At 36.4% G+C, this 67,109-nt stretch overlaps 8 protein-coding genes across 20 annotated transcripts; 4 read left to right on the top strand and 4 right to left on the bottom strand.

Annotated features, from left to right (window-relative positions):
- The first annotated feature begins 12,188 nt into the window (after positions 1-12,188).
- Positions 12,189-14,885, top strand: LOC121259856 (tetraspanin-8-like). Its single transcript, XM_041161648.1, has 2 exons — positions 12,189-12,832; positions 14,432-14,885. Exons 1-2 carry the CDS (start codon positions 12,326-12,328, stop codon positions 14,732-14,734), a joined length of 810 nt encoding a protein of 269 aa, XP_041017582.1. The 5' UTR covers positions 12,189-12,325; the 3' UTR covers positions 14,735-14,885.
- Positions 14,886-17,021: 2,136 nt separating this feature from the next.
- LOC121259857 (WAT1-related protein At4g30420-like) lies at positions 17,022-18,813 on the bottom strand. Of its 2 annotated transcripts, none has more exons than XM_041161650.1 (5): positions 18,377-18,813; positions 18,056-18,299; positions 17,806-17,964; positions 17,477-17,592; positions 17,022-17,262 (listed from the first exon to the last, which is right to left on the bottom strand). In XM_041161650.1, the coding sequence occupies exons 2-5, from the start codon at positions 18,059-18,061 to the stop codon at positions 17,208-17,210; spliced, it is 336 nt and encodes a 111-aa protein (XP_041017584.1). In that variant the 5' UTR covers positions 18,062-18,299; positions 18,377-18,813; the 3' UTR covers positions 17,022-17,207. The 2 variants fall into 2 exon arrangements, with proteins under 2 accessions (XP_041017584.1, XP_041017583.1); XM_041161649.1 differs by having other exon boundaries at positions 17,477-17,625; positions 18,377-18,770.
- Positions 18,814-25,533: 6,720 nt separating this feature from the next.
- LOC121259718 (quinone oxidoreductase 1) lies at positions 25,534-37,800 on the top strand. Its single transcript, XM_041161439.1, has 5 exons — positions 25,534-25,830; positions 25,968-26,109; positions 34,458-34,684; positions 36,336-36,593; positions 36,995-37,800. The coding sequence occupies exons 1-5, from the start codon at positions 25,585-25,587 to the stop codon at positions 37,298-37,300; spliced, it is 1,179 nt and encodes a 392-aa protein (XP_041017373.1). The 5' UTR covers positions 25,534-25,584; the 3' UTR covers positions 37,301-37,800.
- Positions 37,801-40,062: 2,262 nt separating this feature from the next.
- Positions 40,063-47,865, top strand: LOC121260741 (autophagy-related protein 3). 5 transcript variants are annotated; one of them, XM_041162739.1, is made up of 10 exons: positions 40,063-40,338; positions 40,590-40,660; positions 41,100-41,216; positions 41,314-41,480; positions 41,882-41,967; positions 44,345-44,396; positions 44,587-44,634; positions 45,579-45,706; positions 46,341-46,443; positions 47,607-47,865. In XM_041162739.1, the coding sequence occupies exons 1-9, from the start codon at positions 40,184-40,186 to the stop codon at positions 46,438-46,440; spliced, it is 924 nt and encodes a 307-aa protein (XP_041018673.1). In that variant the 5' UTR covers positions 40,063-40,183; the 3' UTR covers positions 46,441-46,443; positions 47,607-47,865. The 5 variants fall into 5 exon arrangements, with proteins under 5 accessions (XP_041018673.1, XP_041018671.1, XP_041018672.1 ...); XM_041162737.1 differs by having other exon boundaries at positions 44,569-44,634; XM_041162738.1 differs by having other exon boundaries at positions 40,063-40,344.
- Positions 47,866-50,427: 2,562 nt separating this feature from the next.
- LOC121260939 (V-type proton ATPase subunit G-like) lies at positions 50,428-53,648 on the bottom strand. Its single transcript, XM_041163029.1, has 5 exons — positions 53,441-53,648; positions 52,548-52,641; positions 52,164-52,264; positions 51,769-51,930; positions 50,428-50,658 (listed from the first exon to the last, which is right to left on the bottom strand). Exons 2-4 carry the CDS (start codon positions 52,633-52,635, stop codon positions 51,787-51,789), a joined length of 333 nt encoding a protein of 110 aa, XP_041018963.1. The 5' UTR covers positions 52,636-52,641; positions 53,441-53,648; the 3' UTR covers positions 50,428-50,658; positions 51,769-51,786.
- A 14-nt stretch (positions 53,649-53,662) lies between these two features.
- On the bottom strand, positions 53,663-55,536 carry LOC121260938 (protein PHOTOSYSTEM I ASSEMBLY 2, chloroplastic). Of its 3 annotated transcripts, none has more exons than XM_041163026.1 (4): positions 55,197-55,536; positions 54,198-54,257; positions 53,967-54,013; positions 53,663-53,890 (listed from the first exon to the last, which is right to left on the bottom strand). In XM_041163026.1, the coding sequence occupies exons 1-4, from the start codon at positions 55,365-55,367 to the stop codon at positions 53,803-53,805; spliced, it is 366 nt and encodes a 121-aa protein (XP_041018960.1). In that variant the 5' UTR covers positions 55,368-55,536; the 3' UTR covers positions 53,663-53,802. The 3 variants fall into 3 exon arrangements, with proteins under 3 accessions (XP_041018960.1, XP_041018962.1, XP_041018961.1); XM_041163028.1 differs by having other exon boundaries at positions 53,663-53,838; XM_041163027.1 differs by lacking the exon at positions 54,198-54,257 and having other exon boundaries at positions 55,197-55,535.
- Positions 55,537-58,666: 3,130 nt separating this feature from the next.
- LOC121259909 lies at positions 58,667-60,499 on the top strand. The gene is made up of 3 exons (XM_041161714.1): positions 58,667-59,958; positions 60,037-60,094; positions 60,183-60,499. Exons 1-3 carry the CDS (start codon positions 58,765-58,767, stop codon positions 60,335-60,337), a joined length of 1,407 nt encoding a protein of 468 aa, XP_041017648.1. The 5' UTR covers positions 58,667-58,764; the 3' UTR covers positions 60,338-60,499.
- A 480-nt stretch (positions 60,500-60,979) lies between these two features.
- LOC121259907 (transcription factor bHLH80) lies at positions 60,980-65,677 on the bottom strand. 6 transcript variants are annotated; one of them, XR_005939651.1, is made up of 7 exons: positions 65,142-65,666; positions 64,702-64,845; positions 64,522-64,587; positions 63,307-63,369; positions 61,954-62,161; positions 61,590-61,658; positions 61,139-61,276 (listed from the first exon to the last, which is right to left on the bottom strand). XR_005939651.1 is itself a non-coding variant. In XM_041161713.1 (5 exons), the coding sequence occupies exons 1-5, from the start codon at positions 65,610-65,612 to the stop codon at positions 61,229-61,231; spliced, it is 798 nt and encodes a 265-aa protein (XP_041017647.1). In that variant the 5' UTR covers positions 65,613-65,677; the 3' UTR covers positions 60,980-61,228. The 6 variants fall into 6 exon arrangements, 3 of the variants coding, with proteins under 3 accessions (XP_041017647.1, XP_041017645.1, XP_041017646.1); XR_005939652.1 differs by lacking the exon at positions 63,307-63,369; XM_041161713.1 differs by lacking the exons at positions 61,954-62,161; positions 63,307-63,369 and having other exon boundaries at positions 60,980-61,276; positions 65,142-65,677.
- Positions 65,678-67,109: the final 1,432 nt, after the last annotated feature.

Below are 67,109 nucleotides of genomic sequence, written 5' to 3'. Positions count from 1 at the left end.
TGGACAGCGGTGGTTGACGAAAGGAAGGGGCTGGTTTTTCACTGGTGGTTGGACGAGTGGTTTGGAAGAGAAAACCGTGAAGCTACGGCGTGAAGGAGAGGACATGCGATTTGGACGGCGGCTAGCATGGGAGAAGTGCTACGTGATGGTGTAACGGAGGCTAAGGGTCTGCCGTACGTGGAGAAGCTTGGGTCATAGACTGAGGCTATGGTAGGTCCATTTTATGGGTTTGAATCCAATTATTGGGTCCAATAAAAACCATTAATCCACTATAATAAAATTTGAGACCGTGCATTATTCAAAATTATCCAATAAATTTCAATTGGCTTTTAAAAAATATTAACTTATTAATACCATCCAAAACCATTAACTAAACTATAATAGGCCTTAAAATAAACTTTTGAGCCTGTGGGCCTATCTATAATTTCTAGTCAACTTTGATAAATAATAGCTCGTGGACTTATTCAATAGAGCCCATTAAATATAATTGAATAAAATTATCCTTATTCAACCCCTAATAACATTGGATGGAGTTGTTACAATGCCGTATGGGTATGCTAGAGTTTATATCTGTATGCTATGCTCATGTATGGGTTTTAAATCTGATTTGAATGATTTTTTTTTCACTACAATGATTAGCTTGAGACATGTTAATTATGGCTGTTACTTGTTACATTCAAGCTTATCGAATGTTTCTGTCATTAACTAATTTAACTTCCAGATTGAGCTGAAAACAGCCCCTGCTGATTTTCGATTCCCTACAACAAACCAAACCAGACACTGTTTCACACGCTACGTTGAGTTTCACAGGTACATTTTACTTACTTGCAGTTGATTTTAACTGGAAACTTATTAGCTGAGTTCTTTTTTAAAAGCCAACGTCAATTGCAGGTGCTTGGCAGCAAAAGCTGAGTGTGGTGAATGTGAGAAGTTTGCCAAGTATTATCGTTACTTGTAGCTTATTGTATTGCCACAAATTCAATTGACTGAGCAAATAATTATTTGTCCACTTATCTGATAACGCAATTTATGTACAAATGATTAATAAAGACATTAGGCTTTTGAAGTCATTACGTACGCGTGTTATAAAGCATAATCACACCCTTTTTGAATTTTTTTGGTCTGGTTTATTAGCTTTGCTGGTTAAATAAGGACCAGTTTGTTCAGTTATTAGTCGGTGTTATAAGTTTGGTGGTTGTCTAAAGATATTGTGCAAGAGGTATGGCGGGGGCTGCAAGGCACTTCCCAAGTCCCTGGATTCAATGATTTTAACTTTTTGAACTTGATGATGACTATTTATGGACTAGAATGCAAAGAATATGGAGACATATAGAAATGGAGGTATTCTTTTTCTATTATAATTATTTTCATATACTCCCTAGATCGGATTCCTCAGCACTGTGTTCACCAAAATTACGTACCATGGAAAGCTTTTTATATTTACGAATTCAGCAGCTTGGGCAAAAGCTGTCTGTTACAATAGAATTATCAATGCCATTTGGTTGGGTCCTCGCTATTATGCATGTGCTGTCTTCTCACTTCACGGCTCTTACCCTATATATATATATTTCCCCTAGTGCTTGAATTTGTAGCCAATACATAACAGATAATTGAACAAGTTCTGCCATTTTATCTAACTATTTTTGCTTTTATCTTAAATTAATGCAGGTTGACAGGTGAAATGAGCAGAGGGAGCACGGGCCTTTTCCAGGTCCTCTATAGATGGTCCTTCTGCAACTTAGATTGCTCTGTTCATCTTCTTTAAGCTGGTGACAATGTCTTTCATCTAATCCCAGTGGAATAAAAAGGTACAAATTGAGTTTCCCTTGGTGTCAATTGAACAGTTAATCCCTTAATTGCATGTGGACAAGGTGATCCAGAACTTGAAACGATTGGCGTTTATCATTATTCTAATATATTAAATTGTTTCGAGTAGATAGTGTTAAATCTCCACAAATATAACCCTCTTCGGCTTGGTTGGTTCTTTCATGATTCAGAACTGAATCAACCTGGGCTAATTCTTAAACATTCATACCTAATTTATTTAATGACCCTAGTAAATTGATAGGATGATATTTTGAAATCTGACAAAATCAAGGTAGGATAAGATCGTGAGATTCTTTTAGTGGAAATGGAGGAACTGGAAAGAAGCAAGAACAGCTGCTGAGCTACGTAAGAGCTTGGGCGGGCATGATTATCTGTTGAAGTTCCAAGGGTTTTGTTTTTGTTTTTGGATGGCTAAGTTCTTCGTCGCCGGAAGGAGAAATACAAGAACGGCCCCTAGGGCTAAGTACGATAGTCAAAGGTGCAAAAACAGTTTAAAAAAATTAAAAAAAAAACGAAACTAGATGAAGGGCTGGAAGTTCCTCGCATTCGGAATGCGCCGTAAATGGGAGTTGTAGGATGTAATACACTAGGGGTTCCCCTTGAATTTAGAGACCATCTGAGATGATGAATGCTATGCTCCCCATCTCAGGTATGGGAAGTTACCATTTATAAACAGACGGTGTGCTGAATACTTTGAGAGAAGATTCAATTCATATATCCATCTTTCTTTTAATTTAAGTTCTAGATTCAATTCATGGCTTTATATAAACATTTAGAATGTATTGTAATGTTATGTCCAAGCCAAGAGAAAAATACAACTGCTGTAATACCCCCAAACAAAGTCAATCTCTTTTTTTTTTTGAAAAAAACCTCCTTGTATTCATGAACAAACACTTACAGTATCACTATTCTTCTTATTGATAACTAACAAATTCTTAATTGACTCAGGACCCACCTCTATCCAAAATAGATCATTAGTACAATGAACTGCCAACTTTGCGAGATGATGAGTCACTTCATTTCCATCACGATGAGTAAAAACAGCCCTCCATAAACCACTTTGTCTCAACCTCTACTGCAGATCCCCAACCACATGGCCATACCAAGAATCGTCATCTCCTTCTCTGTTCACAGCTTCAATTACCACCTTCGCATCCCCTTCTAGGCAGACATCCCAAAAACCCAACTCTTTACACAGTTCCATTGCCTCCCACATAGCCGAACATTCTGCAATAAAAGGAGAAACTCTGCACTTTATGTTTACACATTTAGCAGCCATCACCTGACCATTACAATCTCTGATCACTACTCCCAACCCCATTGTCTGTTCTGACTCATTAACAGCTGCATCAAAGTTTGCCTTTAAGCTTCTCCCCTCAGGCCTCTTCCATCCCATTCCTCTTCTAGCTATATTCTTCTGTTTTGCTCCACCAGTCCCCTTCATTAGTGCCAACGAGTATTCCTCTTGACTTATAGTTGCTATCTGTACAATCTGTTTAGGATTTAAAAATTTAGTTTAAAAAACAAACTTGTTTCTTCTATACCATATATTCTTCATAATCATAACCATTTTTTCAATGTTATGTTTTGTCAATTTTCTATACATATCAGCCCATAACTGAGTGAAACTCTGTTCCCCAGACCACCACTTCTTTACGGGACTCCCCTCTTCTGCCCACACATCAGAAGCTGCAGGACAATTCCAAATAGCATGCATCACAGACTCCGCATCCATCAAGCAAATAGGACAATTTGGTTCCTTAACAATACTCATCTTCCATAAATTTAGGTTTGTGGGAAATATATTATTAGCAACCTTCCATAAAAATTGCTTAACAGTCCCTGGAACTTCCAGTCTCCACAATTACTTCCACAGCTCAGCCTCTTTATCTACCTCAGAAGATTCACCATTTATTCTCCCTCTCTCCCTTAGCTCCATAAGGTAAGCACTCTTTACAGAGTATTTCCATTTTTTTCAGGCTCCCATATCAGTCTATCCATTGCCCACCCACGACTAATGGGTATAGACAGTATCAAATTTTCTCCTCCTCTTCAAATATCATTCTTACTAGCTCCTCCTTCCACCTTCTGCCGTCCATATCAATAAGCTCATTAACAGAAGCTTCTTTATGTAGCACCTTCACTCGAGATTGGACACAACCAGAACTAGGTTTAGGCAGCTATTTCTGACCCCATATTTTGATATCCACTCCGTTCCCCACTCTCCATATCATCCCTCTTTTAATCACATCCATAGCAGACCAAACACTTTGCCATACAAATGATGGTGATTTACCCAAAGGAGCTTCAAGCAAATGAGTATCCTTAAAATATTTTTCTTAAAAATACTCCCAACAAGTGACTGAGGCTCCTTCAACAGTCTCCACCCTTGTTTTGCAAGCAAGGCCTTATTGAAATCCTCCAATAATCTGAAGCCCATACCCCCTTTTCCTTTACACTGTCCCAATCTGTCCCATTTCCACCAATGTACTCCTTTTTCCTTTTTATGTTGAGACCACCAAAACTTTGCAAACAAAGCTTCAATCTCATGACACAATCTCTAAGGCAGTTTAAAAACACTCATAGAATAAGTGGGTATAGCTTGTAGGACAGCCTTAATCAACACTTCCTTACCTGTTTTAGAAAGGAAACCATTCTTCCAATTTTGAAGTCTATGCCAAACTCGCTCCTTAATACTTCTTAAAGCATTGTATTTTGACCTCCCAACTACAGCTGGCAACCCCAAATATTTCTCGTATCTATCACATATCACAGATCCAGCTTCTCTGAAAATTTCCCCCCCACCTCCTCATCTGTGTTGGAGCTGAAAAGGATAGAAGTTTTCTGTTTATTCAACATCTGTCCCGAGGCTCTTTCATAGCATTCAAGAGTTGCATAAATGCTAGCCCATTCTTCCTTTCTAGCCCTTCCAAAAATCACACAGTCATCAGCAAACAAAATGTGATTTACCCTCAGACCCCCTCTCATAGCTGCTGTCCCCCTTATTACACCATCTCTTTCAGCGTTTAAAAATAGTTGGCTCAATCCCTCAGCACAAATCAAGAACAGATTGGGGGAAAGAGGATCCCTCTGTCTCAATCCCCTCGAGGGAAAAAAAAAACCTTTCCAGGTTGTCTATTTACAACAACTGAATAGCTAACAAAAGACACACACCTCATAAGCAAGCTGGTCAACTTTTCACCAAAACCCAATCTTCTGAGCATAGCTTGCAAAAACGGCCATTCAACTCTATCATAGGCTTTTGACATGTCCAACTTAATGGCCATGTGACCCGTTTTACCCTTCTGTTTAGTCTACATAGTATGAAGTAATTCAAAAGCCACCATAATATTATTGGTTATAAGCCTACCAGGAATGAATGCACTTTGATTTTGAGATATAACCAAATTCAACACCTTTTTAATCCTATTGGCTAGCACCTTCGAGATTAGCTTATACAAAACATTGCATAAGCTAATTGGTCTAAAATCTATTACTGTTTTTGGGTCCTTCACCTTTGGGATCAAAGCAATATGAGTATGGTTTAAGCCTATAGGCATATCCCCCCATTAAGAAAACTCAACACAGCCAAACATACCTCTTTTCCCACTGTACTCCAATGTTTTTGGAAAAAACCCGCCCCAAAACCATCGGGACCTGGGGACTTCCATGCTGACATTTGCTTCAAAGCACCTTCCATTTCCTCAATAGAAAAACCCCTTTTCTAACTCCCCTATCATATCTTCAATAATCCTCGAGTTAGTAGAGGAAGTACACTCCTCGATCTCATGTGTGGAAGGGTGAGTTGTTGTAAAGAGATCAGAAAAATAACCCCAGAAAGCTTCATCAATATCTGCATTTTCCTTCATCAGTTGCCCCCGAGCATCCACAATTTCCACAATGGTATTCTTTTTTTTCCTCTGAGTTGCACATGCATGAAAATACTTGGTATTGCGATCCCCTTATTGCAACCAGTGACTTTTTGCCCTCTGTTTCCACCATAAATTCTCTTGATCTAACAGGTTGCTCAGCCTCTCACTTACCTGTTTAATCTCAGATATTTGCTCAGGCCCTTCAACTTCTTTTAGAATCTTCAGCTTATCAGTTAGTCCCTTAATAGTTTCACCCCTTTTTTTATATGCCTCCTTAGACCAAAAGCATAAAGCTTGTCTACAAGAGTTAAGCTTGTTTTGAACTGCTTCCTGATTTACAATTCCAGGCCCTCTCTACGACTTTCCCACATTCATCCTCCTTATCCCAACACATTTCATATCTAAACACCCTCTTATCTCTACGCTTGTACTTGCAACCCTTTGAACAATTTAAGAGTATAGGCAAATGGTCAGAACCCCAAGCATAATTGTCTCCACCTTCACCTCATCAACTCCAACCCTCCACACTCTATTAGCAACTGCTCTATCCAATCTTTCCTTAATGAAAGTCTCATCCCCATGCATGTTGCTCCAGGTGTATTTTAATCATTTCCAACCTAGATCCAACAGATCTCCCTCACTCAATGCACTCCTAAATTTTTCCATTTGCCCCTCTTTTCTTTCCCTCCCACCCCATTTCTCATCATGAGACACTATCTCATTAAAATCCCCAATCACACACCAACCTATTTCAGAAGCAGGTTTTAAAGCTAACAATAGATCCCAAGACCCATCTCTTTTAGAGGCATCTGGATGCCCATAAAAACCAGTTAATAACCACCTTTCATTATCTCTACCATTCCTCACCCACACACTAATATGCCATTGAGAATAATTGCAAACTTCCACCCCTTCCACATCCTTCCACATCATCAACAAACCCCCACCCAAACCTATTGGTTCCACCACAATACAACCCTTATAACCCCCTCTCCTTTGAATAGCCTCCACTTTATGAGATCGAAGCTTAGTCTCCACTAGAAAGACTAAATCTGGCTACTTTTCCTTGACAAGTTTGCCAAGGACTTGAACTGTCCAAGGGTTGCCAAGCCCTCGGCAGTTCCAACTCGTAACAATCATTGATCACTGCGGGGCTGTCTAGCAACTCCCGCCTTCATATTTGCTACAATTTGTTCCTCTTCCCCCTTCTCCAACCTAGATTTTTTTGACACCCTACCCTTTGCCTTATCGACCTCTTCCTCCCCTTCCAACAATCTTTTTTTCTCAATAGAACTATCCTTCAAAACCACTGACCTCCCAATCCCCCTTGCTCTTCTTTTCCACTTCCCCTTTGAAACCAGTTTATTATTATAAATTTCCCCTTCTAGACCATTCCCCACATCAGAGAGCCCAAGCCCCATCCCCTCCATTTCATAAATCGACACATTTTCCATTCTATCTTTTCCCTTATTTACTATCCCATTTTCCTCCACCATCCCTTCTTCACTGTTTTGATTAATCTTCAATTTGCTTTTTTCACTAATCCCTAACTGCTCTAGCCCCATCTCCTTTCCCAATTCCCTATCACCCACATACTGATCCCCCACCACCTCATCACCATCGCCCTTACCCCCTCCACCCCCTTCCCAACACATTGTTCTCTCACCCCCTCTTCTTTTCCTATCACCACCCCCCTCTTCGATCCTTCCACCCACCAGCGTTATTAGAACTTTCATCATCCTCCCCCCTTCTGTTCCACCTACCACCCCCTTCAGCCCCCTGCCCCTCATCATATTTTCTTCTAAGCCAAGGGTCAGCTCTCAGCCATACACCAAATTGTTCATTCGATCCCCTCCTATTATCAGATCCCTCAAGTCCCATATCACACCCCTTATCCCCATGAACAATCTTACACACTTAAAGCATACTCTAGACAACTTTTCATAACGTAAATTCATCCATACCTCCTTACCATTTACTTTGATCAAGCGGCCCCTTGTTACTGGCTTCATCAGAGGAATTTTGACTTTAACGTACAGGAACTTTCCCCATCCAATCTCATCAGCAGGGACATCCACCTCTACTAACTTTCCCAAAGATTCACCAAGCAATCTCCCTTTCTCTTTAGTCATACAAACCAAAGGTAGGTTATGTATTTGGACCCAGAATAATTCCCAATCAAACCTCCACTGATTTGGCTGAGCATAACCATCGAACATCTGCAACGCAAATAGATGGTTATCGAATAACCAAGGCCGTCCATCCATAACCCGCATCTTGTCTTCTTGGTTCTTGAAAGTGATCACAAAGGTGTTCATCCCTACCTCCTTGAACACCGCTTGCTTACTCACCCTCCAAATTTTCCCCATTGTGGCAGAGATAACTACCGCACCAATGCTTCTATCCAAACAGATTTTCCCTAAAATACTCCTATCCCCATATTCCCCGATCTCCTCACCATCTTCACCAATTTCTAGAACTTCCGATTCCTCCTCCGTAAGACGAAAATTCTCCCACTGAGCTTCCAGATTCTTCAACCCGCCACCTGAACTCTCTTCCATACCCTTCTCTCCACCGTCCCTTACCACCGCAAACCTTTCCCTCCACCAAAGTTGCCCCGTAACCACCTGTTCACACTATTTCAAAACAACGAAAAAAGTCTCTAACCACTATAAATTCAGTTAGAATCTTGATAGTCCCCACTTCACCTCTACTTTTTTCTAGAGAGAAAAAAGCGAGAGAAGACTCAGAACCCTCATGATATTTGTAATTATGTGATCTCCCACAAAGTCAATCTCTTTGTCTCTTCGGTATACCTATGTACGAAGAAAAGTGATAAATACACAACATTTTTTACAACAAATTAGACAATTATATGTTTTAAAATGAAGGATATTTTATTTTATAAATGTAATATCACTTTACAAAAATACATTTATTTTAAAATATGTATTGTAAAATATATTGTAAAGTATGTTGTGTGGCCATTATTACTCATGTACCAATGAATGTCATGGATATGGCAGCAACTTCTTACCACCAATTACTAATACGGTTGAACATTATACACAGCCAAAAGCAAGTAACCTATCTAAGTCTTAGGTTTGTTTGGAAATAGATCTCATCTTAAAATTTTTATCTCATCTTATATCATCTTCTTTTCAAACATACGTCAAATATAAAATTTTTAAACTAATCATTACTACTTTTCTAAACTTTTAAACAAAAAATAAAAAATAATTCAATTTTTTTAAATCTCAAATAAAAATAATATTATAAAATTATATTCTAACAATATTTTAAATTTATAATATTTTTTATTCAAAATTTTCTCTCTCATTTTTCAAAATCTAAAAAAAACTCAATTCAAACTATTTTACTACTATTCACAAAATTCTCATCTCATTTCACTTCCCAAACGAGCCCCGGTGCCGTTTGGGTTAGTGAGTTGAGATAAAAGTTGAAAGTTGAATAAAATATTGTTAGAATATTATATTTTAATATTATTATTGTTTTAAGAATTAAAAAGTTGAATTATTTATTATATTTTGTGTAAAAATTTAAAAAAATTATAATGAAGAGATGAGATGAGATTAAACATTTTTACTATCCAAACGGACCTTAATTAGCTATGAATTTAATCCCAAAGTAGACACGTTTTTCACCAAAAGTCACTATGATTTACCACGCCAAATTTCACTCTTTTTTCCTTTTTACCTTATTTCGAGCAGGCAAAACTTTCGCGCATAAAATGTTAATTATTAGTAATTACGAATAATTTGAATAAACTATTTTATAATTTCAGAATTTTTAATAAAATATTGTTATTTTTAAATTCAAACACATTAAGTTCAAACAAGTTTGAGATAAATTCAAAAAATAATAATATTTATTGAGAACTTCCGTAAAAATTGTAAAATGTCTGTGTTATTTATACACGCACATATTACATCTTGAAATCACAAGATATTTTATAAAATTCTCGAGATTATAAGCTACCTGCAATTGAATTATATATTAAAATTATTAAATTATTAAATTTTATCTTAGCTCAATTATGATAGTTAAAATAAATATAAATTTTAGTTTTTAATAGTTTAAAAGCAAAATTTTAATCATTTAAAATATAAAGCTTAAGATTTATTAAAAAATTAGTTTTTTTATAAGAACTTATTTATTAAAAAATAGTATAGACACGACCATATTATAACTTCTACTCAATTTTTTTTTTATTCTGTCTTTTCAAATGAAAGTAGTGTGTATAAGCCACGTGAATATGTAAATTTTTTGAAACGTGTGATATATGAAAATTTTTACTTATCATTTTTATAGCACACACCATATATAATTTTTTAATTTTTTTTAGTTATTAAATATGTGGTGTATGAATAATAAGTAGAAAAATTTAATTAGTTTAAAAATAATAAAACAAATAAAAATAAGTGTGTTGTGTGTGATAATATAACAAAGCTTGTAGTATATATAACACGGTTAGATTTTTCAAATGAATTTTACTACTTATCATTTACCTACATCACATTTATTTTTAATTTTTTTAGATATTTTTTTAAACTAATTGAATTATTCTATTCATCATCTATATATGACATATTTGTTAAAAAAAAATAAAAAAAAATATGATGTGTGGTACATTAAGATAAATAGAATTTTTCCTTCCAAATGCTATATCGCACGACAATTATAAAACACGAAACGCACGAAATAGGAAATGTCCAATTTAACCTTCTTTAAAATAGAACAATCTGCTCGTTTTTCATTTGAAAGAGGACCTCCCGCAGAACCTTTGCTCGTTTTTCATTTGAGATCTGGTTTTTACCCTTCCTTCTAATTTCACATCAAATCTACACAACTAAAAACTATCAAGTCAACTTTAAAATTTGAGAATGTACATAAAAATGATTTCTTTAAGAAAAAAACACTGCAAATCTTGGCCATGGCTGCCTGCATTTTTTTTTCAAATTTTTTAAGCTGTAGAAGGCCTAAAGTATACACATACAAATAAAAATAAAATAGATGCTATTAATTTAGTTAAAAATCACTAAATACACATACAAATGAAAATAAAGTGTAAAGAGAGTAATCTCAGATTATCCAAAATTTACAGATCATTTACACACGTATTTTACTCAAAAAAATATGTTTAGAAATTCCTTCCCTTACACAGAGCAGGGAGAGAGAGGTGATTACCTTCTCTTGGACGCGTGAAATGCTGCGGAGCGGAGGATGAACGATTCGTCGGTGCAGGAAAAAAATATTTCCTTGTTTTCGACGTTTATAGGTAGAAGGATGAGAGACAATACATACGAGGGAGAAAAAGTAAAAAGTAAAAAGAAGCTTCGATTTGACTTTTTGTTATTTTATTATATTTTTTAATTTTATTTTCCTTTACTTATCTACATCAGTAAATTTGTGCGTTTCATATAGAAAAATGGGCTTCCTTGTAATAGCTCTCAATGTACTTATTAGGGGTGTAGTCGATTCAGTTCGGTTCAATTTTAAATAAAATTTAGAATCAAATTGGTATGTATCAGTTTTTCATTTTTTAAAACTGATTACACCCTTATTACTACCAGTACATCAGATTTTACCGATTTTCGGTCTGGTCCGATCCGATTTTCTGATTTTTTTAAAATTTAAAAAATATATAAAAAAATGTTACTTCTTATAATAAAATATTATTAATAATTTAATATATATATTATGTTTAAAACATATGATCAATTAAATTTTTATCTTTAAGATTAAACTTTTATTTTATAAATTATAATAACATTATCTTATATATAATTATATTAATAATATATGATCAAACAAATTACAAATGTTCATATTTAAGATTAACATTTTATGTTATAATTTATAAATTATAATATAAAATTATTTCATATGATATATAATTATATATTATATATAAAAATTTAATATATAATTATATATTATACATAAAACTTATATATATAAATATTTTGTATAATATATAAAATTAACTTTTATAGATATATTTTTTCCAACCGGTTCGGCTCGGTCCGGTCTGGTTCCGGAAACTACAGAATCGAAATCGGACAGGTTCTGACCGGTTTTCATAATATAGGAACCGGTTTCGGACTGGACCGGTTCAAATAGGACCAACCGGTCCGGTTCGGTTCGGTCTGATTTTCTGGTTTAAATTTACACCCCTAGTTGGACTACTTATCAGTGTTTTAAATTTCTTACCGTACCGGCCAGTACGGTCGAAAGTTTTCGTACTGGTCGAACGGCCGGTACAAGTATTATATCCGTTTCGTACTAGCTTATATTTCGGCCGGTACCGGCTGATATTTCAGCCTGTATTTTTTTATTTTTTTTTTATTTTTTTAAATTATAAGCATTTTTTTTAACTCTAATTCAGATAAAGTATTATTGATATTAAAATATTTTATTTCAATACTTTGACATACGTCTGGTACGGTATTTAAAATATTGTTAGGTACATTCTTTACTTCGCCGCTCCTGAATTTGCAGGCTGTTCTCGTTTGTTCGGCTTCAATTTCCGGGCTGCATGCTCAAGTCCAACCCAGAATTCCATTGGGGTCCTACGCTCTAGCGCTAGCCAAAGCCACCATACCATGTTCCGCGTCAGCAACAACCTGGTGGGGATCCTCAACCTCGTTACCTTCCTGCTCTCCATTCCCATCCTCGTCGCCGGTGTATGGCTCAGCAACCAGGCGGACTCCGAGTGCGAGCGATGGCTCGAGAAGCCTGTCATCGTTCTTGGTGTCTTCCTCATGCTCGTCTCCCTCGCCGGCCTCATTGGCGCCTGCTGCCAGGTCTCCTGGCTCCTCTGGTTCTACCTCCTCGTAATGTTCCTCCTCATTCTCCTCCTCACCGTTTTCACCATTTTTGCTTTCGCCGTCACTAACAAGGGCGCCGGAGAGGCTCTCTCCTACCGGGGCTACAAGGAGTACAGGCTCGGCGACTACTCCAACTGGCTTCAGAACAGGGTCAACAACACCAAGAACTGGAACAAGATTAAGAGTTGCTTGCATGACAGCAAGGTCTGTTCCAGTTTCGCTGACAAGTACCTTAACGACACTGTCGAGCAATTCTATGCCGAGCACCTCTCTGCGCTCCAGGTACCTGGGGCTTTTTGTCCCCTTTGATTTTGGGTTTTGATTAGCCTATTTTCTTTCTTTCTTTCTTTCTTTATATTTTCTTTGTATGCTGAATCTGTTTGATAGAAATCTGATTTGTGTAGTCTATTTGAAAAGGTAGAAGCCTTTTGAAACTTTAGGATAAAAAGAACATTTAGTTCTTTCCTCAGATTATCTTTCTAAAGTTTCGTACTTTGTATGGGTTTCTGATACAGATCTGCTTGGACTACTTTTTGAACAATCATGAACTTTTATAATTGGAGTTGGAGATTAATTTAATTTACTGATGAAGTTGGTGTTGAATTTTATATTTTGTTGTAATATTGCTTTATAAATCTTCATTGGCGATTATGCGGGTTCCTCACCCTATTCACGATTCCACATCGATTAAGTATGAGATTGATTGGTGGTTTATAAGTCCCTAGGCACCCTTCCCTTGTTAGCCGGTTTTCAAGTGTGAGTTCTACCTAGTGGGTTTCTACTTTAATATTTCATTTGTGTTAAATTTGCACTGATGGATTTATTATGGTCTATAACTAATGGATTCTGGTGCTACTTAAAATTGTCCTCTATTGCAAAATTTTCTTCAGCAGATGATGCCTGGGACTAATTTTAAAATTTCTGAGTTTTTCCAATTATTATTTTATTTAATTTTTTGTTGATGAATTGGCTTCTTGGGAGGAAGTTTTGTAGTTTTGGTTCCTAAGAGTAATTTATAAAAAATTTCTAGTCTTGCTCCCTCGGGTGTTTGGTTAATTGCAGTTGGGATTATCTTAACACATTGTTCAGATCTCTAGTCTATTTCATCAATTTTGGGCATCATAGGTGGTAGGTGGTGATATTTGTAGTGGTATAAATTGTCAAAGCTGATTAGGTCTTCAAATGCATTTAGGTCCTTTGTTCCCAGAGAAAAGCCAGGTTGTAGTTGTATAATTATCAAGAACTTCCGTGGATTCAGTTTTCACGGTCCCCATGTGGGGTCTTTTTTGCTTTTAATGAAATAACTTATTGTCAGCATGTCATCTTCATACAGAATTTGTATCAAACTAGTTGTAGCTTCCATAAGGTGAACTTGATATCAGCTTGATCAGAGTGTTACTTAAACTGAAAATTGAGGCCTTTTTTTTATATTTTTGATTAGGAAATCACTTTGCTTGGTACTAGTGCTAGATTAGAGTTTCATCTACTGTATAATGAATTTTGGGAGGACACTTGGATATTTTTTTAGGGTGCTCAAGTTGTAGATGGTTCCCTTGTGATTTTATGACGTTTATGGGATGGTTGGACATCTTTTGGTATCCCAATTTTCATTTGGTGCTTCTGTGTTCTACTTTTAGGAGCTAGAACTGATGCAATTCTTGTAGGACAAACATAACACCCTCAAAATATATGCTTGTTGTTAATACCTTTTTAGTTGGCTTGCGTCTAATTTTAACTGATTAAATTAAGAACAGTGTGCAAAGTGCATGTCTATAATGAGTCATAGATTGCAGTGAGTGGTTTGACTCACTTTTCTGATTATTTGTATGCTACCATTTTCAAAAATTTAATGTGCCTCCTAATGTGTTCATTGAGTTGCAGTCTGGTTGCTGCAAGCCATCAAATGACTGCAATTTCATCTATGTCAAACCAACTGAATGGAACAAGACAGAGGGCGGTGCTTATACTAACCCTGACTGCAATGCATGGGAGAATGACCCAGTGGTTTTGTGCTTCAACTGTGGGTCGTGCAAGGCTGGATTACTTGACAACATAAAGAGTAACTGGAAGAAGGTGGCTATTGTAAACGTTATATTCCTTGTCTTCCTCATTGTTGTGTATTCTCTGGGATGGTGTGCGTTCAGAAACAATAGGAAGGACAATGCTTATTGGAATCGGCACTAGGATGGATTGTATGTTAGCATGTAGATTGGTTTGGTGTGTCCTCTTATTTTGTGGATTATGTCTCTGAGACTGCACTTATATTCGGTTCTCTGTAATATGCTTGTGGAAATTCTTCACCATGACCGTATTTGATCTGTTGTCAGTATGATCACTGTTGTTTATGACTTTTAGTTGGTTATGACACGATGTTTTATCTGCTGCTAGTTTGATTGCCATCGGTCTTGTGCATCAGTACTGTAGTAAAACATTGCTTCTCAACTCCAACGGTTACTTGACTGCAGAGGACGTGCCCTATGAGTTTTGCTGTTAAATTTTCTCTCTTTTTAAAACTTGCGTATCCTTGTTTTGAAAATTAAAAAAAAAAAAAGAAAAAAAGAAAAAAAAAAAAGGTGCTGGGTGTGAAGTTGTGTTGGTTGCATCGTGATCATAAACGCATATGCATCTTGCACAAATGTTTATTTACAGCAAAAAAGTCACCATGATTTCTATAATTTGCCGTTGTTACGCTCCAAATCCTTGTATTGGTGGAGGTAAAGATGTTCGTTCATCTTGGTCATGATCTGGATGCTAGTTCTGAATTATGACGTTTTCCTTGGAAAAGATTATCAAGTCTGGCTAACCTAGCGAAGATTTCACCGCTGGGATCACTTGCTGCTTTGGTCCCACATTTCTCATTCCACTATAACATGGTGGTTGTTGGTGAGGAATCTCTATAATTACTGTCTCATCGTTCTTTTGGACGCTTCTGCATGTGGGATCGAATGCAAATGATCTGAGTCTTATTGAACTGATATGGTGTAAAAAATTTAATAATCGCAATACCAAAAAGTAAGAATATAAACGAAAAATATTATTTGTTATATAGTATACTTATCATCTTATCCTTATTTTACTGTATTATTGCAAATTTATTCACCAATTATTGAATTTGCTATTTTAAAAAACATGATCAGTTCATCTACTTCTAGTGGTTGATGGATAATATTGGAATACAAGGTTTTAGTACAGTTATTTCAAATGGAGGATAATCATGTAAAATTAAAATAATTCTTAATGAAATGGCATATATAATTGTAAAATAATTTTTAAATAATATTAAACTAATAAAATATTATAAAAAATGAGATTGTGTATATGCCAATCTGCTTATCCTCAATCAACTTCCTTGATGGCAATCATGGAAACGTGTTTCTCACTGAAGCACTGGGCTTTTCATGTTCTCATGCTTAAGCTGACTACTTTTGTGTTTTTCTTTTTCTTCTTCGTGTTTTTGGATAAATGATTTGTGGCGTGCGATATCATGTATTATGCATCATTTTCGTGGGGTGGGCTGATCATACCAAATGATCAATTTCGTGGACGAAGTGATATACTCCTCCAACTTTCCAAGTGATCAAAGTTGAACAGATCCTACCTATACCTACCATGAACAATGGGTCTTACAAATAAATAATACTTGTAGTAAAAAATCTCAGGTGAACCGATTAAAATCCCATTACAATTATTATAATATTAATAAAATATTTAAAAAAAAAAAAAAAGATATGACCTATGGGACGATGATATGGTGGCTTTGAAACTTGATGATCAAGTTCACATGAGAAGAGAAAATAAGAGAGCACATGCTGCTGAACCCTCCAATGACAGGCTGCGCGCCACCTAATAATTAGACATTTAAAAAAAAACTAGACCACATGGAATTATTACTAAAATTCTAAAATGATGTTAATTGTTTTAATTTTTAGTGTTTGTAATCTAGGGAGTGTGTGGCTCAATGGTCTATGGTTGCTCTAAGTGTTTTTAGATGTGGTTTGAATTTAATATAGATTCACATAATTAGACTTTATTAGTATTAACTAGTTGTCTAAGAATTTATTGAATTTCTTAGTGGAATTAGGGTTTAAGATATGACTCAAACCCAACTTGAGAGAGACTATCTGCAGCTTTCCGTCTAGGCTCCTCTTGGCCGATTCCCAACGGGTAGGGTCTTCGATCGGTCTCCTTCTCCTACCCTTTTTCTCGGCAAAAAAGAGAGTGTGTATTTTATGATTCAATTGAAAATTAAGGTGTCATGTTTTTATTGGAGAGTCTAAAAGAGGGGTTTACAGCAGTACATGATCATGATTTAAGTTAAAATTCGATATTAATTTTTTGCCGGGAATAATGAATGAATTTCGTAAAAACAGATTTTAAGACTTCAATATATATAGTAATAGCATATATAATAGTTTTGAGTACTCCGAATATAAGGGGTATGCCTTGTAACATGAAAAGCGAAGGAAGGGAATTTTATAATTCATATGGGATTCATATATATATATTTTGTTACATTGACATGATCACTTGATTTTCAAGACAGTAATAATGGCTCTTCCACATCAAGTACTGTACTACTTATGATCTTCCCCGAAGCTTCATCATGTTGCAGCTTTGGAACTGTCTCTTCTTTGATCTGATCTTGAAGGCCTTCGGCTTAACCCCAAAGAACAACGTACAAACCGATGATCACGGCAAAAGCACCTAGCAGGCTATGAAATTAATTAACCAAGGCAATTATTTGAACGCATTAGCCAACAAATTAAACAGCTAGCTAGCCGGGATCAGAAGAACAGTACCAAAGAAAACGTGGCCGGCGAGAATTGTAATTTTCCTCATTGACAAACGAATTAAAGATAATAAGAACTATATATATATATAGTTTTACAAATTAGAGAGTCCAAATTAGGATCGGCAAGACAATACCTTCCGGTATACAACTCCTCATGCAGAAACATATAAGCTAAAACGGTTGTCATAACTGTGCATAGAGGGAAAAACATTGCAGAGAAGAGCGGACCTCTTTGTGATATGCACCAGGCCTGAACAAAGAAGGTAACCGCAGATCCAATTCCCTATATATCCACATGAAAGATGCAATAAATTTTGAGACATCTAAAGGACAATTATTTTTCTTAAATACAATCATGTACGTACTATATATGTAATAGCAAGAAATGACGATCATAGTCAAAAGAAGACGGGGGAAAAACAAAAGGTAATTATGAAAAAAACTAACCCATGCAACTACTTACTCCAAATAAACAACATCCCAATTCAACAAATGAATGCAGATACCATGCTTCTGGTTCATGCTCTAAGACTAATGTAACCATTGCTGCTTGTAGCATCGCCAAGAAAAGCATCCAAGTAGATGAATATATATGGTCAGGAACGCTTGCTGAAATTGGGACCTGCTCGAAAATTTAAACAGGATTCGCGATCTAGTGGTGAACATGAGCAACTAAATGATGCAAGTCATGAATTTGATCAGGAAGTATATACCTGCATAATTACCCAGAATGACTAGAAACAACAGCTTCCTAAGAGAGATAAACAACCCAGCAGCCAATTATAATTATGATCTCCACCCGTGACCATGCTGGATTTTGATGGTAGCAATTCCTTCATGTTTATAAATAGCTTTGGTCCTTTAAGCAATGCCATGGAAATGGATCCAATAACGCAGAAGATTGTCCCCATTATCTTGGCAATGCTTCTCAAGCTTCGTATATTAATCTTCTCCATTCTGATCAAAATAGATTAACTTTTATAACGTATCAAAGCTGCTTCTACTGAAAAATTAATATATAAGAGATATTTTACATGAATAAATATCTGCCATCTAGAATGATCAGTAGATCATGATCAAGTCACTCGTATATATGATCATAATATAGTTAATATATATATATATATATATATATATATCCCTGCTGTAATTTGATATATCTATATATTATTAATTCCGTGCCATCAATTATTTATTTATGAGTATTAATATTGCTATTCGGATATTTAAAATTTACCGCTCAGATAAAAACTTTAGATTTCTGATCTATCCTTTTTGTATTTATATTTTTAACTTTTTTAATAAATCACGTGATATTATATAGCGGTGCCAAGTCAAGATCCAGACTCATGTAAATTTCAGATGACCAAACAGTATTATTCTTCATGGATTAATATTATATGTACTACGAAAACATAAAAGAACTATATATTTCACGCATGTACGTGCGCCGTCAAAATGAATGGTGCGGAGCAGATCAGTTAATGGTATTGTGCTTTAATTTACCCTACAGTGGTTGCCAAATTATGTATGAGGTGTGGTGTAAGAACGATGAGTAGAATATTTCATACATATATATATATATATGTTGGATTTCTTTTCGCAGCATTTTGTTTTGTTTTTTCTAAGAATAAAAGGTCTACTTGTACTTGATCATATCAACCCCTTATAGAAGTATATAATTTTGCTACTTATTAACCTACACACTATATATCATATTTATTTTAATTTTCGTTTTTGTTTTATTTATCTTTAAACTAATTAAGTTATTCTATTCATCATCTATATATCACATATTTGATAAGATAATAAAATAAAAAAATAAAAAATTTTGTGTGGTATGTGGTATGAAAATGATAAGCAGAATTTTTTTAGATTTAAAAGGAGCTAGACATGCTCTCGAAGCTGGGGCAAATGCAGGGACGCCCTACCATGGCCACTATTAGGATAGATAGTGGTAAAAACTCAAGTTCATTACTTTTGATTGATTACTATGTCCGCATGAGTAATTAATTACTATGTCTTCTCTCATCTTAGTGTACACATCTCTGAAGAACTTCTCGTGAAAAGGCTCCATAGATGTCACTCCACCTTCATAGGTGCGCAGTTTATTTGGCAAAAGTTTGATGGTGCTCGAAATTAGCAATTAATAATTAGTGCGGGCATATTTGAAGTTGAGATATCACTAGAGAAGATCCTCGTGATACTAGCCTACTAGGGCTGTAGACCTGGATACGGATCCAGGAACCTTATAACACCCAAATCCGTATCCGAATTTTGAAAAACTGACGGATATCCGTCCAGATAAACCTGACCAAAACTTGTACGTATACCATATATAGTTCACTAGAAGATATACACAGCATACAAATTATAATCTTCAACCATATGTAATTTGTTATAAATAGGAGAATAATAGCATTGATATTTTTTAAAATCTTACCTGATAAATAGGAGAATAATAGCATGGATATTTAAGTGAGAAATTTAGTAAGAAGGTACCTGAAACTCCAATATCGTAGCCAAAGATAAGGCCCCCCATGGCAGCAATCATGCAAGAAAGGACGACAAAGGGGGTCATCTTGCCATTATATTGCCCGCCTTCGCTTGTTTTGGCTGACCCAACTGCCATATCTTCTTCCAAAGCTCGTTCACTGTGCATACAGACGTACGATAGTGGGAGTGATCAAAGTTGTGGGCTGAGATCATATAAAGAGAGCAGTCTTGTTTGACTGTCATCTGTGCTAGGAAGTCAAAACAAAATATCACAGTTCTTGGATAGCTACTTCGATCTAAGGAAAAGTTACTTTACCTTTCCAATTTGTTCACTTTATTAATTATTATTTTTATTTAATAATTAAAGAAATAATTTTAAATATATTAATATATTTTTTTAAAAATTTAAATATATTAAAAAAATATGAAAAGAAAAAAAAATAAAAAAAAAAACAAACTTTACACTAAACAGTACGTCTAGCAATCAACATGAGGCGACATAGTAGTCGCACTTCGAATCTAAAAAGCAATTATCCACTCAAAGTTTTTATTTTAGGCTAGATCGAGACTAACACATGATTTAAGTGTTAATTATAATGTTGTCTTGATCCATTTTTCGAACATTATTAAGTATTGCAGAACCTAGCGAGCTATTTTATTTGTTTGTCTTTTTTCAACTTATTTTTATCTTTATTTATAAAATATAAAATAAATAATAAAATTTACGGCCTCTTCTTATAAATTTAAATTTTTGAAATAAATAAATGATGATTTCATATGGTATCACAGTCAAAGGTCTTGAGATTGAATTTTAATTTTATATTCTCCTCCATTTAATTAAATATTTTATATGTTTGACTACTCATTAAATTTAAATTGCTGATAAAAAAATAAATTGTTTAGATAAAACAAACAAAATCATTCATAGTTGATTTAGCCGTATGAATTAAAAGTAGAGCCAATTTTTTCTTGAGATTAATATATTAAAATATGAAAACTTTTTGTTGAAGATTTCAGATTTGTATACATTCACTTGATGTAAACTATGTTCAATCATGTTAAAAGCATCGATCGTACTTTAGATTTAAGGAGTGAGGAAAAACAGCTTATAAAAAGAAAAGAGTGGAAGAACAAGCCATGACGGAATATGTGGTCTAATTTCAAGATTTAAAAAAAGACTCCAGACATACAGTACTCATTTGGAAATAATAAATGTTTCGTCCACGTAAAAATCTTACGCGCGAGAATTAATTTTACATTAATATAGTTTAATATGATCTATCAAATTGTAATAATAATAATAATAATAATAATAATAATAATAATATAAAGTATATTTAATACTTTGCATTAAGTCCCTTTAGGCTGCGTTTAGATGTTGAAGTGAGTTGAGATGATAAAATATTGTTAGAATATTATTTTTTAATATTATTATTATTATTTTGAGATTTAAAAAAGTTGAATTATTTATTATATTTTGTGTTAGAATTTAAAAAAATTATAATGATGAGTTGAGATGAATTGATATTAGCTGATGATCTAAAGGAAGCCTGGGTAGGTTTGGGGGGTGAGATGAGAATTTTGTGTTTTGTTTGAGAGTTTAAAATATTATGTTTTAATATTATTATTGTATTATAATTTGAAAAAAGTGAATTGAGATTTGAAAAAGTTGAATTATTTATTATATTTTGTATGAGAATTTAAAAAATGTGTAATAATAAGATGAGATGAGATGAGAATTTTATGTCTTGTTCCATCCCCAAACCTGCCTATTGTTTAAATTTCGGACTCAAAATTTGTCTCCAAAACTTTAACAATTTTTTTTTTTTTTTTTAAATTTGACAATTTGATTACAAAGAAAGGAAAAGAAAAAGAAACTTCGGAGAGGTGCCAGGTCGGGGCAATTAGAACGAAGTCACTCCTCTGGGCTCTAAAGACTATTTGGGGTTGCGTTGAGATGGTAAAAAATGTTTGAATAATCTTAAAAACTCTTTAATGATAAAATTATATTTCATTAGTTGTTATATATTAAAATACTTTTAAATATAAAAAAGCTAAAAAATGGGTTTTAAGAAAAATATTATTGTGATAATTTTTCTCAAACGTATTTGTTCGAATAATTCATAACGCACTTTCAAATTTAAAGAAGATTGTTAAAGAGCATAAATATCCATACAATTTTTAAGTAATTACAGCTTTATTTTATAATCTTATCACAAATACGAAACTAACTCAAATGGCCTTTTACATATGTTAATTTTATCTCAAAAAACACTTTTTTATATTATTTTTAAATAAATGTATCATATTTGAAAGCGTTTTAAAAATATGATTACATTTGACTTTTTAATAGGAGCTTATTAAATCTTAAAACCAAGATTTTTGCAAAAACTATAGATAAAATCCTATATATTGAAATACAAACTAGCAGATCAGCATGCTCATTAACTTGCACAAAAGTAAAAACTAGTAATAAAGGAAAGCAATCCTGACCTATCTTGAGTATATAACCCAATTATATATGTGAACTGGAAGATGCAAAATGCTAGCTGAAAAAATAACCATCAATACACACACACACTAGACGTTGCCTCCACATTAGCTAAGTCATTTGCTTTTCTTTCCCTCTTTAAATACAATATTATATATTGATGTCAAAAGGCAGAAAATAATTCAATATGTCTCCGATCCATATTATATGGTGCATGAATGATTGGCCTTTCTGTTTAAACCAATTTACAACTAATTAAAACAGAATCGGCTTCAATGAGGAGATCTTGAACTTACAATTAATATATATATATATATATATATATATATAGTCATTTGGCTATGAATCTGACATTCATAGTCGACTACATTTTGTGTTCACCATGAATTCATTATTTTTTAAAGTTGAGTTCGATTTTGTTCATGTATTGTTTGATTAATTTTTTGTTTTCAAGTAAAATAGATGTGGCGTCCCCAATCCCCCTTATAAAAATACACAGGGATCGAGACGCCAGGATGGTGACGACACGGTCACACATCCCAACGAAGTGCCAGTGTGTGTACATGCAACAGTGTTCAAATAAAATAACGCAGCGGATAGTCAACTAAGTACCAGAATTTATTTACAATCAAACATCAGTAAAGATTTAAATAGCAGTTATACAGTCATCCATAAAATAATTTACAATAGTTTTAAAAGTACAAACGAGTGATCCCAGATCACTCCTCAGGCGGAGCCGTCTCCTCAGGCTCGCCCTCCTCCTCCTCATCAGCATCAAAATCTGCGATACCACAAAATGGTCTCGCAGGTAAGTATAACCCAAACAACAACGTAATACAAAATGCATTAAATGCAACTAACATGCATGCACATGAAAACATGCATTTTTTCACAAAACATCATTTTCCCCGAAAATGATAAATTTTCCAACACACACCAAAATCTCATTTTGGTCCAAATTATCCGTAAAACATTTTCCCAGAAAATGATTTACCCAAAAATCAACTTGCACTATTTTCCCAGAAAATAGTGCATTAATCCCAAATGCACCATGCATTATTTCCATATGCACCATGGTCTCCCCTATGGACCATCCGCACGTCCTGGCTTCGCAGCGGTGCTCAGTTCCGCGCCCAGCGCGTACATGGCCAAGCACTCACACTACGCAACGAGCGATGCCCAGTTCCGCGCCCAGCGCGTACGTGGCCAGACATCCTCTAGTCCCCGCCAGCAGAAGGACCACGGAGTCGGCACGAGACCATCTCGTCCGATCCCATTGTCGCCCGGCGACAATCCAGGGGACGTTACTCAGTATATTCCGCTCCCGAGTAACCAGAGATGCATGAAATAATGAAATGCACATGTACCAACACAATATCCAAACCAACAAATCCAACCAACCCATCAACAACAAATATCCAATTCAACCAAATCAACCAAACAACTCCAATCACAAATCCATCCGACCCCCGAACTTCTCGGACTCAGTCCGGCATGCCAAAAATACAGTGAAATGGATTAGTGCAAAAATACATTTAAATTACGAAAGTTCTTTGGAGAAATACTTACAGTGCAATATAATAATTTTCCGAGGATCACGAAGTTGAAAAAGGCGACGTTTGAGCAACACCACAGTGTAAAATACACTGTGGCCGTGGGTCACAATTACCAACTTTTCAACGAGGACAAACGAAGACCCAAGATTGATAGGGTAGGGCCTAGGGAGGTCGGTGAAGCTAGTGGTGGTGGTGATTTGCCGTGGGTGGCGGCGCAAGGGGTGGTTTTAGGCCAAAAAAGTGCAAATCGGAGATGGACTTGGTGGGGCTTCACCGGTGACGGATCGGAGCTGGGGTTGGGTCCAATGGGTTGCCAAGAGGCTGGGGATGAAGTGGTAGGAAGATGGTGGCCAATGGCGGTGCGACGGCGGCGCAATGGCGGAAAGTGTGCCGCGGCGTCGTGGGTTTCGTGGGCTTCGTGGAGGCTAACGGCGGCACGAACGGCGGTGATATTGGTGGGGTAGGACGGCCGGCGGCTGGGGAATCTAATGGGCTGGGCGGTGTCGACCACCGCCGGCGGACGGCGGCGCAGCTGGTGGGGGAGAAACGGACGCGGGGAGAGAGAAAAGGAGAGGGAATTCGCGCGCACGGGGGAGAAAGCCAGGGAGAAGAAAAAGAAAAAGAAAAAAAAGAAAAGAAGAAAAGAAAAAAGAAAAGGAAAAGAAAAAATAGAGGGAAAATAAATGAGGTCCAATCCTCATAACTTGGGTCACAAAAATGATCCAACGGAAACGATTTTAAAACCACAAGTTAAATAAAATAATTTAAACGTAATGGTAAAGTCAAATTGAAATAATTAAATTCCACGGTAATTAATTTAAATATTAAAAGCAATTTAAATGCATAACAATAAATAAATATTAAGAAAGCATATAAAAATAATTTCCACCAAATAAAAATCATAGAAATAAACTCACTAAAAATCCAACCAATTTAAAATAAGAGAAATTATTTTAATTACATAAAAATAATTCCTTCAGTAAAAATACACTAAAATACGGGGTGTTACAATAGATTTCATTATTGATAATTTTTATATTTTGGTAAAGAGAAGTGTTGCAAACACAAAAATATTTTACAAAAGTAAATTCATAAACTGACGTAACTTCATAAGATACGTTGTATCCATTTTATAATAAAAGTAGCTTTACAATCTAGTGTAGAATATTAAATTAAGTCATATCAATTTGTGAATTTACTTTTATAAAATTCCTTTAAGGCAAAAACATTGCTCCTTGATTATATAAGGTTAATAGTTATACTTATACCAACTAGGTTAGTTATGTAAGACATATTTGAATCTATAAAAGCTAATGGGCAATCTACTAATAAATCGTTGTGTTTTTCATCTTATAATTTCATCTAAAATTTTTGACAAACCGATTTTGAGTTTATGTATAAACAGGATTCTCTCTTTATATTTTTGAATTTCTTCAGATTTCTTCGATATAAAATAAAAAAACCTTTAAATGAAAAATACAAAGTTCTTGAGTCAAATTTATACAAGTTTAACCCGATGAATGAATAAATTATAAACCTCTGTTCTTGTTGATTAATAAACTAGTTTCGTTTTTTTACTTGTAAAAAAAAGAAAAATGAGTTAATCTGAATAGAATTCATAAAAGTGGAGCTTGAATGGTTTGTGGACAAATGGTCCAACCAGCGCAACCCCACCCAGACAGAAAAGTTATAGCAAAAAATGGGATTATTTACAAGGGTAAGATTTCAGCAGCGCCAGGGAATCCCATTTCCACACTCCTATAAATCCCATCAAAATCCAAAACTCATTTTACAAACTTGCAATTACCCAATTCCATCTGCACGTTCGGGAAGAAGAATCCCAATAGTGACTGTGAGAGCACTTTCTACGAAGGCAGCAGCGGCATCCACACCACCATCCAAAATGGTCAAAGCCATTAGGGTTCATGAACACGGTGGTCCCGAGGTCAGGCTTCTTTTCACCCAAAATCCATTGAAGCCCGCATCGTTTTTGGGTTCTTTCTTTTCGGTTTTGTACAGACTTATAAGTAGCTGTTTTAGTACTATATTTTCTGATGTATCTGTTTTGGTTCTGATACACAGGTTCTCAAGTGGGAGGATGTGGAAATAGGTGAGCCGAAGGAGGGGGAGATTCGAGTGAAAAACAAGGCCATTGGGCTTAATTTCATCGATGTCTATTTCCGGAAAGGAGTTTATAAGGCCCCTGATTTGCCCTTCACTCCTGGTTTGGTTTCTTTCACTTGTGTTTCTGCTGTAGAACACAGTCTTTTATTTCAAGCAAGGTTGATTCATTTATGAATTACATATATATGATTGGTAATTGTAAGACTTTCTAAAAGGGAATTGGGTTATGACCAAGATACTGTTTTTTTTCTTTCAGCAATTATATAATACTTAGTTGTAAAAAAGTCACCATTAGTATGAGCGTGTAATGTGAAGAGTTAGAAAAATAAAAATTTTTCTCTCTGTACTGTTGAGAAAAAATGCTATGCCTTTTCGCCGGTCATAGTTTTCTATTAACGTGTTGTCTAGTTCAGTTTTTCCAGTACATTATGACTAGTTACGAAGTAAGGGGGTTGAGTAGGAATGTTATTATTGATAAAAAAATGTTTTGAGTTTAAGAAGTTAAATGCATGGTAGTGGAGAATCACTGAGAGCAGCTGTTGTGCTGTGAAGTTTATTTCCTTGTACCAAGAATCTTTGGGTTGGTTGGCTGCCATGGTGAAGGATGGTGCAGCTTTTGAGGGGCCTTCTAGTTTTCTTAGATCGCGTAGAAATGAAACTTAGGTTTTGGTTGTGCAGAGGCAACACAACTCGTTTGAGAATTTTTTATCCGTATCGGAGTTAGGTCAAGAGAAGCAGCGTGGCTTACTTGCGATACCGGAAGGGAGGAAACGGGTGGGGTGGAGAAATTTTGGGGAGCTGTTGATGGAAGTAGCTGCAACCTCCTCTGTTTCGGAAAGGAACAACAGAGGGAGTCTACCATGGCTGCCTCTTCCTCCGCCACAGGGGCACCATGTCTTTCCATCATACAGAGAAGCTTTATCTCGAGCGCCGAAACCTACTGGGAGGGCAAGAATTACTTCCTCTTTGGTGATGGAGCAGTTCTGCGAAGACGATGGCAGGTGTGTGTCGGGCTACATCTGGAAACTTTAATGCATGCATTGGTGGAGATGGAGATGGAGATGGAGATGCAAGTGGGTACATTGCAAACTAATATTGGATTTATAAAACGGTGCATTAAGGAGGGGATGCAGAGGAATTTTGGTGATGGACTGGGGCTTAAGAGAAAGCAAGTGGCTTCAGGTGGGCCTCATACACAGGCCGGGCAAGTGGCCCAGAGGTCTTGTACATAGGTCCAGCTTGCTCATCAGTCCTAGGGGCTTAAGTGTAAGAATGGGGCTTCAGTTGGGCCTCACCCTTTACTCGATCAAGTGGCCCAGAGGCCTGATACACGGGCCTAGCCCGTGCTGTCTGTCTGGAGACGTAGGGATGCATCCAATGACATCCCAACGTCGTTGTTTTGTGGGCCTCAACCCTCACCGCTAGCGGTGGGTCAGGGATCATCGCCGATGACGGTGGGTCAGCCGGCGAGGTCTGGGGTGGAGGAGTTGGTGCCGATAGAGAACAGAGATGCAGTGCAGGATCTTGGCAAGGCAGTGAGTTGTTTTCCACCGCCGGAAACTGCACAAAAACAACCATGTGTGGGGCCGACGTCGATGAGGATGGGTTCGACGACGAGGTCTGGGGTATCAGAGGATGTGTCGACAGAGCCCGGAGTTGCGAACTCGAGTATTTGCAGTACCGAGAACGTCAAGTTGACGACAGAGATGGCACAGAAACCGCCACATGAGGTGATTGGAGACTTTTGTGTCTCTTTGGCACCGTCTGTCACGCCAGATCATGGTATGGGGACTTTGATAGGCGCGCCCTGTTTGGAGATGGATGGTTTTACTAGGGATTTGATGGGGGATTGTACTAGAAATGAATCTGAAGTTGAGATCAGGACTTCTGATAATTTTTTGGTATCCTGAGGTGAAGATGATTGTTCTAGTGGCTATGTTGCAGATTTGGACTTGCTGTTGGCTTTGATTGTTAAAGATTGTGTCGGGGAGGAGGGAGCTGCTATAACCCTGTTGTGTTCACTCCCTCCCAGCTCTAAACTTGGGAATTGCCCTTCAAACTGGGTTTTTAAAAAGGTGGAAGAATTACAAGCTATTTTTGGGGTGTCCTGCGAAGGCTATGAAGAACAATTTAAGGCCCTTGTTGTGGCTATTGAAGCTAATCGCTCAACGACAGCCTCTAAGCAGGATAGAGAACTTAGAAGGCTAACTTGTTCCATTAACTATGATGTGAAGGAAGGGAGTGGTGGAAGGGATAGATCAAAAGGGAGGGGCAATTTATGTTTACATGAAGCCTAAGATGATATCATGGAATGTACGGGGCTCAATGATCGCAATAAATGCCTTCGTATCAAATCATTATTGCGGATGTGAAAGGGTGATGTGGTGTGCTTTCAAGAAGCAAAGTTGCAACTTATTGATAGAAGTATTGTGCAGAGCCTATGGGGATGTTTGTATGTGTGTTGGTCTTACTTGACCTCTGAGGGTGCCTCAGGTGGAGTGTTACTTATGTGAGATAAAAGATTGGTTGAGGTGATTGAGTGTATTGGAGATTTCTCAGTGGCGACTCTTTTCAGAAGTTTTGTTGATGGATGGGAATGGGCATTTATAGGCACATATGGTCCTAATGTGGACAGGGATAGAAGAAGACTGTGGGAGGAGTGGGCGGGCCTACATTCTGTTTGGGATGTGCCGTGGTGTATGTGGGGTGATTTTAACATAACTCGCTTTCCTAGTGAGCAATCGGGGCATTATTGGAATTCTGTGGCTATGAAGGAGTTTTCAGAGTTCATCTTTGATCCGGAACTTATGGATCTTCCGGTCGTAGGGAGTGAGTATACTTGGTCAAATGGTCGGGTTTGGTCCAAATTGGATAAATTTCTTGTCTCTCCGTCGTGGGAAGCCCACTTTCCGGAAGTATGTCAGAAACGGCTAGCTTGAGTCAACTCAAATCATTTTTCTATTATTCTAGATTGTGGGGGTATGAACAGGGGTCGCCAGTCTTTTAAGTTTGAAAACATGTGGCTTTTAGCGGATGGATTTGTAGAGATGGTGTGTGCCTGGTGGCCAACATATCAGTTTTTAGGCACTCCAAGTTTTATTCTTGCAAGTAAATTGAAGGCCTTGAAGAAAGACCTGAAGAAGTGGAACTTGGATGTTTTTGGCCACACTGACAATCAAAAGTCGACTCTATTGGAGGAATTGCAAGAGAAAAAAGGTAAGGAATTTTTGGGTGATATTTCGGAGGAGGTGTTATTGAGGAAGGCCACGGTGATGGCAAATTTGGAGAGGGCTTTGTTGTCGGAGGAGATTTTGTGGCATCAAAAATCCAGAGCCCTTTGGTTGAAAGAAGGAGATAAGTGTATGAAGTATTTTCACAAAATGGCTAATTCACATCGGCGTAGCAACGCTATCGAGTCGCTATATTCAGGTACTCAGGTCTTATCTTCTCTTTCCGATCTAGAAAATCACATTGTGCATTATTATGAGGCCCTTCTTAGCTGGAGGCTGAAGCTTGATGCTTTGTCTTTCGAGGCAACTGATTCTCAAAGTGTGAGTGTTTTGGAGAGACCTTTTGATGAAGATGAGATTTATAAGGTTATTTCTAGTATGGCTAAGGATAAAGCACCTAGTCCGGATGGTTTTTCAATGGGTTTCTTTCAAACTTGTTGGGACATAGTGAAATGTGATGTTTTGCAAGTTTGTAGTGAATTTCACTCTTTCCAAAAGTTTGAAAAATCCCTTAATGCGACGTTCAATGCGCTCATTCCCAAAAAACATGGGGCTTCGATTATTGAGGATGTTCACTCGATAAGCCTGGTTAGTAATGTGTATAAGATTATTTCAAAGGTTCTTTCTAATCGGTTAAGTCCTATGTTGGATCATATCATTTCCAAGTCCCAGAATGCCTTTATTTGTGGGAGACAAATTTTTGATTCGGTACTTATTGCAAATGAGTGCTTGGATCATAGATTGAGGGAGGGAGGTTCAGGTATCCGGTGTAAGCTTGACATGGAGAAGGCCTATGATTATGTGAATTGAGATTTTCTTTATATCTGCTTGGGAGGTGTGGTTTTGGTGATAGGTGGATTTCCTGGATGATTCATTGTATTTCTACCGTCCGGCTCTCAATTCTAGTTAACGGTACACCTGCTTGGTTCTTTGATAGTTCGCGGGGAGATAGAGTCTTATATCTTCAGTCTAGCTAGCCTTTTAGACTGTAAGGTGTCCTCTCTACCAATGAAATACTTCGGTCTTCCTTTGGGAGCATCTTTGAAGGCTAGAGCTATATGGGATGGGATAGTGGAGAAGATAGAGACTAGGTTGGCTAGGTGAAAACGGATGTATTTATCAAAAGGGGGTTGCCTCAGTCTTATGAAGAGCACCCTTACTAACCTCCCCACATATTTTTTATCTTTGTTTCTGATGCCTGTAGGTAGGGGTGTAAACCGGTCGGTCCGGTCCAGTCCGGTGATGGACCAAAAATATTCGGTCCATCACCGGACCGGACCGAACACCCCATAGGGACTGGACCGAACTGGTAGTAATTGGTCCTGTCCGGTCCGGTCAGTCCATTCGGTCCGGCCTATTTTTTTTTTAAATCAATTAATAAAAAAATTATTTAAAATACTAAATTAAATTAAGTGACTTATTAATGTAGATTACGTAACAAACTCAATAAAAAAATATTTTATATGGTCAATGATAATAAATTAAATGAAAATTACATTATTAATTTATATAATTACTATATAATTAACTAATTGATATTATATATTAGTTAATTCATAGAATATTAACAAGTGTTAATAACATATTTAAAATTTTATATTGTTAATTGTACAATTATTATATAAATAATATATATAATATTTTAATTAATTAATTAATTATTTATTTTTATTCGGTCGGTCCAGTCTGAGAAATCTCCACCCTAGGACCGGACCGAAGACCGAAATTTATGTAGTGTTTGGACCGAAACCGACCATGCATTTGGTCGGTCCGGTCGGTTTCTCCGGTCCGGACCGACCGGTTTACACCCCTACCTGTAGGGGTGGTGAACAGGATTGAAAAACTCTTTAGGGTGTTTTTATGGGGGTATGGGGGAGGAAAGGCAATTTCATCTGATGAGATGGAAGACAGTTTGTGCTCCAGTTATGTATGGGGGGTTGGGAGTGAGTGATCTAAGAACTTTCAATAAAGCCTTATTGAGAAAATGGCTTTGGAGATACCATTCGGAGGAGGGATCATTATGGAAAGAAATTATTGACGTTAGGGAGCTGCTTGGGGCAGTTGGTGCTCCAATGAAGTGCGAGGGGGGCATGGTGTGGGTTTATGGAAGTTTATAAGGGGGGTGGCCTTGTTTCGAAAAACACATTCGGTTGATAGTTGGAGAGGGTAATCAAATAAGTTTTTGGCGGGATGTGTGGTGTGGAGAACATGCATTGGAAAGGGCTTTTCCGGCTCTCTATCCTATTGTAGCTAATAGGGAGGCTTCAATGACGGATATGCAGCTTTTTTCCCATGGCGCTCACTAGTGGAAAAGTACAGAGACTTTCACGATTGGGAATTATCTAGTGTATCAAATTTTTTCAGTCTTCTATATTCCATGGGGACTCCGACGGCACAGCGCGACAAATTGAAGTGGATATACAAGGATCATAAGAAATGCATGATTAAGGCGTATTATAAAATCTTGTCAACACAGGATCCTACTCTGTTTCCTTGGAAGAATATTTGGAGGTCGCGAGTGCCTTCTAAAGTTGCTTTTTTTTGTATGGAATGCTGCTCTTGGGAAGATATTGACCACGGACGGACAATTTGAGGAAGAGGGGATATATTGTGATGGATTGGTGTTCCATGTGTAAAAAGCATGCAGAATCTGTGGATCATCTCTTATTGCACTGTGAGGTAACTAGGATGTTGTGGAATGAGATCTTTCAAAGGGTTGATATTGTTTGGGTTATGCCTTTGAGGGTGATGGATTTGTTGGGGTGTTGGAGGAAGATGCAAGGCTGTCATCAAGTGGCAGCCGTGTGGAAGATGATTCCGTTGTGCATCATGTGGTGTATTTGGTCGGAACAGAATGCACGATGTTTTGAAGATAAGGAACGCACTATGGTGGAACTGAAGAATTTTTTCTCACACTTAATGCTTTGGTTTTCTGTTGTTTTACTAAATGGGAACATTGTTTATGATTTCCTGTCTTTAATTTATCGTTCTTAGAATGTATTTAGGGGTCTTTCTGTATACTTCCTGTGTACAAGGGCTACGTCTACTTCATTCATATCATTAATATCTATCTCTTACTTATAAAAAAAAAAAAATAATAATACTTAGTTGTAAATATACTGCTCTAGCAGAGTGTATGCAGTTGTCAAATGCTACTAATAATAGAGTCTCAGAAAGTTTTCCAAAGATGGTAATCTTGAGAAACCGAAGTGTGACCCTTTCATTCCCATTCAAACTTCTTGCTACTTAAGTGAAGGGTTGTTGACATTCCCTACATGATCATGACGCCATTTAGCTTGTCAGGAAGTTGGATACTAATGGTACCAAGATCACAAAAACTTTAGCACTAACAAAGGATTCTTTTATTGTGATGAAAGTAACTTGCTTTCAATAAGACATCATTCACATGATACTTTCTTTAAAGCTACATTACATATATGGTCTTCGAAATAGGGGTGCTACTCGCCCTTAGTGGGTGAGTGCCCCCGCCTGGATTGGCTCCCACAGTCGTCCGCCCCGCCCAAAACCCCTCACCGCACAAAACCAACCAAAAAAAAAAAAAAATCCAAAATTTAAAACTAAACTTAGGTGGGAGAGATGGACGGCAACCAACGGATGATGAAACAGAGGCGAAGAGACTGAGAGAGGAAAGATGTGTGGGGGGGGGGGGGGGGGGGGGGGAACGAGAGTGTTTAAACAAAACCTAATGCAAAACGACGATATTTTGGGGAGTTCTCCCCAAAATGGCGTTGTTTTATTTAAAAAAAAAAACTTAAAATAAAATGAGGTCGTTTTATTTTTTATTTTTAAATATATGTGTATATATATATATATAATTGGGTCAAGCGGATGGGGTAAACCTCGGGCAGACATGGGCCCAACTTGGGCCCTGTCCCCCAACGCCTAACTGCGTGCGGGCGTCCGCCTGCACACCCCCCTTTTGCAGACGGGGTGGCGGGTGGTGGAGCCCCGCCACCCACCCCTACTTAGAAATCTATTGGAGAGTTATAAGCTCATGGAATTCGCAACAGTTATGATTGATATTGGAGACTCTCATTTGAATGGGCACATAAATGGATTTACCCAGTTAGTTTGAGGTTAGGGTCTAAGGTGTAGGGGTGTAAAATGGTTTGGTCCGGTATGATGATGTTCGGTCCATCATTTTTCCCAGACCGGTAGCTATCGGTTCAGTCGGTCTGTTCGGTCCGGCTTAGTTATTTTATTATTTTTTCATCTTTTTTTTTTCAAATAAATTAATAAAAAAATTATTTAAATTACTAAATTAAAATTACGTGAATTTTTAATATGGATTATATAACTAACTCATTAAAAAAATATTTTACTATAATTATATTTATAATGTTGATAGTTACTTCTTAATAACTTAGGAGTGATTTGAATTCAGAGATGAGTTGAGATAGTTTGTGAATGGTAAAATAAAAGCTGAATTGTTTATTATATTTTGTGTGGGAATTTGAAAAAATTATTTTGAGATTTGAAAAAGTTGAATTGTTTATTATATTTTTTGTGAAAATTTGTTAAAGTTGTAATGATGAGATGAAATGAGTTGATGTTGGTTTTGAATTCAAACGAGGCCTTAGACTTTATTTTTCAATATGCATAATTATTAATTGTTGGGGTGGAAATTAGTTTTGGAGCTGAAAAATCGAGAAACAGTGAGTTCACTCGACTGTTGCTCGACCTAGCGCTCAAGCGAAGCTCTAATAGTGAGTTTGCTCGAGGTGCGCTCGACAGTTGGCTCGAGAAAAACTCAACCCGTGAGTTCGCTCGAGTCTCGTGCAACAGTGGGCTCAAGCGAGACACAAACCCCAGTGTTCGCTCGAGCCACGCTCGACACCTCACTCGAGCCAATGTTAATGACTATCAAATAATTTCATTGTACATAGATTATTCATGCTTGCTTGCAACTTATATAATGACATAAATTATCACATAATTTATGATTTATTATTAATTGATAGCATGTATTATTTTATATTTTATATTGTCAATAATAATAAATTAGATGAAAATTACATCATTAACTTATATAATTACTATATAAAAATAATATATTAAATTATTAAAAATATTTTAAAAATATATATATAGGGGTTCGGTCCAATTCAGTCTGGTCCGGTCGGTTTTGCCGGTCCGGACTGAATTACTTACAGCCTAGTAAGGTGGGACCAATATTTTATGTGATTGGGTAGTGCAGGTATGGAGGCTGCTGGGGTGGTGACAGCTGTGGGCCCTGGACTGACTGGCAGGCAAGTTGGAGACCTTGTAGCTTATGCTGGTAATCCAATGGGCTCATATGCAGAAGAGCAAATCCTTCCTGCGAACAAGGTTGTGCCTGTTCCTTCCTCTATCGATCCTATCATTGCAGCATCTATAATTCTTAAGGGTATGACGGCTCAATATCTACTCCGCCGTTGCTTTAAGGTAGGCTGTATACTGATCCAGCTGCATATACACCTCGGAAAGTTGTAAGCAACATTACATTTTTAGCATGTGAAAATATGCTTTTTTTAAGCAAATAAAATTTTATTGAAACAAGTAACAAGGCATAGCATGTGAAAATATGTTGGACAATTAAACTCGATATAAGTGAGATACCAATTATGTCATCTTATGGTAAGTTAAATTTATCTCTCATCAATAATGTATTGTGTCACATACATTTATACAAATGTAGTCTGTGAATGCGTGTATATACCCATATGCTTGACCTGCATTATTTAAAAGATGGATCATCATCACCAGTCTGATGCTTGACCTGCATTTATGATAATTACAAAAAGTATGATCATAGCTTTTGTCCAAACTAAGTTGCAATGTTGACCTTATTTTGATAACCCAATAAAAAATGTTTCTTCTATTCAGTTATGTGTGTGAGTTGGTTCTATGACCAGATGGGAGAAAAAAATTGATGTTTGGTTATCTCTCTGCCTCTCTCTAAAAAAATTATTTTCTAAAACTTTATCTTAAATTCTTTTAGTTTTCATTAACTAGATACAACTGGCCTCGTTTGTTTTTACAGCTTCTTTTAACTCATCTCTAATCATTACAACTTTTCCAAATTTCCACACAAAATAAAATAAACAATTCAATTTTTTCAAATCCTAAAACAAAAATAATATTAAAGAAATATATTTTAATAATATTTTATTCAACTTTTAACTTTAATCTCAACTCATCCCATCTCATCTCATCTCATCTGCGAAAACAAACGAGGCCATATGTCCATACTGGAATGAAAGCCTTACTTGACCCGCCATGGCTTCTTTGGTATGGATATTAAGTGGGTTGACCTTCCTATTCAATTTTTGGGAAACAAGATTTAGAAAAAAGGTCCAAACCATTAGAGAGTACAAATTTTTTTTGATAAGTCATTAGAGAGTATACATACACGAAGATCTGATAGAAATCTAGAAATTGATACAAGGAAAACATATTTTCCACATGTATCAGATGAAATGGAATTGATCCAATGTAAGCATGTACTGGTATTATATGTATTAGATAGCTTATGATAATTTAACAAATAGTGTTCCAGCTAATATGTAACTACCTCTTTTTTTATTTGGCCACTGCATTCCATAGTCCAACATGTTTTCTCCTTTTTTATTATTATTATTATTTTGAAAATAAAAAGGGTAGGAGGGGGCAACCAGATGTGGCTTTCCTACCTGGGTGACCATAGTAGCATCCTACCCATTGAGAACCGGACAGGAGGGGCCCAGTCCCACTAGGGATTCAATGGATCCTCAGGCAGCGAATTAGGTGAATCTATATTCGTATTCGAACCTAGGGCCTAGTACATGCCAAACCACTTGGGAGTAACCCAAGAACCACTGATTCACCACCCTTGGTGGTACATGTTTCCTATTTTTAAAGTGTTTGAAACAAAATGATCTTTGCAAGTATTGTTATGTATATACCCCCTCCCTTTTCTTCAATTTGTAAAACACTCATAACCATCTTGCTATGATAGTCTGACTAAAATTGTCTTTTTTCCTCCCTGTTATGCCAGCTTGATGAGAAGTCTTAATTACATATGCTCCTTGATATGAAATAATTGTGTTGTATACAGGTTGAACCTAGACACACAATCCTTGTTCATGCAGCAGCTGGCGGAGTTGGATCTATTTTAAGCCAGTGGGCTAATGCCCTAGGTGCCACTGTCATTGGAACTGTCTCAACCAAAGAGAAGGCATCTCAAGCCAAAGACGATGGATGCCACCATGTTATAATCTACAAGGAAGAGGATTTTGTTTCTCGTGTCAATGAGATAACATGTGGCAATGGGGTTGATGTTGTCTATGATTCCGTAGGAAAAGATACCTTTCAGGTACTGGCTGCTCTCTTCCTGATTCCCCCCGCCCTCCAAATTTCTGTAGTAATTCTGTTTAACAGTTATAGCTTCATCTTCTGCGTAGGTGGCATCAAATGATGTGTTTGAGATATATCTATATGTGATTCTCGTACCTCCTCGTGCGATATCATTTTAGTAGCCTAGGATGCAAAGTTGTTTTATTGTTCAACTCACTTTAACTTCAATCTTTACTCCGAGCCTTTAAAAATTTTATTAGACTAATAAAAATATATATTTAGGGTTTGGAGTATTAATTCGAGGATCACCTCAACACATCAAACCGTTTACAATCAGCTCTCTTCTATATAGCCCTTACATTTCTCAATTCTAGGCCAGACCTGCCAAACATATTTCTTACTGGAAGTTAACATATCCAGGGATCATTGGCATGCTTAAAGACTCGTGGGTACATGGTTAGTTTTGGGCAGTCATCGGGTACACCAGATCCAGTTCCATTGTCAGCTCTTGCTGTAAAATCCCTCTTCTTGACAAGGCCTTCCCTCATGCAATACACTACTACTAGGGATGAGTTACTGGAAACTGCTGGGGAGGTATTTGCTAATGTTGCATCAGGAGTCTTGCGGGTTCGAGTAAATCATACTTACCCTTTATCTCAGGCAGTACAGGCACATGTAGACCTTGAAAGCAGGAAGACATCTGGATCTGTTGTGCTTATCCCATAAGGCATCCTGCAGTAAGTCCTTACTTCTAAATTTCTGATTGGTATATCATTTTGAAATGCCTTGTAGTCTGTGTGGTGTGTGAAAATAATGTGAATGTCCTCCGATAGAGCTCCAAATGCAAATGTCTTGAAACTAGTAGTCAAGAGAGCTCATTAGATTTGTCGTCTCTTAAAAAGTTGGACATAGAAAGACCAGTAGAATGGAACATATGGATCGAGGATGATAATGGTGTGAACCGCAACAAATGTAGTACTTGGTTATCTCTCTTTATTATATAGGGCTCGGTTTTTACGATGGAGGATACTACTGTGAGTTCCCCGACTGCGTAACTGAGAGTCAGCTGTCCATGTTACGACCTTCGTGAATCGAGGGTGTGGCGATCTCATGCATATATCGCATAAAGAGCCCATGTTTTTTTTTTTTTTTTTTTTTTTTTTTTTTTTTTTTTTAAGATTACTCTTTCATGTGTTCCTACGTAACTGATATATGTTCATGACTGCGATTCTTTGGGTGGAATCTACTGTAGAGTGTAGGTGTAGATAGTTATAATTCATAATTTATTAGCAAAATCTAAGGAAAAAAAAAAAAATACATAACTAGCTTCTGTTCCGTCAAAACTTCATATTGAAGCATTTTCACCATATAGTTTTTATAAAAGTCATGGCAAAATATATCTATTTAAAAAAAAAATCAAAAAGATTTTCGGATTGATTTTAAGCTCAAATTTGAAACTGGATTTTTACAAAATGAAGGCAAAAATGATAAAGCTACACGTGGCATAAATTTTAAAAATTGAATCGTATAGATCAAATTATGTCATGTGGATGGTGTGGTGTAAAAATCTTTAAATAAAGTTACTCACAAAATAACATAATGTTATGAAATATAATGTTGATTTTTAAATTTTTTAAAATTTGTAAGTTGAAAGAGGAAGATGTGATTTCACGAGACACAACTTCTTACTTTCAAAGTAATAAATTGAAATAGAGATTATAATCGATGATAATGAGTGCCATCCGAGATGGATATGTTAAAAATAAAGAATAATTTTATTTAAATATTTTTACAGCTTATATCAATATAATTTGATTTAAAATATAAATTTTAAAATTTGAATCACTAACGTGAGAATTTGATTACCAATTGTATCAATTATTCATTAGGTTGATTAAAAGTTGAAATACGTACTCTTGGTTAAAAAGTCCTAGGCAAACTTTCTCGTAAAAAGTCTCTAGATCTGAGTTTTGTCGAAAGAGGCTTTCTTCCTCTTCTTCCCTCATTTCTCCGTTGACCCACTTTGTCTATCAAGATGGTTCTATTTTCTTACTCTTTTTTTTTTCAAGGTTGAAAAAGACAAAAATAGACATCTATAGTTTTTGTCAACTCTCGAGAGACATGCGCAGCACAAGAAGACTCTTAGGTCGCAAATTATTAGGAAGATAGTAATGATTTTGCGAAAATCACCATGCGTGGTCTTCATGTGCCGCTCACAACTGCTCGTAGTCCTCATGTGCCACCTCTTTCGACGGCTCTTCTTGCCACACGTGCCGGATCACCAGAATCACCACCATCAGATCTTTTAGATTTGATTTTTATGGTTGAAAATAGACAAGCTTGATGCCTTCACTTGCCGTCATAGATTCTGAAGTCTATCAAAGTTGGTCCAAATTATAATCCGTCATTTTTCGTATCTATCTTAGTGTTTTTCTTGGACGTTTCTATGTATAGGTTTAGTCCTCTCTTTCTATGAAGGGTGATGTTGAATCTTTGTTTAGGCAAAGTGTTGTCACTTAGAAGTTTATCTATATAAAATATCAACAGTAATGAAGATCAGACTAGTTACAAAAGGAAATAGCATACTAGTGGAGCTCCAACTGCATTAATTGATTTATGAGGTAATGGTTGATATGAGGATATCTTTGCATATATCTGGTCATGAATGTAAATTTCTCTGATAATAAATGATAACATTTTCCCTTTAAAAGATATTTGAAACACGTAATCTAGCTAACAAGCTATAATATAAAACACAATTACTTTTACAATTTTTCATAACATAAAAGCAATTATTTGAAAATTAAGATTTAGCTCAAATGAGAAACGCAAATTTAAAAAAAATTAATTAATTTTTTGATCAAATAATTTTTTTTTTTATCAATTATAGTGATTTTTAGCACTCTTGGATTAATCTCTATTAATTTTAGAAAATTTCTACTTAACATTCCCTACAACACACATTAAAATGTGATTTATTATTTTTATCTTTCTATTTAAACACACACATATTGATGTATAAACATATGTATTTAAATAAAAAAATAAAAATTAATAAATCACATATTGGCCTATATTGTAGGGATGATAAGTATAATTTTTTTTAAAATTAATAGAGATTAATCCAAGAGTGCTAAAAATTATCATAATTGATAAAAAAATATTATTTTATCAAAAAATTAATTTTTTTTTTAAACCTGAGTTTCTCATTTGAGCTAAATCTTAATTTTCAAATAATCACTTTTATGATATGAAAAGTTATATTTATCATCTTCTACACTATGTATTAATATGTGATTTGTTATTTTTATCTTTTTATTTTAACATATATGTATTGATGTGTAAATGTATATGTTTAAATAGAATGATAAAAATAATAAATTATATATTAGTGTATAATGTGAGAATGATAAAGTAGCAATTCTGAATAAAATATGTAACACTATTTTTCTTATGGCTAATAAAATAAAATAAAATAATGACAAACGTAGTTGAGCTTAGACGAAGAGAAAAGCTGCTAAAAAAATAGAGAAAAAGGAAGAAGAGGAGAAAAAGAAAACCAGCGAATCTCTCCTCTTCTGCTTCCCTGAAATTCTGAGAAAGACAGAGATGGTGCTGTCGCAGAAGCTTCACGAAGCCTTCAAAGGCACCGTAGAGAGAATCACTGGTCCTCGCACTGTCTCTGCGTTCAAGGAGAAAGGTGTTCTCAGCGTCACCGAATTCATCGTCGCTGGCGATAATCTCGTTTCCAAATGTCCCACATGGTCTTGGTATTTTTAATTATTTTGTTCAATTTTACCTCTTTCTCCCTCCAATTATCTGTTTCCTTGTAAATTTCTCTTCAAAATCTTATGTTGTAGACAAGTAATTGCTTTTGATTCGATAACCTGGATTTTTAAACAAAAAAAGTACGGAATAATTCATAAATGACATTATAATGAGTTATGATGGATGAAAATATGGATTTTTAATTCCTTAAAAATTGAAATTTAATGTGGAGAGCTATTTCGAGCAGGGAATCAGGTGAACCAAGCAAGAGGAAGCAATACTTGCCACCCGAAAAGCAGTTCTTGATCACTAGAAATGGTAATGGCACCGTCGCAGTTTTTGTTTCTTTTACTTTTAAATTCTATTTTGTATCATTATATTTACCAATCAAGTCAATGTAAATATGGGGACGGTACCAAAATCCTGTCAGCATTGCCGTAACGCGATTAGGATGTCCATATTAATAAATCGTACAGTGAGATGCGGTATTTTTTTATTTTTTTTTATAAACGTACAAAGGAGTGCTCTATTCAATCTTATCACCAATGCATACATGAGATTTGTCGGCAGAACTACCCGGCGAGAGAACCTGGTTTTGTTTAACGAATTTTGAAAACAGAAGAAGAGCAACTTTTCTTTTCATTTCCTACGCAAATATTCTGTGTCACTTTACTGAATTCATTTATTTTCTCTTCACTTTTTCGCTTCCTGAATTTTAGTGTCCTGGTTCGTTGGGAATTTTAAACCTCCTTTTCAGTTCCTTGTCTGCGAAGGGCTGCGTCTGTAGAAGAAGAATATGAAGCTGCTGGAGGTGAAGTGCTACTTGATGGTGAAGATAACGATGGTTGGCTGGCAACTCATGGGAAACCAAAAGGTGTGTTTCAAATTGGGGCTAGAAATTTTTTGACCAAAGTGTACCCTTTTGATCTTTGCCTTGATTTTTTTTTTTTTTTTTTTTTTTCATATTTTAGAAAATAAACATGACGAGGATGATGACTTGCCTTCCATGGAGACCCTAGAAATCAGTCAGAAAAATCCTATTCGATCAATTCCCTCATACTTTGGGGGTGAGGAGGAAGAAGATATTCCGGACATGGCTGAGTATGATGAACCTGACAACCTTATTGAAACGGATCCTGTAAGTTGTTGTTATTTAAACTATTTTGTAATAGCCTGTTAAGATTTGCACCTCTCGTTTTTTCATAAAAAAATGCCACATTTTAATTGTTGACCTTTTTCATGGTAGTTTGATATTGTTTTTGCTAGAAAATTGTGAGGTTCATTAGAGTGATGGAACAGGCTCTGGCGTTGTCTCTTGGAAAATTAATATAGGAAATGCTGCATGATGTATTCTACGTGAACAGTTTTGATAATTTCATGTGTTACATGCAGTAACTTGATGACCACAAATAAATGTTTCATGTGGTACTTACATACCGTGGTGACTATAAATAAGTGTTTTTTTCTTATTCCTATAGAATTGGAAATTAATTAGGTGAGTTCAAATCGTCTTGGTTTTTATGTCTATGCCCAATGCAGGCGACACTTCAGTCTACATATCTTGTGGCTCAGGAACCTGATGAGGATAATATTCTTCGAACCCGAACTTATGACGTCAGCATCACGTAAGATTAAACTTTTAAATAAAGTTGTTCTTTCATGTTGGGCTTTCGATTTCAATGTTTATGGGGCATCAGTCATCTTATGTATTGGCACCAGAAGCTTTGTCATCATTCCAGCCCAGAGAACGAATTGAAATTTTGCTCTGGTATATACTTGAATGCACTAATTAAAAAATGTTTTGTGCTGTCTGTTTTACCAATCAAAAAAAAAAAAAAAAAAAAAGGATTTGTAATACATGTTGCAGAAATGCTAATCTAACCTTGAATATAAATGCTTGGATGTCCATGAGTTTATCAATTAGCCACCAATCCTGACAAAAAAATCTTCCCAGAGATCAGAGGAGTATCCAAATCTTACTGGCAGTCTCCCTTTAAACTAAAGTATAATAGACAATTTTGGCCTTTTTAAGCGAGCTGAAACTCCTCAAAAATAAAAAAGAAAAGAAAAAAAACACCCAAATTCTACTTGTGTTTGCTGTCAGACTAGACAGTTCTTGGAACTCATGAAGTACTTGTGTAATGCCCCAATGGAAGGTTCAAGCCACATGTCCTATACTCCAAAAGGACTTGTAAATAATATAATTGTAGCCCCATTAAAACATTATAAAGAGCAAGAACTTCTCATTCCCAAGCAATGCTAGATCTCATACACCACCTACTCTTATCATTTATCAGAATGGGATATCACAACCTCCCCCCTTATATTCCTGATGTCCTTGTCAAGCCAATCCATTGTAGGTGGTATGGCTCAAGTTCCACGTTTCTAGTTGGGATAGGATCTGATACCATTTGTAATGCCCTAATGGAAGGCTCAACTCACATGATCTACAGTCCAAAAGGACTAGTCAATGATGCAATTGGAGCCCCCTAAGAACACTATAAAGAGCAAGATTTTTTCATTCCCAAGCAATGTGAGATCTTATACACTACCTACCCTTATCACTTATCAGAATGGGGTATCACAACTTGCTTAATTGTATTATGTTTGAGAAATTTGAGCAGCTGAAAAGACCATCAGGTCATGGGCAAAACATATATACGAAGACTTCAAACTTACTCATTTTGGATGAAAAATGAAATTGTTTTCAACTGTCTTTTGCATCATCCTACTAAAAATTGGGTTTTTTAATGTTTAGGCACAAAGCTTTAAAAAATGTTGTTTCTGGACATAGATATACAAAGGTTAGGATTTTCAGGAAATGTTTGATAAGGAAATTTTATTCAAAGCGTGGAGCGGCGCAACCCAATTACATAGGAAGTGTACAATAGGAAACACCCAACTATAGAGATGAAGAAAAAGAACACAATTCCATGGAATGTTACTTTAGAAATGAAGGTAAAGTTAAAATATTGTTAACAAGTTTCAACCTCCCTGTCATCTGATTACATACTTTTCAGAACCCTGATGATCGTAAGTCATCCTTTAGTACCTTTTTACGGAAATGAACTGCCCAATATTGCCGATAGTGAAAAGGCCACCAGTGGCTGTGGCATGGCTCAAGCTGAGAAGGATGCAATTGGTGTTGAACATTGATGGGAGCTCTCTTGGCAACCCAGGTGCCGCAGGTGTTGGTGGGATTATACGGGAGGCAGGGGCACGTCCAATTGCTGGTTTTGCAAAGTTTTATGGGTCCTCGACCAACACAGTTGCAGAAGGAGGGGCCCTACTAGATGGGTTGAGACTAGCAAATCAGCTTGGACTATACAATCTATTGGTGGAATCTGACTCTGCTGTGGTGGTGGGATGGATTAAAATTGGGGTTTGTAATTCTTGGTATATGTGGGATTTTTGGGAAGAAATTAAAATGCTGTTTCGCACTCTTCTTTGCAGCATCTGTCATATATATAGGGAAGGAAATATTGTTGCGGATTATTTAGCCAAGGAGGGAGCAAATAATAATAGTCTTCAATTTATTGGATCAGAAATTGGTCTAGGGAGACTTCGGGGTTTAGTGCGTACGGATAGTTGGGGACTTCCTTATTTACGCTGTTGATCCATTGTTTATTCTTTGGCTGAGGGTGAGGTTGTTCCTTCAAATCAGCGAAGTTGCTCGAATAATGTTTCTACACTTGGGTTTGGGTCTTTATTTATTATTTTTGTGTACTCCTCAAGTGTGTGGATGTTCTCACGGTTTTCCTCTGCCATAAGTGAGGGTCTTTAATAAATTTGGGATAAGGGCTACTATTGGACAGGTGGCCCTGACTCTTTTTTAAAAAAAAAAAAAAAAGTCATCCTTTAGTAGATTTCTTAATGGCAGGCAAATCATTTTATGGATAGGAATGTGCTCTTCCTTAAGTAATTAAAATTTCGTTCTAGAAAATAATATTTGCACACCTGAAACCTAGTTGGTCATGATGTCCTGTGTCCTTTTTTTTTCAGGTATGATAAATATTATCAAACACCTCGAGTATGGCTTACTGGCTATGACGAGGTTTGTCTCTGTAATTTATCTTTGTAGCTTATTTGTGTTGTATACTGAGTAGTGTAAACATGGCCCATTGATTTTTATTTTGGCTTGTGACTACCAGATTAGAATTAACTTTTGTCTTTCCACGTGATTAGTTAGCCTCATAATTGAGCTCTTTCTGGCATTTTTGTGACAGTCAAAGATGCTTTTGCAGCCTGAACTTGTACTTGAAGATGTTAGTCAAGACCATGCACACAAAACGGTGGGATATGACATTGGCATTGTTTATTTATTTATTTTAATAAATGCTTTAGAGTCTTATCTTTATGCTACCAAATGATATACCTTGGAGGCCTAAATTGACAAGAGTTGCTGGAACTTTTCAACTTTTTCTTCATACTCTATGAGTGGTTTTCCAAGTGATCTAAATGTTGCAGCCATTACATGATTAGAGCAGAAAAATCCTCTTTGGAAGCCAGACCCTGAACTTATTGGATCATGTTATCTAAGGACTTTCGGTTCGGAAACAAGTGTTTGTGGTAGAATTTTTTGGTGTTTATATCTCACTCTAGTCCATATTCTGCTTTTATATTAGTCATTTTCGATACGTTATTTCTTCAAGCCTCTGCTATTGTTCCTAATGGGGCTAGTTTTCATGATTTTTTTTCTCCTTTTCTAGTTCCTAACCTATAAGTAGGTGCTCTCTCTTGAATACTCCTTGTGTAATTGAGCTATGCCTTATTAGTTGATTAATAAAAAATTATATTATTTATATATAAAAAAAAAAGATTGTAATTTCAGTTATCGTTTGACTAGGGTCGTAGTTGCGGATGCTAGTCGGGATAAGTCGATTGAGAAGTCTCAATATTATTCTTATTCTTCTGAAAAGTATGCTCATGCGGCTCATCCGATTGCTTCATCATCTTTTTTTTTATAAGTCATTCAATTGCTTCTTCATCATCCTGGTAGTGGTCCTGTTTCAAAAATAGAATGTCTTACTTATCATATTTTGGCCACGTGTCATTACAATGTTGTTCAAAATCACTTCACACGAATTGCTTTCCTAAATTTCTCTTCCGCCAAAGTATATGCTTTTGTATCACTATCTTTTATGTTTAATTTTCCTTTGTGTGACTGCTAGCAATATGTAACCATTCTAATTCAATTACTTATGGAGAAGTAAATGTTCTAATTCATTAATGACAGGTAACCATTGAAGATCATCCTCACTTGCCTGGGAAGCATGCATCTGTTCATCCATGTCGACATGGAGCCGTGATGAAAAAAATTATTGATGTTCTAATGTCACGCGGGGTGGAGCCAGAAGTTGACAAGTTCAGTTCCTTCTTTCTATTGGTCACTGACACATTGAAAATTTTGATTGGTCCATTCTTCTGGAAATTAGGATTGTCTGTGAGTTCTATCACAAAATTCATGCAGACAAGTTGAGCCAACTAGTATTAAACTACTCATGACCTAACACTGTACCACTCTAGTTTCTTTAGTCGAGCATTAAGAAATAAGAATTCTTGACCTTGACCTTGACCTTGCTCCTGTCATTGTGTCAATCATGAGCTCGTAGCTCCCTGATTCAACATTCCATGACTAATATCCTTGCTTCTTCAGTTCATTACTAAGCGTATCAACTCAAACAGCTTTAGTTTAGTATTTGCATCTTTAAAACTAAGATCAACTCCTACTTTCACCCAAGGTTGGTGAGTTCAAGAGAGGGCTAAAGCTAACCCATCGTGCAGCCTACCAAAGCAATTAGATTTAATATCATTCCCTCCATCCCAAACAAGTGATATTTATTACTTTTTTTTTTTCAATAAGTTATTTTTATATGAAAAGGAAAAACTTCAAATTTTAACTTTACCTTGATGCCCATCAAGTTGAACTTGTATAAAATTTCAAACGCCAGTAAGTTATTTGTTTGTCTTTAATATATTTCTCTCTCTCTCACCGTAGGTACCTTTTCTTATTCTTGAAATTTGTGGCCTCTGTAATTCCAACCATTGAATATGATTACACTATGGACTTTGATGTTGGCAGCTCAAGCTACCGATGAGAGGTAAATGCTGCCTTACTTCTCCTTTACATAGGTCCTTACCCATAATTTCGTTCTTGCAATTCATCTGGTCAGCTGGTTTTCAATGTGTTTTGGGCTTTATTTTGTTTTCATTGTGTTTGGGTCAGTTTTGGACCTTTGGTGGGTGTTTTGATTTTTTCGTCGGTCCTCCAATTCGTTGACTAGTCCAACTAGTCTTTTTTGGTGTCCAAGTATGCTTGTGCATGCATTCCATGTTGTCTATCAAATTATATATTGAAGCTAATGAAGAAGGTATTGAAAGCACTTTCTGCTGTGATGTGTATCATGCATCTTCTATTGGAAATGATGCCTAAAAACCCAAGGTTGGATCCCTTAGGTCCCTATCTACTCTTCTTGATTTATTCCAATTTTCCTCTTCTTTTGACTTCTGTAATTTGTGGACAGTTTTAGACTAGAAGACACCTAAAGCCCTCACCTTTTAGCTATATTTCTGAGTCTGCAACCTCAATCCATAAACCAGTCCAAACATCCGTATTTTGGGGTCAATTTAGTAAGACCCTGCATTAGCATTTAGTCTTACAGCTGCCATTCCTTTTGCTTATTGGTACCTAATGCTTCTTATATCAACTATAGCCTTCTATATGAGGCATCTAATATCTAGCCCTTCCATTGGAATGACTACATTGGGATGATATTCTTAACAAGCTCATCCGGTTCCTGTGTCATGATATTTTATTCTGTTAGCTGTTAGAAGGCTTGCAACCCTATTAGTGGTGAGTTGCTCCTAGTTGCATTTGTTTCTTATGGCGGAGTATGTGTGGTACCCACCAGATGCAAGGATGTAATACTCTCCTTAAATTAGGCCACCTAGTGCTTATCAATAAGACAAAGAATATTTACTTATTAAGTAATGCTACAAACCATACTCACATTCCACGTTCATTCCATTATATAAAATGTGGCATTTTTATGACTATTGGATCATCCTTTATTTTTTTAAAGAAGAAACGTAAATGTTGATACATAATGGCACCTCATCAAAGTAGGGATGAATGCGGGATAAGAGTGTGGTTTGAAGAATTTTCCCTATTGCATATATCCAGCACTATGTAATTTTGTTACTTCTTATTAGTTAAATGTGTCCTTATCAATGCTTGTAATGTGGCAACGATTTGTTTTGCTAGATGGGGAAGCTACAGATTTCGTGAAAAAATAAAGCAACATATCCTTAATTACTCCTTAGTATCTACAATCGTTCAACTGTACAACATCCTCATCATTTGTAAATGATATCCAAATGAAACTTTTAATTTAATAACTTGTGCTAGACCGAGCAGTTGTTGAATTTGTATTGTAAGTAGTGTTGTGGAGTTGCTGTATATATGCTAAAACGGAGGAAATAACCTTATATGTCGTAATAAGAATAACACAACCCCGCCCCCCCCCCCACCCCCCCCCCCCCCCCCCCCCCCCCCCCCCCCCCCCCCCCCCTTACCCTTCTCTCTGTTTAGTGTTGATTTGATCTACGTGTGTGGGGAAATTGTCAGTTGGTAACAGGCCACAATGTAGGCATATATCGGTTGAACACCTTTTATTATTAGTAGTAGGAGAGGGAATTCTCTCCAATAGATTTTTTGGATAACCTCTAATATCTAAACCCGCTTTTCCTATTAAAAAAACTGGGCGGGAGGATACGAAGGAATACATCTATGGTTGATACGATGTTATATAGTTTGCCAGAATAGAGCCATTCTACTCTCTAATTAATTGTGAAGATGGAAGCGAACCTTCTTCCTCTCTTGATCGTTTATTCTTTATTTTCACTAATACGCTATCTTATAAAAACATGTAATACACTTTTGTAATTATTTGTACTATAAACGCAGTGTAAAAAACAAATTAATAAATTAATTTGTGCTTTATTAATGTGGATGCAATGAATGTACAGTCCTAGAAGTGAAGTGGTGATGATGTGGTCAGATCTACTGTCAATTTATTTTAACATTAGAAAATGAAAGTAGAAAAAGAGGTCGGATTGTCAAATCCAAATAAAGATGGAAAATTTTACAAACTATACTTGCTTCCACTTTTACCTCACTATGAGATTGCATTGTGCATCAATTTTTTAATATTTTCTTTTTAAAAAAATAAAGAATGGTCCCTTTTTTTTTTTTTGTAAAGAGAAGAGGTCACATGTCCAAGAGTGACTCCCTTCTAATTTTATTAAAAAAAAAAATCACTTATAGCATAATAAAACCCTGGTAACAACCAAGACATTAGGAGATTATAACATTAGGAGATTATAAATAGACAAGAAAACCACCCAAACATCCACACCAACAAAAGAAAACAGCACCTATCCCCTATTATTTTCTCTTTTAAAGAATAAGACAACTTAATCTCCAAAACAATTCATTTACAATTTTTCCCAATATAAGGAAAACTCCCCGTCCAATCTAATAAGACTTTGAATGAGAGGAGGAAGATCCGAAGCTGAGTACCATATGTCATTTGAGCCATTTGCACCTTTTCGTGCTAAACCATCTGCCACTGCATTAGTCTCTCTATAAGCATGAGAGAAAGAAATCCAAAGCCCAGCTAACATTCTTTATATTTCCTCCCAATAATCCTCCATATACCAAAGTGCACATCTTTTCTGTTGTAACCAATTTATCACTAGCATAGAATCAAGTTCAATCTCCATGTTTCTCAAACCCATCATACATACATGTAGAAGCCCCTGGAACACACCCATTCCTTCAACAAAATTATTTGTGCTATGACTCGTAAATATTGCAAAAGCACATAAGACGTCCCATTTGGAATTGTGAATAACCCCTCCTGCACCTGAAGGATCAGGATTTTCAGGAGAACTCCTATCCACATTTATTTTAACCCACCCATCTATCGGACCCTTCCACCTCACCATTTTCAACGGCTGTTGTTGACGTGGTTTTATAGGCAAATTCAAGCACCGAATCACCTGTTTGTTTAATCTAAGTACTTATTTTCTATCTTTATTTCCTATTCTTGTTGGTGTGGCAAACAGGTTGGAGAAGTTATTTCAATACTTCTTGTGGGGAGGTTTAGGAAAGGAAGCTAAGTTTCATTTGGTTGGTTGGGATAAGATTTGTACTCTTTTGTCATGTGGTCGGTTGGGTTTAGAAAACTGAGCATCCTCAATAAAGCATTACCATCATGGCTACTCAAGACCTTTTTGTCCTTTAATTTTAATGCTGCCCATGATATCCAATGTTTAATAGAGCACCAAACGACTTGTACCGACTCTATAATACCCTCCATTCTTGCCTTACACCGGCTCCCCCAAAGCCTCCAAGATACAACTGATGGGATAATTCCAATCAACTATCCACAAGTAGACGATAAAGAGTGTCATCATGGGATTTAGAATTGCAATTAGCTTTTACATTTGGAAGTGGAGGGGTCTAATGTGATTTATATATGTTGGATTGAGAAGTGCTACAGCTACTTCAGAAAAATAAACTCATAAGTCATAAAGTGATATAGCTTCACATGATATGTTAGATCTTCTTTATAATAAAAAATAATTTTACAATCTAGCGTACCATATCAAGTTACGTCAATTTGTAGATTTACTTTTGTGAGATTTTTTTGTGACTAAAGTATTTCTTCTTTTTTGACTTTCTCCAAACTCATTGACATTGTATAATAAATGTAAAAAAATGTTTTTGGTCTTTAAAATTACTTACCAAATTTTATATCCTAAGCCTCAAGTTATTAAATTAATTATTTCAACTCAAATGTACGTTATTTATTATACATTCTATATCCTACTTATCCCTCATGGTTGCTATCTGTTTCCCTCCTTGGATTGGTCACTACCATCATGGATGCAGGATGCAATGGATCCATTTGCGAGGGTTAAAACTTAAAAACACAATTAAGAACTAACTGGAGGTTCACGTTCAACTAATCACAAGATCTCTTATTTTTTTAATAACTGCGGAGCGAATGTTAAAGAATGAGACTAGGTTTGGAAACAAAAATAAATGGGTAAGATTGCAAGAATTTTAAAGAATATAAAAGATCATTAATTGCAGATCAAGACTACATTAATAGGCTTAGAAGAAAGAATATGGCAAAATATGCTTATTGGAAAGAGAGTAGATACATCTGGCCTGCTATATATGCAGCATGCATGCAGTTGCAGCTTATTAATATTATGTTCCTGGCTTCTTTGCTCATTATGGCTGCCTGCATAAAACGCAACAACATAATCAGTATTACCAAGAAAACAAACAAAAAGTTGTGGGATCAGACGAAATCAGATATATGAATATATAGTATCATTACTCATCTAATTAAGCCATGCCATCATGAGATTCACGACTACATATATATCCAAGATACAACATTCCTGCTTCCCCTAAGATTGAGTTGTGAAAAACGATGACATGAAAGTAAAATAAAATAAGAAAATCAATCACATGATACAAAAATTACATGGTTCGACAACATGCCTACGTTTATAAAGTTGCAGAAGATTTTATTATCTCAAGTAATGACAAGATATACTTGGGATGAAATATACAGTTCCAGACGGCTATACTATTCATAATATATATATATATAGGGTTACACAACGGAAGCCATAATTCTTCAATTATCGCATTATTTGCTCGAGCAAACTCTCTGTCTGATGTTTGTTCGAGCAACATGTCGAGCAAGTGTCAAACAAACTCTCTATCTGAATTTCATTCGAATAATTTGTTTTATAAACATTGAGTTAACTTTCTATTTGGCGTTTATTGAGCAACAACAAAAAATTTTCGTCCAGAGGATTCATTGAAACTCTACCGTAAAACCGTAACGAATTATTGTCATGTCGAGTCATTAAATCGAGCTGTTATAAAAATAAACTAGACTTCACAAACCTGACATGAGGAATGGGTAGAAGACTACATAAACAAACTATTTTAGGTGAGGGGGTAATCATGACCGACATGATAAGCTCTTTTTTTTTTCTTTTTTATTTTATTTGGGGAGGGGTCGACCCAAGACCTCCATTTTGGAGGTTTGGGTATTATGCCATCAGGCCATATGCCTCTCGCACCGACATGATTCTTTCGCTCAGAATTGATCTGCCTAGTTAATTTGAAGTTTTCGATCGGGCTAGCTGTTTACCAGTGCATGCTGCCACTGTCCTGTTTTCTCTAGCATCGAGAAAGGGTTAGCCATGCAAGAGTTGAAGTTTTTGAATCCGACAGGCTACAATTTTGCCCTATCTGTTAACCAACTGGAAACAAAAACTATAATAATATGTTGGTAGCTGGTATCTTAATTGATGAAAATAGTTAAACTAACCTTCATGTACACATGAGATCAGTTATTCAATGTTGTAACATGCTTGATGAGCATGCCAATCACATCAGATGAGATTGTAGATGCTGATTCCTTCAAGTTTTGAATCTTCACTTCAGTATCCACTTCAAGCCGTTTTGCATTAAACCCAGAGCTCCCACTAGTCTATGAAGATAATTATATAAGACCCAATGACGTACAAAAAGAACAAAATCTTAAAATCAAGCTAGCTAAACTCGAAAATTAAATCTCATGTTTTGCTTCAAAAAGCACACGCACACCCAAAGAAAAAGTGATTTATAAAATTCATGGTCGCGATCATGATCATAAGAATTTCATAAAGATCACATTAAACACGTCGAGTTGATGGAAACAAGAATGGTTACAAATTGAGGGACCTCAGCAATTTTCTTTTGGAACTCAGCTTCCAGATGAGAGCGATAGAGTCCCACCTCCCTATCTGCGTCTTCTTGCGCTTGCTTCAACCTTTTTATCTTTACTGATCATTAATATAAGGCAAAGTGAGAGATTCATAAGAAAAAAATGACATTTTAAAAAGAAAAAGTGAGAAAAAAAGAGCGCAGTAATGAAATGAAACTTAATTAAAACAATTGGGGGGGTGATGAGCCTAATTAATGTTGGGAAATATGATTTAATTAGTCTTCAAGAGTACGTAGTATTATGAAACTCTTAATTAATTAGACAGATATTAGTTTGATATATTAATTATGGAGAAGCAGGTGCAGGTGCAGGTGGAACGTATATATAAAGTTAGGCCTTACAGTTTCTAGCACTGGAAACGATGTGTTGGGCCTCCTGTTCCGCTGTTAACAGCATCTGAATGCCACCTTGTCCTCTAAAGGAATCCATCTTAAACTGCAGAGAGAACAGTACGTACGTTTAATTCGATGAGTATTTAGAAAAATAGACGCCATGCATTTACGTAGGTACCCAACCCAATGAAAAAGAAATCATCTTTTAAAACAATCTGATGCTCGATCGATCAGGAATAAATAAATCAACGCTAGCTAGCTACATGATCATCTTCTTGCTGAATTAATCAGTACTACTGAGGTTTTTAATGCCACCCTCGCGTATTAATTCCAAATTAGGTTCTTATCTTCCTAAATTTATGACTGTCTCATCATCAGTTTATTGGTATCCAATTGTCTCTCAAACTCGATCATTCATATTAGAATTACAACCCTTTAAAAAATGGATAGCCACTCACCGTTGCTTTTCATGTAATATCAAGGAAATAAAAGAAAATGTCAAAACCATTCCAAAGGAAAAGCTCTTGAAAACCATATGGAAAGACAAACAAACAATGCATATTGCGAGGGCATAATATCCCAAAAAACAATAGCTTACTCGATATTAAAAAAAAAAATCATTGTTATGAATATAATCATGTTTGGAGTAACACATTATATTTTTTTACGTGACTAAAGAAAATATTGCATCACAAATAAAATGCAGTAGTCTCCATGGTTTCCGAAATACGATGAACTATTTGAATATGTACGCAACGCAACTAATTCTTCCAATTTCCCGATCTATAATTAATGCGATAAAAGGAATCGAACAAATGAGAGAATTAAGGACATGAATCTTCACGAGATGGTGATTTAAAAATAGAATCACAAATAGATGACAAGACATTAGATATGAATACCTGAATGAAATTGGAGTTCAAGGCCGATTACGTACGTACATTGAAATTAAGCCGACCCCCCAACCCCTAGGAATTAGAGGAAGAGTGGCTGTAGAGAGAGAGAGAGAGAGAGAGAGAGAGAGAGAGAGAGAGAGGGCTTTGCATGGTTAACGGGGTTAGTTAGTATGTTTTCCCAACAAAACGTCATATTACGCAATAAGCGTCCACGTACATTGAGGGGCCGGGCCAACTGTAGCTAGCGAAGTTAATCAGACTCCTTGCAGAGTAACAAATACAAGCTTTAACTAGTGATCCTGATTTCTCATCAAATATTCGGATCAATTTCCATAAATAGGTACAATGTGCTATAAACAACTTGGAAGTTATCTCTCTCCTCTTTGCTCTGGCGTTAGCCCACCCTGCCCACAGCTAGGGCAACTCTTTAGCCCGAATCCTTGGCAGTCAAAACATCTAAACCAATGCACATTAAAAACTAATATACATTCTTCAATTCATAGCTAATTCATCAAAAATACAATGAACTTACTTCCAGCGCTCAAAAATATTTCCATTCTTCTTATTTTTTCCTGTTCCCTACAGATGAAAAAATTATTTAGCTTGATCAGAATATCGAAAATAAAACAAAAACGAGAATATGAAGGCTCATTGTTCTCCTGAGTTCAAGCACAAGTCAGTCCAGGCCAAACAAATAAATAAAATCTTAATGGTCCCCTGCAGAGCCTTGGCCCCTACACGCACACGCACACGCACGCACTACCTTGCAGCCTGGACATTCTATAGCACCTTTTCCTCTACATGTTTGACAACTTTTCGAGATCTGCACACCATTTGAAAAAAATGCAAATATACATGATAATCTAAATTCGAATTTGCATTATATTTATACCAGTAATAGCAATGGACATATAACTCGAAGATACTCTTTGCTTAGTAGGTCGCTCCCTTTGTGTTCACGTAATTTATAATCTAGTCAATCAAGCTACCGATCGAAAGGTTTTTTAGGTTCTTTCTCATAAATGATAAAACAGTGATCTGACTGTTCCATATTCTATATTTGCTCTCCTTCTCTCATGCAGAGAGATGGTGTTGACTTTCACACACAGGCAATGTTGAGACTGCCATATATATAACTGTCAAACACATCCCAATTAACCACGCCATGGATTATAGCCAAGGATAAAATCAATCCTCATGCAGAGACATGGTGTTGCCGGCTCATTTGTATAGCTCTTTGAAGTACTTTCAGATTTGTTTTATAATTTTTTGGGCCTATGAAAAGTTGGGAAATGCAGGGCTCTTTTGCCAAGATTTTTGATTTCGGACCCAGATGCAATATAGAAGCCACAAGTAGGCTAGCAGAGCTTTGAACAGGTTGTGGTATGGTTTCTAGGACCGAAACTCTCTAATTAAGTTACTGATTAGGGTTCGCAAGTGACACAATGCGACTGAGGAATTACTAAAAGTGTGATTAAAAGAGTTGATGATTTGTGCTGGCGACATTATATATGAAGAACAAGACGCCAAGCCATGAAATGGGTATGCTTTTAGAGTGTGCTGTAATGACTCGTTTTAATTTCTACACAGGCAAGCGATATTGGGACTGTCTCTGCACACTTCATATTAATATGACAAACTATCTGGCATACATTTGCTGACCGTAGTTGGTTCGTCTTTAAAAGTAAGAGCCATGAGAGGGAAACAAACGTGGTCCAAAAATCGTCACGGAAACTAGAGCTACAAATCAAAAGAGTAATACCGAATTAAGCGAAAATCCACCAGGTTTTGCTGCAAACGCTGCTCTTGTTCCACGTCTTTGCTCTAAGCCACCTGTAGGTATCCAGCTTGGACTTGACCGAGGATGCTGAACTGGCCATGGCGGTAGTGCTCGGGGAGTCAAGCTATTGCAACACAAAGAGAGCTCGGCCATCTGTCTTGATTACCCAAAAACAAAAACAAAAAGTATATGACGATCTTCTTAATGAAAAAGAGAGGATTTGTGAGATTGACCTTGCAGTTGCCGGACCCTAAAGCATTATCGGGGTGAGTGGCTTCTTTTCCCTTACAAGTTGAATTTGGCACTAGTGGATAATAATAACCTCATCACACCCACCAATGCTAAAACCAGAGCCACTGATCATCTCTCTCTCTCTCTCTCTCTCTCTCTCTCTCACACACACACACACACACTGACACGTGTACTTAACTGGATAGAAATACAAAACTCTTTTTGACATAGAAATTATTTGTACGTATATAATCCTTGACAGTCCTTTTATAGAAAAAATACTCAATCGTGAAAGTATTAAAAAAAAAAGTATACTTTGTGGTGGGACATGCTCTTTTTGTTTTTTTATCAAGTATCTATGCAATATTTACACATCTAAAACTTGTGTGTAACCTTTATCGTTTTCAAATAAATTTGACAGAGTATGTCTCACCATACAGGGATCTTTCTAAGATTCATCTAAACATGATTTCTAAAACTTTGGTCAATCTCTATAAATTTTAGGGACTCGGCCTGCTGCGCCGAGGGATACAAAAGGTTTCACACCATATAATGGAATGGAGGGCAGACTCGAAAGAATTTGGATAACTGAAATTGCGACAGATGAAATTGCAAGGTGTCATTCTTCGTCATGCAAGTTCATCATGTAAATTAATTGAGGAAACAAGACGGCAATGCGCGTTCGGTTAATACCATGAACCAATTCAATCCAATCAGATATGGGAAGAAAATGCATGCTAGTCAATATCATGGCTTTCTTACAATTGTCTTCGATAGATAGTAATAAATAAATAAATAAGGCCTTTGAAGCTTTCCCTTACGACAGGAATGCGTTTTCTACTTGTTCAATATCACTTGAGTTCGTAGGGTACAGAGAGCATGCAGGTGTAGTGGTTGCTCTAGAGAGTATATGTCTTGAACTTCAGATGACATAATTTGAGTCGTAAGATTCAGTTTTTAAAATTAAATTGATATGTGGTGTAAAGATTTTCAAATGAAATTATTGTATGTGGTAAAGATAACAAATGGGGTGGAAAGATGGTCGGTTTTTGTAGAAGGGATCGAGACTATCAACTGTATAAATGAAAAAAAAAAAAATCAGCTCCAAGAAAGGACACGCTTGGTCCGACGCTTCTAAGAGCTATGTGTGTACAAGAGAGCAAGAACCAGCTTGTGCTTCATGTAGTTAAATTGACTGAATGGTTGGGGTATCCCTTTTCATTGGGCAAGATATTTTCATTGAGATCAATTCTAAAGAGATTGGTCTTGGTCTTGTCACTGGCAGCTACATCTTGGGATCCATGCCATGTGAAGGCTCTTTGACTTCCAAGTACAATCCTTCATTTCTTGCAGACATTTTTGGATTTACCACCTCTTTGGTGGAACAGACACTATAACAGTTATCTAGTTCACTACTAGAAAACTGGATTCTGCTTCCAGTTTCTGTCAAGCAGTCTTTTTCATTTGAATCTGCGAATCAACAGAGCTCGTTTGAATTTCCACACCAATTTTCTCTTGTACAGAAGAAGAGCTTCCTGAGATCTCCCCATATGTACCAACTTCTCTCCCCACTTCTCTTGCAACTCTCCGAGCCACCTCCAGTGCATCATCCAGCTCATAAAAAGGCTGCACTTTATCTTTATTCGAAACTTCTGCAACTTTACTCTTAAGCAAGATTGGATTTTGAAGATCAACATCTTCCGCAGCAGGAGAGTTATGGTCTGAAATCATCCCCACCACCCTATTACTATTGCTCAATATGACATGGACAATAGCTGAAGCCTTATCCACATTTTGTTGTTTTCCGGGTTGAAATATGGTAAGATCCAGCACATCTTTGGAATCTTTTGCTTCCATACCCATGGCTGAAATTTGGACTGCAGACTATTTGAGATTACTCCTGAAGTCCATGCAAATGGAAGTCTCGATGGCACAAGTTTTGCTATGCATACAGGCTTTAGCATCCACTGAAGTTACCTGATAGCTGTCATTTGAAGAAGCTGGAAGAGCTATGTGTTGTGTTAGAAGATGAAGACTCGGCTCTATATTGTTTCTCGTGAGAAGATGCATGCCTGCATCACAGACTTCAGTCCACTTTCACCAGCATTTGACCAACACCCGTCCACTCTCCCATCTTCTAACTCACTATTTTCTCTGTCAACAGGTTGGCCATTGTCTGAGTTAATATCACTCTTCATGTAGATTTTCATTTTAAAAGCATTTCCTTCCGGGGAAAATGCAGATGCTTCATCCTACATCAAATTCCCCTTGTCTTCAAGTCCATCACAACAGGGCATTTCCGTAGAAGTCCCTTCGGCACAATGTTCTTTCTCAAGTACTGACTCTTTTTTAATTATTGTGGAAATGACAGACTATTGTCATCTCAGACTGTCCAAATTTTCTACGGTACAATCAGTGGAAGAAATTAGATAATTCCTTTCCATTCCTGGCAGTTTACTAGCTTCACGACAACTAATTTCATCATTTCATGATCTTGATTTTGTAATCCAGCACTTCCATCAGGACATGTTCCATCATTCACCACCCTAACTGCTTTTAGATCATGCCGGTCCATAGGTAACTTGATGTGGGCCTTAAAGCAGTGTTTTGGGATCATTCCACTTCAGTGTAATGATGCTTTGTTACGAGCTTATTGGAATTAACCTAATACAGGTAGTTTAGTCCACCAAATCCATTCCCTTCGTAGGGTATATGGATGTTTTTCATAGAGTGTAGAGTGTGGGATGGTGAATAGTGACTGATAAGAAGAATTTTTCTTTAATATATATCTTAACGCTCTCTCACACGTGGAATTTTTATTCAATGAGTGAATCCAACACGTTGAGTATTTAATTAAATGAAGGAAATTATATAGTTAAAGTTCGAACTCAAAATTTCTATTCTGATACCATGTAAATTTATTATTTATCCTAAACAACCAATAAGAATAAATAAATTTTATTATTTAATTTATATCTTAAGAATCACCACTAGTCATGAATTATAATTAGTTGGAACATATATTAGAACAGCTGGACTCGGCAAAACAACCATCGAAACATTCATTCGACACCCTTCTGGCCGGCCCTATCACAACTACTACTTAAAGTAAGGCCCTGCAAATTCGACACGCAGATAGACTACGTGTGCATGCAGTGATGCACACCCACACACGTCACTTGAACTCAACCGCAACGTGCTAGCTACCTCCCCACCGCAAAATCTAGCAATTAACTCAACTTCCACATCATACCATTATTACTTACCAAGCCTCTGATTCAAATTAAACCGGAAGATCAATAGAAACAAATTAAGATCGATGATGAACCTGTTGTCCTTTTGTCTCCTTCTCACTTCACTGGCAGCAGCCGGAGTGTGGTCTCCAAGCCCAGAGCGGCAGAAGCAGAGGCAAGGAGATGGTCAGGACGTGATAGTGAAAGAAGGCCATAGAACGATTGTTGTTGAGTATGAACAAGATGGCCAGCCTAACACCATAGTCTCTATCTCACCAGAGCAACACCACATACGCAAGCCCGATTCTATTGCCAGCGCTGAAGGGGGCATCTCATCCGCCGCATCGGGTATGGTAGAAAACGTTAAGGAGAATATAAAAGAAGCCTCCTCATTCCTTCCGAATCTCGGCCAAGGCCTTTCACAGTCGTCTGAAAACGGTGAGATCAGAGAGAGCTATGTCACTCATAAGGAGCTCATATGCGACGCCTTAGGCAAATGCAAGCACAAGATAGCAAGTGCAATGGGTAAGGCTAAAGAGATGGTTTCTAAGACGGCACACGAGGCGATTGACAAGACGAAGGAGGTGGCACATGAAGCAAAAGAAGAGGCAAAGGAGAAGGCACGCGAGGTTGGAGAGGCTGCAGGGCACACATTAGGTAAATCGAAAGAAACGGTACCCAGGAAAGCTCGCGAGGTTGAAGAACGCGTTAAAGAGTGTGTAAAGGATGCAAAGGACATTACCAAGACGATTGGAGAGGATATAGCCAGGAACGTGTCAGATAGAGTGGAGATGGCTAAAGAAGATGTGGTGGAGAAGGCCAAAGAAGCCAAGCAGACGGCAGAGCACGCTGCGGACAAGTTAAAGACTGATCAGAGTAAGAAGAAATTGAGTTGGAAATTCGAGCGAGGACGAGAGGTTGGGCGTGATGCTGCCAAGTACGTGAAGTCCCCGGAGACAATGAGTTGCTTGATGTGTGTGATCAACTTACTGGGGTTGGCCACGGCTTACGGGATGTGCGTCTGGGTTACATTCATTTCGAGCTATATACTGGCCGGGGTCCTTCCGAGGCAGCAGTTCGGGATAGTTCAGAGCAAGATATATCCTGTGTATTTCAGTACCATGGCTGTTAGCATCGGGGCGTCTTTGATGGGGCTCTTGTTGGGCAATACGAAGAGTTTGTTCTCAAGTAAAGCCGAAAGGTTTCAAGGCTATTATCTATTGGCCTCGCTTTTGATGGTTTTCTTCAATATGCTTTTCTTGGAGCCACGAGCCACTAAGGTATATATCTCAAATATCTTTACATCCCTTGCTAAATTCACTAGCAAAAGTTTCATTTCTCTCTGTTGTAAAATACAGATCATGTTTGAGAGGATAAAGATGGAGAAGGAAGAAGGAAGAGAGAGAGGAACTGACTGCTGAACCTAAGCGGGCCTCTGAGCGGCAACAAGATGCTGATCCTGCCGCTTCAACCACAACTACAACTGCACCCTCACTTGAAGGAGCAGAGCAGGAAATTATCAGGATTCGGATTGTTAGATTAAATGACAAGCTTAAGAAGTTAAACACCTACTCGTCTTTCCTCAACATCCTGACCTTGATGGCTCTCAGTTGGCATCTCGTTTACCTAGGCCAGCGTCCTCAGTACTTGACCTGCTAATGGAAGTGTTGTTTTGTATATATGCTGCTCTCTCTCTCTCTCTCTCTCTCTATATATATATATATATATATATAAATGATCTGTTCTTCCCGTGTATATATATATGTGATACTTGTGCTCTAGGTTGTGACATGGACGGAAATACATGAGAAACTTTCTTAATATTGCATGTAATGTTAGAAAGAGATTTTGCACAGAAAATCCAAGGCAATGTTCGGCTTCTGATTTTTTTATAACGTTACACCTGGATAGCAAATTCACGCTTTGGATTAGAAGGGGAGCTCAAAACTCTCCGATTGAGGGATCTTCAATTAAGCTGGAGGAATATCATTTCCCTTTACATAAAACGTTGCCCCGTCAATAGAAGATTGCAAAACTATCAACTTGAAACACTTCACTTGGAATCGACAACTGCAAAATGGAATGATGATCGTAAATATTTTCTTCTTTACTCTTTAGGGAGGATCTTATCCATCCCAATATACATATATATAAATATATATATATATATTTATAACTTCTGGTAATTAGTGAACACAATGGTTTCAGAAAATATAAATTTTCCACTTATTTCCGTAAACATGGAAGTGACTATGAAAGAAATACATCATCTTAAAAAAGGAAGTTGGGGCAACAGCAATTGGGAAAAAAAATGCATTATTTGCAACTACAACATTTTTTTCCAAGTCGGAATTACAGACCCAATTATAGACTCAATTATTGAACCTGAAATCTACATATCAAAGAGGATTGTGCTTGATCTTGTAATTACAAAGCGTATATTTGAGAGCACAGAGAATATTAATGGCAAATCAATATGGCGAACCTTGACTGAATCCTCAAAAATCATATAATTACACAATTCTGGGAGCTATTTTAATACTCTTGTGCTTAATCCTTGGCTATGCATTTGCATTTCTGCTGATGATCGGAGAGTTCCTGCAATGTTCCGGAAGTCTCGATTTGTGAACAATATGCATTCTGTTTTGTACTTAAGTCAATCACCATACACAATCAAATCGTGTATATATATATATATATATATATATATATATATTTTTTATTCTCAAACGCATACCTCTCAGCATCTAATCATTTTCCTAGAAGAAGGGGAAGAAAAAGAACATTTGGGTTTGCCAGCTACGTAAAATAAAATGGCAATCCCAACAAAATCTCACAATTTCATTCATCTGCCTGTATATCTTATTATAAACTCAAAAAATCTTTCAAAGTTGCTCAAAGCAGGGAGTACCTGAATCTGCTTTTGAAGAAACTTAACATACTCCACCGCTTCTTCTAACATATCTGCAGTGTTTATTTGCTGCAAATTACAATGAACATGCCAAAATAAATAATTGCTGCTAAATCCTAAAGATTCAGAAGCATAAATTTATATCTCCATTATCACCTTGCTTGTTAATCAAGATGCAGCAAGTGATTTAAAAGAAACAACCCACCACTCATTAAAATATTAACCCTTCAGTTTTTGTCCACATACTTTTTAACCTTCAGGCATGCATATGACTGGTTAACCACAATCTAAATCAACAAAATAAACACATTGCTTTGAAAACTCCATCTATGCCATCTAACTTTTCTCCAGCCATGCAACTTACCGAGTGTGAATGGAAGGAGGAAGGACGTTGTCTCTAACATTGGGTAAAAAACTAAATGCAGTGAGGTTTAGCACATTGGGGGGTGGGGTTAGGTAAGAGCCATAGTCTTTGGCCATCCATAAAGTAAGAACAAAAGTCTTCTTTCAATCCACCAATATGCCAGGTTTTGCACATTAAGGACCATTTAAAGCTCTCTCTTGCCTTTTACCTGTAGCAGACATGTCCATCATTCCCAGCTTGTTTCAAATATTTTTAAAATGATTATTTTTAAGAATAATTCTATTTGAAGGCATTTACCTACACCACATACCATCAACATGGCATAATTTAATTTGGAAGATCAATTTTAAAATTTGAATCTTACAAATCAAAATATGCCATGTGGATGGTGTGTGGTGTACGTAAATGCCTTCAAATAGCACTACTCTATTTTTAATCACCAGCAATTCCTAATTGATCACATGATCTACCAATAACGTTTTAATTTCCACATGAACGTGTTTGATTTTCTTTCAAGAACACCAGTTCATGTACTCTGGGAAAGATCTTACTATGCATCCCATGCGCTGTATGGGACATGACCCTGTACGAACTACGCCACTTATGCATGACTATATCTCGCCACCGCATTATTGGATGTTCCATTCCAAGCAACAACATTACATCCTACATAGGTACAAAGTTCATCTATGGACCTCCCATCAAGGTGATCGCTAGCCTAGTCCAAATTTGGAGAAGCAACAGTGGATTTCCCTTGTTAAGAAGTCCACACTTTCCACTTTGGGAGTAGCAATAATATGACCCAAGCAAGGAGCATCCTTTATAAACATCAAGGTAGGACGCACAACATGCCGATTAGTTTGGATGAACTAACTACGAAAACAACCAAAATTATGTCAGTCATAATCAAGTAACCATGAGCCACTATTTCAATTTCTGAGAAACTTGACTACTGGTAATCTAAGCCTAAATTGTCTTACCCAGCAGAACTTGGGGGACGTACATACGTAAACAGAGGCCCTTCAAATACAAACTTTACCAAGCAATGGGAAGTTCTCATCCCACCAAGACTAACAGCAAATGCTCCTGAGGTCAAAATGCAGCCTGGACAGAAACTTGTAATTCCTCTCTCCATCATTAGAAGCCAAAGGATGATACTGGTTAAAATCATCAAGCATTCCCCCAAATCGACACTAATAAGGCCTAATCCAATTATCTCAACTTTAAAATATTTCCTGAATTGTCCTCAAAGCATGACGATAGCTTGCAGAAGGATCCATGATTTTTCATATGATAGTGAACTATTGTCGAAAATTTTTATCATCTCATGGTAAAGAGTGAATCAGGATTAACCTCTTAACTTTTTCATTACACTGACGCATCACCAGCTTAAGCCACAATAAATAATGCACAAATCTGTTTCCATTATCAAACTCAGAAATAGGACATATCGTGAGAAAGCTACAAGAATCAGCCATCACAAACAGCATTATATATGCCATCCACATGACTAATTACCAACAAATAGCTTAGATAAAGAACAAACTAGCCACAACACAACACAAAAAGTCAACTGACTGTTTCAATTTTAAATTGCATTTGCAAACATTCACAAGATATTTTGAAATAAACAAAGGACACAAACCAAGGCCTTGTAAGCTTTGAACACAATCAAAGATTAGAAAAAAAAAAACCGCTGAGGGCATCACAATTGTGACCAAACAAACTAGATTCAGAACGAGATCAAGTGCTATTCAACAGTTGAAAAAAAGAGGTTTGGCATATCCATGACACAAAAACCTAAACTAGAATCACTGGGATATTATGTAAAGGTATTAGGCCGTGCTAATGTATGTTAATGGAGCTGAAGCCCTGCAGATATAATAGTCCAGGCAGACAGCCCTAGAGTCCTTAAAAATGATATAGGACCAACAGCATCTGACTTTCTTTCTTTCTTTTGATCGACTGTTTTGAGTTCTTCTGGAGGTGGGGGAGATACAATGAGAAAAGACATAATGGGATGGATGGTCACAACAAAGAGAGCTTCGCTCTAGATATTACTTAAAATTTATCAAGTACAATTTGGCTTCCTTAATACACTAGTTTCTTGCTTATTACTTATCATATGTAAGTATTCTTTAAATAATCAACAATACATCACACATACATGCAGAGAGGGAATTTGTGGAAGCCAAGGGAGTCCATGGCCCCCAAAACCACCTGATTAGAATTTTTAATCTGACGTATATTATGGATTGGATGGATGGAAAATTTCCTCGGACCATTATAAAAATCTATTTCACATGGACTGTTGCCAAACAAACAGAATCCTTTGCTCTGGCTCCCTCATCTACAGTTTCCTGGATCAGTTGCTGTGAACAACACTTATTACAGTCCATTTGCTCAAATATGTTTTCCAGTTAGATTCAATTTACAATGCAACTTAGGATCACACTATTATTTATATGAAGCGTATCAAACTATATTTTCCCTTGAAATCAAGCATTTAATGGTGTAGAATATAGTAAAGAAAAGACATTTCCGATTAGTTGTAATTTTGAGAATTACCTTATCCATGTTGGGCACCAGTTCCTGAAGCTTCCTTATGCGATCACTTATTCGTGTTCTTCGTACCTAAGCCAAAAGAGAGGGGGAGGCAAAGGAAACTTTATTTAGGACTAAACATAAACACTTAAAAGTCTTTCTAGATAACATCCAATAATGCAGCAACAAAGTAATCAGTCTCACCCTCTCTGCGATGCTACGGGGATGTGTAGCACAACCACGCTTTGCCCGAACCCGGCAAGGAACTGAATCCTCCAAAAGATTTTCCATCTCCATATCTCTTAGACCACCCACCCCATCAGGTCCCTGACCGCTTTGCTCCCCTTTCTACCCCAAAATAAGATTGGAAAGAATAAGTCAAAAACATTGTACAACTCTATATTAACAGTCAAATTAGCGTAGGTTTAATATTCAACTACCCAATGGTATATCAACATATTCTAAAATCTCATATATACCACACTCAACACTCTCCAATACACCCAAAAAAGACACAATCAACAAAAGCGAATAATACAAATCTTGTTTCTTTGTTTTGCTTATTATTAGTCTTCTCTCGTATCAAATCACACACAATAAAAAGAAACCCACATTTAGCTTCAAATAATAAACAAACAGCGTACCGGCCGAGATGAAAAATTTGCTGCAGTCAAGTGCTGGGCTTCAACCTCCCTCGCCCGCTTACTACCGGGAGGAGTGTCGATATTGTGCGACACATAGTTGTAATTTTCTGGAATACGAAAGTTGGAGAAGTAGCCTGCAGACCCAAGACTCGAATTCTGAAGCAACTCAGCTGGAGAGCTATTCTGCCTGAAGATGCCGGGGGAGGAACCGGAGTCAAAGAGGCCGGGATCTGCGGAGGAAGAATCAAAGGTGGCGGAGTCTTCTCTGGAAGTGGGAGTGGGAGTGCAAGAGTTGGAAGCTGCAAGTAACTGAGTTAAACTCTGGTTGGGCTTTAGGGGGTCTTCTTCGTCGTCCTCGAGAAGTGCCTCTAACCAGCTGGCGGGAGCAGAGCGGAAGCGGGCGAGTCCACCACGACTCAGTTCACCACCACCACCAGTGCTGCCACTTGTACCGGCAGGCGTCGGTCGCATCTGGGACGAGGGGGGGTTTGTATTCTTTTTCTGGCTTGAGGCTACAAAGGAGCTTCTAAATTAAGGAAAGAAACCCTTCTTTTAATAGTACTTTGAATTATATATTCATTTTTCTGCCCTCTGTTTCTTCTGTTTTTGCTTTTTATGGGTTATCTTGGTAGCTCAGTTCACGGTCTTCTCTTTCTTTTTTGGTTTTGATTTTATAAATGGCAGTTAGCTGCATTTATTGTCATTTCTTAAAAATAAAATTCCGATGTAACCCAGGTGGAGGTGTTCACATTACCTTATTTTCGATAGCCCATATACCGTAAGGGTGAGGTAAAAGCGGTTTAACCCATCAAATTATGTATCAATATTTACATAATTTTTTTATTAAAATTAAAATTAAAATTAAAATTAAAATTTGAGAGAAAAATAATTTTTTATTTAATTTTTATTATTTTATTAAATAAATATCTTATATTTAATATTAATATACGATTTCATGCACGAAATCATTTGGAAGAAGACCGACAATATTTCTGTTCGGGAGCGAGCCAACGGTAATTAATTAGAGATGAAAGGGCAGAGATAGGTGCACCACGTAAAAGGATGGAAGGGCTCCTGTTGTGAGAGGATGGAAGAGCAGCACGCATATAGTCCTCTTTTTTTTCTCTTTTTTTTTTTTTTGTCCGTAACGTTGAGAGAGACTGGATTCTGAAAAGTCTAATCATCTCATTTTATTTTATCTTAATATTTAAATATATAATATTTTTTAATTTAAAATTTAAAATTTTTCATCACTTAATTATTATAACTTTTCTATACTTTCAAATAAAATTTAAAAAATAATTTAATTTTTTTAAATTTCAAAATAAAAATTATATTAAAAAATTATATTTTATCCATTTTTTAACTTTATAATTTTTTATTTAACATTTTTTCTCTATTTTTCTAAGATTTCATAAAGATTTTTATTACTATTCAAAAATTATCTTATTATTATTCATAGATTTCTTATATCATCTTATATGTATAATCAAACGAGGTACAGAAGAAAATAGCTTCAGAAGCCTTTTCTTCATTATTTTTTTTATAAAATGATAAGTCTATAATTAGTTTACAACTATTTTACAACTGTATTTAAAATAAAGATAGTAATGTAAAATTTTTAATGAAATGATACGATTATATTAACTGATTTAAAACGAATTGTAAAATATATGAAAAAAAATTACAAGTATAGCATTACCCTATTTTTTTCAAAAAAAGCCTTGCTCATATGCACTGCGTATAAATTGGCATCACGATTCACGGCTGCTCTTGGAGCTTTGTTATAGTTATTAAAATATTTTATATAGCATATTTTTGTTCTTTATACTTGATTATATATAATAATAATAATAATAATAATAATACATTACTAAAGTCTGATTCTATTTATAAGAATTTAAGTAACACGTTGCACACATACTAACAGTATAAACACAGTTTTTTCTTATCTTTTAGAGGCTATAA

Source organism: Juglans microcarpa x Juglans regia, chromosome 4D, assembly GCF_004785595.1.
Source record: "Juglans microcarpa x Juglans regia isolate MS1-56 chromosome 4D, Jm3101_v1.0, whole genome shotgun sequence".
NCBI classification, from domain to species: Eukaryota; Viridiplantae; Streptophyta; class Magnoliopsida; order Fagales; family Juglandaceae; genus Juglans; species Juglans microcarpa x Juglans regia.
This window is presented reverse-complemented; position numbering and strand designations above follow the sequence as displayed.

Excerpts from the sequence above, each read along its gene's own strand:
- LOC121259856 (XM_041161648.1), top strand. The coding sequence starts at position 12,326 with ATGTTCCGCGTCAGCAACAACCTGGTGGGGATCCTCAACCTCGTTACC. Across the intron at positions 12,833-14,431 it reads AGCACCTCTCTGCGCTCCAG|TCTGGTTGCTGCAAGCCATC; the intron begins GTACCTGGGGCT and ends ATTGAGTTGCAG.
- LOC121259857 (XM_041161649.1), bottom strand. Across the intron at positions 17,626-17,805 it reads TGGGATGTTGTTTATTTGGA|GGAATTGGATCTGCGGTTAC; the intron begins GTAAGTAGTTGC and ends GTGGATATATAG. Across the intron at positions 17,263-17,476 it reads GAGGAGTTGTATACCGGAAG|CCTGCTAGGTGCTTTTGCCG; the intron begins GTATTGTCTTGC and ends TTAATTTCATAG.
- LOC121259718 (XM_041161439.1), top strand. The coding sequence starts at position 25,585 with ATGGGATTATTTACAAGGGTAAGATTTCAGCAGCGCCAGGGAATCCCA. Across the intron at positions 25,831-25,967 it reads ATGAACACGGTGGTCCCGAG|GTTCTCAAGTGGGAGGATGT; the intron begins GTCAGGCTTCTT and ends TCTGATACACAG. Across the intron at positions 34,685-36,335 it reads TACTCCGCCGTTGCTTTAAG|GTTGAACCTAGACACACAAT; the intron begins GTAGGCTGTATA and ends TGTTGTATACAG.
- LOC121260741 (XM_041162736.1), top strand. The coding sequence starts at position 40,184 with ATGGTGCTGTCGCAGAAGCTTCACGAAGCCTTCAAAGGCACCGTAGAG. Across the intron at positions 41,217-41,313 it reads AACTCATGGGAAACCAAAAG|AAAATAAACATGACGAGGAT; the intron begins GTGTGTTTCAAA and ends TTCATATTTTAG. Across the intron at positions 41,481-41,881 it reads ACCTTATTGAAACGGATCCT|GCGACACTTCAGTCTACATA; the intron begins GTAAGTTGTTGT and ends TGCCCAATGCAG.
- LOC121260939 (XM_041163029.1), bottom strand. The coding sequence starts at position 52,635 with ATGGATTCCTTTAGAGGACAAGGTGGCATTCAGATGCTGTTAACAGCG. Across the intron at positions 52,265-52,547 it reads CGTTTCCAGTGCTAGAAACT|TAAAGATAAAAAGGTTGAAG; the intron begins GTAAGGCCTAAC and ends ATTAATGATCAG. Across the intron at positions 51,931-52,163 it reads TCCAAAAGAAAATTGCTGAG|ACTAGTGGGAGCTCTGGGTT; the intron begins GTCCCTCAATTT and ends TTATCTTCATAG.
- LOC121260938 (XM_041163026.1), bottom strand. The coding sequence starts at position 55,367 with ATGGCCGAGCTCTCTTTGTGTTGCAATAGCTTGACTCCCCGAGCACTA. Across the intron at positions 54,014-54,197 it reads TAGAATGTCCAGGCTGCAAG|GGAACAGGAAAAAATAAGAA; the intron begins GTAGTGCGTGCG and ends TTTCATCTGTAG. Across the intron at positions 53,891-53,966 it reads AATATTTTTGAGCGCTGGAA|ATGTTTTGACTGCCAAGGAT; the intron begins GTAAGTTCATTG and ends GCATTGGTTTAG.
- LOC121259909 (XM_041161714.1), top strand. The coding sequence starts at position 58,765 with ATGATGAACCTGTTGTCCTTTTGTCTCCTTCTCACTTCACTGGCAGCA. Across the intron at positions 59,959-60,036 it reads TGGAGCCACGAGCCACTAAG|ATCATGTTTGAGAGGATAAA; the intron begins GTATATATCTCA and ends TGTAAAATACAG. Across the intron at positions 60,095-60,182 it reads AAGAGAGAGAGGAACTGACT|CAGAGCAGGAAATTATCAGG; the intron begins GCTGAACCTAAG and ends CACTTGAAGGAG.
- LOC121259907 (XM_041161711.1), bottom strand. The coding sequence starts at position 65,612 with ATGCGACCGACGCCTGCCGGTACAAGTGGCAGCACTGGTGGTGGTGGT. Across the intron at positions 64,588-64,701 it reads CCCGTAGCATCGCAGAGAGG|GTACGAAGAACACGAATAAG; the intron begins GTGAGACTGATT and ends CTTTTGGCTTAG. Across the intron at positions 61,329-61,589 it reads TTCTTCAAAAGCAGATTCAG|TACAAAACAGAATGCATATT; the intron begins GTACTCCCTGCT and ends GATTGACTTAAG.